Consider the following 72089-nt stretch of genomic DNA (forward strand, 5'->3'; position numbering starts at 1 on the left):
TTACAACCAAATGAGCCAACAGTAGCTGCAAGGAACTCACGCTGCCTGGCAGACATCTCTGCATGGATGAAAAAACATCACCTACTGCTCAACTTGACAAAGACTGAGCTTCTTGTCTTCCCTGCCACTTCCAACTCAACAGCATTATTTCTAGGCTTGACTACTGCAATGCTCTTCTGGCTGGACTTCCATAAAGCACAATCAAACCTCTACAAATGATTCAGAATGCAGCGGCATGACTAGTCTTCACCCAGCCTAAAAGTGCCCATGTTATTCTTCTCTTTATCTTTATCTTTATCTAAAAAAGATTTAGTCTTATTTGAACAATGCCTAAAACTTGGTATTACAAGCACTTCCTTTGTTTGTTTGCTTCTTTAAGAAGAATCACTTCATATATCCCCCAATTTTTAATTGTCTATAGCACTATTCGGACGGGACTAGTTTTCTAAACTACGTTTGAGTTTCGATTCTTACCACCTGACGTCTGTGATTTTCATGTACCAATTCGGACGGGACTAGTATCTCCGTGTTTATTACAGAGGTGGGAGGGTCTGATTTGTGCATCTGGGCGTCACAGAGATCACGCGCTCTGTATGCGTGCATTGCATTCATTCAGAATGATTGCCTTAGTATTATTACACAATAAATACTAAATGGCTAGTATAACAAAATCATGTTAATGTGTGGTTCCTTTAGTTTAACTTGTTTTCCTTTTTTTTATTAAATGTAATTAAAACATTATGTAACTGAGTACATAAATGAACGTGAGTAATCTTACCTGATGCTGATATTACAATAGCCGGTATTAACAGTTTACTCGATCTTGCTCTTGATTTTATTATTTGTATTATTTTTTTATTATTATTTATTTGCCGCTAAGCAAATATATCAAACATCCGCGCGATAAGAGCATCTACGGTAATTCACGTTGGCCAAAACACACAAGGAAACGCGTTGTGAAATAAAATATCACCGGCAATCACAGACATTTGCATTCGGATGGGATTAGTTTTCTCAGAGGATCACTGAGTTTGCTGAAAAACGGTAGGTAATTTGCTCTGGAATTATCACAGAGGTTGTGTGAGAAAAACACAGACGTGGCAGATTCGGACGGGATTAAAATCACCAAGTACGTCTGTGAAACACCGATTTCTCTAACGATCCCCTGTAAAATTAGTCCCGTCCGAATAGGGCTTATGACAATGACAATGTAAATGTGAAAAAGCATTAAAAAACTATGGTTAGTGTAGGGGGAGAAAAAATACAGTTTGTACAGTATAAAAGCCATTATACCCATAAATCACCATATACCAGTTTGTGTGTTTGTGTGCATTCTTCACCTTTTTGGCTTGCTTTTATGTAGTTCATAAAAGAATTGACTGATGAGGTAACACAGCATTAAATAGCCATTGTCCACCAGGTCGAAGAGCCTGTATTAAAAAAAAAAAAGAAGAAAAAAAAAAGGAATTTATAAGGTTCTGCCAATTTAAGATTTTATGTGGCTGGAATCCATGCAGATTAGAGGCAGATAAGGAAGAAAGCGAACCAAAAATTTATGTTTTTCACCATTATGTCACTTCAAACGCATTTGCAAGAGAAATTTTTATTCACCATTTACTTTCACTGTAAACTTTTTTTTGGGTTAAAACTGTCCCACATTAATTTACCAATGATGGAGATTTACAAATATATCCACAACTGTGAATTTACAAATAAAATAAATGTTTAGCATATCTGAAACTTCATAGTGAAACTCCAGACATTTAATATATTAGACTGGTGATAGACGGACAGATACCTCTTAACACACTTAACACATTTCTCTTCATCCATGTTGTCATCGGACTGACATTCTCCTCTTAAATGATGTATACAATTCTCTTCATCCATGTTGTTATCGGACTGACATTCTCCTCTTGAATGATGTATACAAGAGTGGACTGGGCTGAAATAATATGTTAAAAATTAAGTTAAAAAGTCATATAAAATAAACCTAATTGCAACTTTATTATTATTTGCCCTGACAATTTAACCACATTCTTATAATGATTCTAATCCAACTTTTTGCTACTCTTTTCTTGAATAATGGGTACAGCTTCCATTAAGCTGTAAACAATCAGTAAAGGCACTTTCTATGAAAGCAATAGTATGTTTAAAACACAAACAACTGGGTAGAATGAGGTGACATTATTCTACTGTCCCTTCAACCACTGGAGATTAAAATGTTCCTTAACATAAGAATTACGCTATATTTCAAAGTGCCTTATTTAGTCATTTTGATCGATAGAAATATATTATATTTTTACCTGCCTTAGAAACTGTAACATGGAGTCATGCGACATTTGGATTCATTTGCAGTGTTTATTAGAGAATGGTCAGACAGGCAGAAATCAGATAACAGCGTCAAGTATATAACAGGATATACAGAATCAGAAACGATACCAGGCAGAGGTCGGGGCAGGCCGCAAACCCTATTCCAGAGTGGAGTGCCCTCTACTGGAGTTCATGGGCACTTCAGCTGACGACCGTGACAGAAACATTCCAGTCGACACTGTTAATGGAGATAATTTTTTTTATAGAGATTAAACGGTTAAAAGGGGGAGAAAAACTAAAGATTCTTCATATATTCCTATGAATTTATGAGTGGGATATATTGTTATTAAATCTGGAGAGATCACAAATGTGCCCTATATGCTGTTTTTTTCTTTCATACTGTTACTGCAGAATACAAAGAAAAATAAAATCAGAATGAAAAGATTGCAGTGACAAAAAGAAGAAAGCAGCCACTGAAAATAGCCCTGGCCATAGATTAGCCTATGTGATGTCATGTCACATTAAAAATAACAAGCGTATTCTCATCACATCTGAAAATAAAACATTATGGTCAATTCAGTCAAATTCACAGGTAAGTATGCTTTAATTGTAGCATACAGTAAATGTAAGAAACATTGTTACAACACGCTGCACAAACAAACAAATGTCTATTAAGGATGATGCAATGGACAGCTCATTGTGTATGGTTCATTAAATAAAGATACAATGGTATAGTGCAGTTAGTTACAATTAAAAATATGATTTCATTAGATCAGATTTGTAACAGCACTTAATGCTGTGACATGAATGACTAAGTGCATTAAAATAGATATAATTGGCAAATAATTAGCTGGATTTAGCCTTGATCTTACCATAGTCTTTTATATCCTAGGAAATAACTGTTGTAATAATCCATGTAGAGCAAATATGAACAAGAGAACCTACATAGACCTATTCAAGTGTGATGTGATTCTTCACTGGCTTGTTATGAAAAACATACTGCCCAAGCTGGTTAGTCCTGTATGATCCAGTTAAACTGTATGAAAGGTAATGTTTCATTTTCAGCATTTCATTTAAAGGGGACATCAGATGCAAAATTTACTTTTACATGGTGTTTGAACTAAAATGCGTGTTGGCAGTGTGTATACAGAATTCCTCTACAATGATAAAAATCCACACAGTTTTTTAATCTCTACAAATCATAAGCACTTTCTTAGATCAAGACATTCACAGATTCTTGGCAACATCACTTTTTTTAATTCAATTTTTTACAAGGTGAACATTGGAAATTAAATTTGACATGCAAAATGTAATTGTATTATCAGGTAAATACCGTTTATTGTTTTATATATTAAACATTTGTAAATTAAAATAAAACATTAACATATTTAGGATTTAAGCATATGCACAATGTTAAAATTTATTAAAATGGTCATTGGCATAGAAAAGTGCTTAATGCCACATCAAGTTCTGAGCAGATATACGCATTTTTCTATGAAGCAGAAATTCGGTGTATTGCAGGTTTTTGGAAATGTAGGCTATTCTTGCTGTTAGCCATTCTCAAGTAAAAAAAAAATGCATCTGGAAAGACAACAGTATGGAAGACCACAGACTCATGATGTAGGTAGATAAGTATCAGATGTTTATTTGTGCCAGCCCCCTTTTGATACTAATGTTAGAAAAAAGACTAAGTCAAGTAATGTGTGCCAGTGAATCTCAACAGAAAACCGTTTTAGTCTAGGGATAGACAAGGAACGATGAACAACAAACATCTGGAGAGCCTTTTAAGGACCTAAAGCCCTAGTCACAAAACCAAATGCTGAGGTTTCATAGAAAATCAAAAACTCCTCTACATAAAGGGGAATTGTATTTGTGTAACTGTATTGTTGAATGTAGTCCCATATTTCCCGAGGGTGGAGGACATGTTTTCTGTTCCAGTTAATTCTCCTGTAGCTTTGTTTGGCTCAACAGCTAGTTTCACCTGCTGCTGAGACAATCAAATGTAGTTTTTGCAAAAGATCTAATCCCATTTCAGAAGGTGGCATACTGTTCCAGATCATTTAGCAAAAACTGATTGTCTCAACAGCAAGTGATAACTGGACGTGCATACGAAGGTGTAATGCATTTCCTGTTGAAAATATAAGTTTAGCCAAACAAAGCTACAGGAAAATTAACTGGCACAGAAAACATGTCCTCTATCCTCTGGAAACATGGGACCACAGTTATAGAGGTTATAAAAATGACGCCCAAAATAAGTAATTTGATGTTGAAAAGACATCTACAAAACATCCACATTTGGTCTATAAATAGCCCTTGCACAGAGGTCAACATTAGACGTGCAGAAAGCGTCGAAAAAAGATGTCGCCTGGTGTTACAAAACAACCCCTTCAATGGACCGAATTTGGACATCCGAAAAATACATACTCCGACGTCAATGCACAGTGGGTTAGGTCTCTGTAATGTGTTTCAGCAATAACATTTCTAACATTTATAATGTGTTTAGGAACAATTCTTTAAATTTTACACAAACTCTAATTTAGTTAATTCCTCTTCTGTTCTGAAAAATTGTTGGGCAGTTATTTTCTTTTCTTACATGGCTATCAAAACTGACACAGGGACACAGAGGCTTCATAAACTCTAATTCCAGCATAGAGGGGTTCAGTGAATGTGGTGTTGAATGTGTATAAGTGTGTTAGTGTGTGTGTGTCAGAGATGCTGTAGAAGGACAGGGTGCCGGCAGACCAGTCCAGATACACTCCTACTCTCTTAGAACTGCATGAAGGGAGAGGTATGTCTTTGTTTTTATTATTGTGCCAAGCACTGTATCTGTTGGCAATACAGAAAACACACCATGACATTTCATTATACCCAAATCTACTCTGATTTCTTCCTTCCCTGTTGATTCCTTTGTATGTCATTCCTATGTAACTCCAGCCAGTCCATTCAGCCTCCCAGTAACAGCGTCCAGAGAAACTTTCCTTAGACAGAACCTGCTCATAGTGTTTAAATCTCTCAGGATGCTCTGAATACTGCTGTGGCTGTTCCACATACGTCAACTTCCTGTTATTTTCAGACAGAAAGAGACGAATGTTTGCTGTGTTTGGATCCAGTGTGAGATTGCATGCATCTGAACACAAGAAGATTACAACAACATCAAATACACAGGGATGTTAAAAATGGTTTTAGATTGATTCTCTGGGAAACAAACTTCAATTACACACAAAATGCAATACAGAATCCTTTAAGTGATGAAAAGCATCGTGAGAACAGTCCATTTGCCATCAGTGATTAAACCTCAACATCATGAAGCGACAAGAGTACTTTTTGTACATGATGAAAACCAAAATAACAGTGTGTCTCTCCAAATCAGTGTAGCGCCATTTTAGCAAATCTGAGCTGTACATAAATTGGCGTACGCTCTTGTATCAGATTTGTTAAAATGGATCTCATTGAATGCCGTCGCGTTGTTTGGGCCAATTCAGCTTGTACTAACAGCATCGGGCCATCAGTTAAGGAGAGCTCTTATTGGCTGTTCAATTTAGTGAATGAGACGAAGTGCAAGAATAAAAGCAATAGGAGCAAAGCAATCAAGACGGCACAGCCAGCGTGCTGTTACAATTCTACATCATTGTACCTGAGTGTTTCTGGGTGAATATTTTAATATTAACATGAGTGAAGTGCATTAAAAATGGGGTAACACTTTGTTATTATCGTCATTTATGAATCATCAACAAACATATGATGCTTAACTGATTAATTGTTAATAAATATTCACATAGCTAGAAATATGAGAATGTTCTTGTTAATGTTTACTAATGAACTTAATAAACATTACTTAATGATTAACATTTGATTATTTAATGTAAATTGAAATGCTTACAAGTGTGACTAAACTTTCAGTTCATATTATCTTCATTTGTTGGACTTTGTTGTGCAGACCTCCATTTATACATCTTAACAAATAATCTATTAATTATTTGTTCATATTTTTGGCAGTACCCAACCTGCCAACGTGAAAACTGTTCATCATTTGCCAATGTTTATAAGTGTTTACTAATTATTAATACCTTTATGAGCAGTCATCTCAATGGCAAAAAGTGTCTAGAAAAAAACTAAATTTATCCCATTCACACATCTTTACTAATCATTTATTAATTATTTGTTAACGTTTTTGCAGTAGCCAACCTAAAGTTGAAACTATTTCTAATTTGAAAATGTTTATAAATGTTTACTAATCATTTAATATATTTATGGGCATTGGACTTATGTAATGTTTGTGTAAATGGTGGCTGGTTAAGTTAAGCTAAATGCTTGTTAAAGACATAATTAATTGTAATTTTGGTGCAAAAAAGTTTTTTAAAGCCTCAATACTAACATTAGTATACTACTGTTCAGTATGTCATTAAACATGATATTAAATAATTTTTTATACATTTATCATTTCAAATGCTTAGACTTAACCATATTCCCTTATAACAATCAAACTGACCACTGTTGACCCTCTAACCAACACTTAAACCTCCACACATCCAAACCTGTCCCTAACCTTACCCATATCACACCTCAATAGCAGTGTTGTACCTAAAGTGTTGTACATTTTACAAAAGCTTTTAACCATCTTGTAACATCTATTAAAATAATTTGAAGATTTTTGTAAGTGCTTGATCATATAGAAGTGAACATTTTATGACATTTGTATTTTAACTTAAAGAAATAATGATTTGTTTGAACATTAATGTTTAATAAGCTTATTAGTAAATATTAACAAGCATATTAACATGTTTCTAAATCTTTGAATATTTTAACTAATGATCCAATCTTAATTTAAAGTGTTACCCAAAATGGTAAGCATACACTGCTTTGCTTATGGTTTATGTATCTGCAGAATGCAGTGCTGATAACCCTTTCTGAATAACAAATATAGAAGAATATATATTAAAAAATATACAGCCACACAGGTGCAGAATGCTAGCTGAGAGTCGGCTGTAATCCATTCAGTGTAGTCACGACAACACGGTTTGCTTTCATCAACACTAGTTCTATGGCATCATTTTAGTGTGTCCCTACCCAAATACAAGAAAACGTATAAACGTTAAGATTGTAGTATATGCCTTTTATGGTCTCAAGCTCTCTTCACTGCTGAACCTATAGACATTGTTAAGAAATAGATGTATAAGGAAAAGAGTGAGGTACAGGACTTACATTTTTTTAATCCTTTTGTTATCCTAAATGCTTCTCCATGGTCCAAGCTATAGAGATACAAATGCACAAAGTAGATCATAAATATTTGTCGGACATTTTAATTGCTGGTGAATAGATACAAAAATATGGTGTAAATATGGGATAAAACAATCTACTCTGGGAACCTGACATGTTTGCAACTAATAACTTCAACACAGTTAACAATCTATTTACACAATAGATAAATTAGGCATCATAGCCTCACATACTTGAGTATCTGCAATGAGCAATTTGGATCCTCCAGTTTTTCAGATAGAAGCTTGACTCCTGTATCTCCCGGGTGATTATAGCTCAGATCCAGCTCTCTCAGGTGTGAGGGGTTTGATGTAAGAGCTGAAGATACATAACCACAGCCTTTCTCTGTCACCATACAACCTGACAACCTACAAAGGGACAAAATAAGAGATAAGGAAACACATATAACATTACACATTTGTAGAATTATATCAAAAAAGCTTTTACTCTTGAGGTTTTTGGCTTTTTTTCTAGTTAATTGGGAGAAAAGTGTATTTATGCCCCTGGGTGAAGGTCTAGATGCTCAGTTTTTGAGGTCATTACATTTTAGAATCACAAGGGCTCACTTTGCTTATTTAGGGCTAATTATTCCTAAAAATGTTAGTTTAAGTTTTCACAGAAGCCTTGAATTAATATAAAATATGTTTAGATAAACTGAGGGCTCTTCCATTATCTTAAATTGGTTGGATCAATGTAATCAAAAAGGTCTCTTTACCTCGCTTTGTCACGGTTCTTGAATTCGCTGGCTCATGCTGTCTGTGTTTGTTTGGTTGTGTTGGAGGCGTGGCCACTGATTACCACTCACCTGATCACCACCTACTGCTGCAGTCACTTTCACTGGCCTATATATGTGCTCATCAAACTTCCTATCTTTGTCAGATTTGTGATTCATCCTGTCCCTGACTGTCCTGTTCTCGCGTTATTGTTCTGGCTCCTGTGTTGTCTTCATGGTCGTTCCATTCCTCGTGTTCCAAGGAAGACTGGTTGCCCATTTGCATCCCTGTGATGCCAGGCGAGGACCATCGTGCACTTGTTCCCGTCTGACCTACTGCTACAACTGTTTTCTCAATAAAGTACTGAGATTTCAGTCGCTACTGAATCCTTCTTATTTATCCTGACAGAACGATCTGACCATCGATCGATTCAGCTAGCGCGGCAGAGTTGAGAGAGATCTTGGTCTACAACAAGGCTCGTATGGAACATCAAGGGGAGCAAATGGCAGCTACGGGTCACGCAGGTTTGCAGCACACCAATCACCTTCAACAGCTTTGTGTACCCAGTGCACAATCCACACTGCCTGTTCTTCCCACCCTTCAGAGAAGCGATCGCCAGCATGAGCCTTGTTTACTTGCTGCAGAAGTGTATACCAGTGAGCCAAACTTTTGTAGAGCGTTTTTGACTAAATGTGTGTTATTCTTCTCTCTTCAGCCACAGAGCAGTCTAAGATGGCCCTGGTTATAATGCTGCTTTCAGGATGTGCGGCTCTGTGGGAATTGGTGGTGTGGGATAATCAAGATCCCTGCTGTACCATTTACATTTACATTTATACATTTATTCATTTAGCTGACGCTTTTATCCAAAGCGACTTACAATTGCTATATATGTCAGAGGTCGCACACCTCTGGAGCAACTAGGGGTTAAGTGTCTTGCTCTGGGACACATTGGTGTCTCACAGTGGATTCAAACCTGGGTCTCTCACACCAAAGGCATGCATCTTATCCACTGCGCCAACACCACCCCTGTTCCTCGTTCAGATGGGTCTTCAACCGAGCGTTGACTGGGCGCAAGAGTTTTGTCAGGGGGGCAGACTCGTCTTGGACTATTTGATCCAGTTCTGCACCCTAGTGGCTGAGTGCAATTGGAACAAGGAGGCGCAGTGGGACATGTTCCTGCATGAGTTGGCCGACTGCATTTAGAAGGAGATTTTCACGCTGGAGCTTCCCACGGATCTTATCGGTCTCATCGATGTGGTGCTTCGGGTGGACGCACGGTTACAGCGAACTAAAGGGGCATACTCATCAGGTTTCCGAGTTCCTGGGGCATTACAGTACCAGCTTCAGTAATGCTGTCGGTCCTACGTTCGATCATGAACCCATGCAAGTCGATAGAGCTCTGCTTTCCTGAGAGGAGAGAGAGAGGGGGAGGATGAAGGGACGCTGCCTCTACTGTGGAGGATCTTTACACTTTTTAAGGGACTGCTCTGTAAAAGACCAAGCCCGGCATTAGGACTGAGGTTACTGTCAGGTGGACTGGCTTCAGCGAAACCCTCATCATCAACTCTCCTCCTGGTAAGACTGCAATGGGCAACCACGTTCTATCAGTGTCAAGCCTTATTGGACTCGGGAGCGGATATACTGTAGTAGTGGAATTATACAAGCCTGTCTAAATGATGAGGGAAAACACCAGTAAGGAGGGAAGTGTTAATGATGTGAGTGTAGGTACAACTGCAGGAGAAATGACTTGAAGGAGATTAGATATAATAGGATCAAGCGGACAAGTAGTAGGATGATTAGAAAGGATGAGTTTGGAGACTTCTGCTTCAGAGAGTGAAGAGAAGGATGTGAATGAGTGTGTTTTTGCTGTTGATATGTGCTTGACGGATTGTGGTGTGGAAAATTGTGCACGTGTTTAATTTTATTAATGAAAAATGTAGCGAAGTCGTCAGCTATTAGAGATGGAGCAGGAGGAGGAGGACAAAGAAGTGAGGAAAATGTTTTAAAAAGCATGCCAGAGTTAGTTGAATTATTAATTTTGTTATGGTAGTATTTACTTTTAACAGTGGAGACATTAGCAGAAAAGAAGAGAGGAGAAACTGATACACATTAAGGTCAGTAGTATTTTTGGACTTGCGCCACACCCTTTCAGAAGCTCTAAGCTTAGAACGGTGTTCGCGTAAAACATCAGATAACCAAGGGGCAGAAGGGGTGTTAGAGTGGAGCAGAAAGTATCAGTAGCACTGTTAGCGTCCAAAGATGCAAACAGTTTAGGGGAAGGAAGTGAAGATGAAACCATTGCAGATAGCTGGGAGGGTGAGAGTGAGCGTAAGTTACATCAAAAGCTGACATGTGGAGGGGTAAGTGATGTGTCAGGGACCATGCTGAGGCTAAGAGTGAGGAGGAAGTGATCCGACGTGTGCAGTACATGATCAGTGGAGCAGTGTCGTGTGTAAATAAGGTCCAGTTGGTTGCCTGATTTGTGAGTAGCAGTAGTTGACACTTGGTTAAAATCAAGAGAGGCAAGCAGATTGCGGAAGTCTGCAGATATTGTTATTCGTTACCTGTCCTTTATTTTGACAAATAACTTCTTGGGGATTATATATTTGTCTGTACACTGATTAAGAAATTTTTGCGTGTTTTATAAATACATTTCTTTATTTTAGCAAAATGTGAGGCACTGTATAATTTCGCTCCCATTGTTTAGGTCTAATTAAAACAAGAAGTGAATAAATGAAACCTGCACGATTTAGCTAAATCCTTGAAACTCTAAATTAATAAAATTTAGATTCTGATACAGCATGCTTTGTAAGTATACTGTTCGAACGTATGCCAAGGGAGAAGAACTCTCAGTGTAACACTTTCTGTTTGTTTTTAGCCATGCGCTAAGGACTGTACCGACTTTCTGAATGAGCATTATCTGCTCTGTGCTTCATCATAAGGCTTTATTCGCTGGGCCTCATCAGCTGCTGTTCTGTTTTGGGTTTGTTTTTGTTTAGTTTTTGGTGTGCTGTTCTGTCATGAGCGAGTCGCCTCGAGTGAACAGCTGATCGAATCGTCTTGGGTGAACCGTTCTAAGTGAGCTGTTCGAGTGAATCATTTCAAGTGAACTGTCCAGTGAGCGATAACTCTGTTTTCGTGATTTTGTTTGAGTTTTTGTTGTTTCCTTTTTCTAGTTTATTTCATTATTTTGTTTAGTATTTTCAAAGAGTATTTTTTGAATCTGTTCTTTTGAATTCAATTGTATTAGTAAATTTACATTTTTGTTTTGAATTATACTGATGCATTTATGACAATTTGTATTTTTTTTCCATAACACTGCATTAAATGTTGTTTTCTTTGTTTGTTGGCAGGGCCTGGGCACCCGGGGGCAGACGCGTGACCAATTAGGTGGCAGGGTCTTCACTGTAGTCGATGTCTTCTCTGACATGAGTCGTGGAATGTGTGCTGTGCTGGTGTGTGTGCACTGAATGGGGTGCTCTTCATAGAGGTGATATCTTGAGACTGCCCTTGGGTACACCCAGGGTCCTCTGCAGCCAACGTTAGAAATTAATAAATTGAAGAGTGATTGCTGGTCAACACCTTTTATACAACAGGACTCTCTTTTTAACAATTAATAAATTGTATGTTTTTTTTTTCAATCACCTATGTCTCTGACTCCAACTGTGGTTAGGATCTGTGTGTGCCTTATCTTAGGGGTTATATCAAATTCTTGGGGCGAAATCCCCCAAGTGGCGTAGTTGGAAATAATTAACTGAATTGAGCGTGGGTATAGATTGTTCCGCCCAATGTCATAAAATAGAACCGTCACTCCCGAGCGCTACGCTACATACAGAAAGCTTGAAATGTCTTTTAAATGAATCAATTAAAAATGGAAGTATTAGGCTATGCAATCTGTGAAGGTTTCATTTCTCTCTAAAGGTGCGTCCATGTGGAGAGAGTCAGCATTGTGAATGTCATCTTGCAGCCGACAAGATTTCTTTTTTTATTAATAAATTATTTAAATGTCTCCTTTTTCACAATTATTAGGCTACTTCTTCATGTGCTTCGTGGCAAACTTAATCCATGTGCATGAGCGCGGAATATATTAAGGCTGGATTATTCATGTAAATTTAATACAAAGCTGCTATTAGTTGAATAATGACAAATTAATGACTAGTAACTAAAAAATCTTACATGGGGCAGACCTATTAAATACCCTCTAGACATGTCTGTTAAAGTTTTTAAAGAATTTTATACACGTTTGCATAAATTCTACTTTCAGAGAGATGCCTTAACATTGAATTTTCCTCTGAAACACAGAAACCTAAATTTAAATAAAATTGATATTTTATGTCTTGAGAATGGCCAACTTTTCTCTGTGGATATTGTTGCTGCTGGTTTGTGCATTGCAAATACACACACACGCACACAAAAAAAAAAAAAATATATATATATATATATGTCTCAAAAACTCAAAAATGTCTCAAAAACTCGAATGCATGTCTATTCCCATATCTAAAATATGTTCATAGACGGATACTTTACTGATACCTGCACTCTGTCTGGGATTTAGAAAAACATACAGAGATGGTTCAATATATTGCTAATGAATAGTCTGTATTCTGTGAGAATTTAGATTTCACAGAATGTAGAAAATATTGCTTAGACAAAACAAAATTAAAGCAACAGTTTGCATATTAAAAAAAAAAATACATTTTTAGTTACAGGTACACTCCGACTTTTTAGGACTTTAGCTTATTCACAGTATCCCCAGAGTTAGATAAGTCCATACATACCTTTTTCATTTCTGTGCGTTCTGTAAGTGTTATTTGACGCACCCACCGCTAGCCTAGCTTAGCACAAAGACTGGATGTAAATGGATACTGTTAGCATAGTAATCCCAATAAGTGACAAAATAATGCAAACATTTTCCTATCTACATGTTGTGATCTGTATAGTCACAGCATGTACAAATATCAAGGCTATATAAGACAGAGACCATTTTTAATCTTATAAATACTGGGAACTATATTCTCACTAGGCGTAGGAGCACAGCTTACGTTACTTGGGCGGAGTGGCTACTTGGGCGGAGTGGCTACATGGGCGGAGTGATTAGCGCAGCACCCGAGACACGCCGTGGTGAGGAACAGAGAGTTCGCTCAGAGTTGGGCGGAGTAACTCTGGGGGATACTGTGAATAAGCTAAAGTCCCAAAAAGTCGGAGTGTTCCTTTATGGCAACTTCCTCTGAATTTAAATTATAATAACTAATAAACTATATTGTGCTAGTAGTCAACATTTGAAGTGGATCAAAACCTTTCTTCAACGTTATTATAAAACCAAACAATTTGTCCTAAAACCAAAATGACGAGTTATTTGTCCTATTGAAATATGCCTGCACTCACAGCAGCCCTTCTCTTTTTATTTATTATATTTATTTCTCAGCCCATATTATTAGTTTCACAAGACCCTAATAGTAAATTATCAATTGATAATTAATCATTATTTTTCTAAATCATTGTTATTTGTGAACGTAGGCATTTGAGGGAAGGCTTCAAGACCAAGCGGAATCCTCCGTCAGCTGCTCCCACTTCACAGCGAGCAGTTTCACTAAATGACCCAGCTTCACCATCCATGGTTTTATTTTACAAAATCAGTTTGAGGCAAATACAACTTATTGATCATGAACAAGGCAGGAAAACATTCAGTCTACCTCTATGAAGACATATTTCATTGAAACGGTAAAATGTCACAATGCATGTTATCGTCCACAGCTGTGCAATGTGGGAGGCAGGTTCTGCACTGGAGTGCGCAAAGTGAATGTGCATGCACAGAGTAACTTGCCACTGGATAAAAACATACAAGAAACTTGTAAATAGTTAACAATATAGCATAGATTAGGACATGACTCTGTTCCTAAGTATATATTGTAATTTATTTTTTAACCACGGTAACACATTTTAACCCTTTGAGGTCTAAGAGTATTTTTAGGGTCTAGAGAAGTTTTGTCATGCCCTTACATTTGTGTTTTTTTTCAGTTTCTTATAAATATCTAAATGGCTTAAGTCAAACCTTACTGTAATCAGCACAAACTGGGCTATAATAATAAAAATAATAATAATAATAATAATAATAATAATAATAATATGTAAGCTGCATGTATGTACATGATTACGTTTTTGAGGAAAAAAAATGTAATGTGTGGTTAGTAAAAAAAAAACAAAAAAATTAAGTAACTTGAATAAGGCAATAAGACATTCGTTGGTCCCTGTGACTTTTGACAAATGGAGCTTGTAGTCTAGAATTTTTATTTCTAAATTATGTGAAAATCATCTTGTTTACTCAGTCACAGAAAACAATATATTGATTTAAATTTTCATCAACTGTTGGCATCAACTATCATGAATATCATTGTGATTTACACCTGAGAAGACAAAGGCCTGCATAATGAGCTGCATAATGAGCCTCTCAGTCAGCTGTGTCACTGAAAAAGGGAAGAGTTACAATAAAGAATGTGAAAATAAAATAAATGTATATAATTTTGTGTTTGTAGTTTATTTAGAATATATTTAATTATCCCGCAACATAATTTAATATTCACTTGCGAGTGCAGTTTATTGGGAACAATCAAAGCTGACTTTCAAGCTAATTTTTTTGCGTCATTACTGCAGTAACACAATCCTTCAGAAATACTTTTAACAAATTGATATTCTAAAAAAAAAAAACATTTATTTTTATTATTATAATTATTAATGTTGATATGAAATATTTTTTTCAGTTTTTGGGGGGGGTGTGAATTGATATAACAGCATTGTTTGTTACTTTGTTGCAGTTACATTTATTTTTTTATATTTATATTATTTACATCAGGCTTTTGAATGGTATAGTAGTGTATATTGTTAAATTGATTAAACATTTAGTCAGGAATTATAGTTTGGTATAAGTCTAACTAGTAAAATGTTTACACATTATGTGAAAACTAGAACAAGTATATATATAGACTTACTAACATGAGACTTATTCATGTTTATGATCTCTGCTGAATAAAGTGCCTCATTCTTTTTTTTTGCCCCCAAGCTCAAAAAGATTTGTTTTTCTAAGATTGATGCTTCCAAAAAAAGTGTATTAAATATGGGGCCTTATCCTCAGGTATCTTTTTAAGAGTTGAAATTAGTTTTATTACTTGATATTTAAAGTTTTGTTTATGTTTGATTAAGTATGTCCTTAAGATGTTTTTTCTTTCATTTACTGTAAACACACAGATTAAATCACACAAATTTTACCTACCTCAATATCTCCAGCTGACAGTTTAAACTCTTCAGTCCATCAGAGAGCAGCTTCACTACAGAATCCTGCAGGTCATTGTTACTCAGGTCCAGCTCTCTTAGGACAGAGTTTGGGGACTGAAAAGCTGAAGATACAATTCCACATTGCTGAGCAGTGAGGTTACAGTCAGCAAACCTATAAAATAGTAAGCAATTTTCAGATAACAACATATCATAACCAGACTCTTCCATAGTATCAATTTTCTTACCTGGAAGACTAGTCAATGGACCTCGTTATTTCTTAGAAATAAAAAGCAAAATACTGACACTAGTTCAACCCCAAAAAACCTGCAAAAAATCTGTTTGAAGTTTATGAATGTTCCTACACTGGAGATAATATCAAAATATATATAGTATTATCTGATATCAGTATGTTCATACATGTCTGTATGATTAATATAATCCATGTCCTGTTAATTCATCTTTAAAGATGTACTTCTACACACAAGCATTACAGAAATCCGTACATACCAAGATTTAACCTCTTAGCCTGCACCCCGACGGCCTCATCCTGAAAGCTTCTCCACTCGCACGTGTCTGTGTTTATGAATATATTAAATGAAACGGGACAAATTTAATCTTGACAAACTATGTGTCATTATAAAGATCTAAGCCTCAAGCATCGATGACAGATCGCTGTTTTTGAATGGAAAGCTTATAAAGACTGTATTTGACTAGATTTGTGTAAGCAGTACACATAAAAAACATGAACACTAGAAACGGTAAGGGTCCACTGAACGTCATCTCATGAAGCACGTTTAGTCCAACGAAGCAATAACGTTGTAATATGGATCATAATTCCTTTGTTTACGTTTCAGTTCTTCAGTGACAGAGATGAAAGCTTTAGCCTAAGTTCTGCCAGGAAGACTCAATCACTTCGTCACTAATTACCTTCATCATTATCCAATCACATCTTTATACTCCTGTATAAAAGATTGTACTTACACATGTTTGAGTTTGCAGATGCCGACGCGACAACAACCGCAGATTCCGACGCGATTGTTCCTTGCTCAAGCTGTTGAGTTTATTTATTTACTTGCTATAGTTAAGTTCGTGTCCCGCAAGCTATCTAGAGTTTGACGTTCCTCTAAGATGCACACGGGATCGTTGGCTTAGCTCCTTGTCGCAGTGATTATCTGCAGTCGTTCGTGTTGGATGATATACAAGCTTTTCTCGGCAGAGGATGTGAAACATTGGCGGAGTTCCGTGTGCTTTCCAGGGTTGCCAGGTTTTCTCAAAACCGCCAGTTACTACTAAAAAATATCCCAATCGCGTTCAAAAAGGATTTATTGGTAGAATTCACATTCTAGGGCTATATATGACATTACTGGGGTCACCTCAAACCCTGGGCAGAAATAGCAACCCTCAAAATACGGTCTTGGCAACGCCGGTGCTTTCCGAGATGTCGCATCAGTGCTGCTTGGGTCTCAACACCTGAAAAGACTTTGGTCTCAATCAACAAATATTCATCTGTATGCTCACGTGAACCTGCACAAATGAAGTCTCTCAGGACCAGCAGACAGAATCAAGGCTGCCCGTCTCTTTCGGCATTTCGTCTCCATTTCTTCATCAGTCTACAGCATTATATCTGAAGGACATCACTGGACCCTTACTAGACCCCCTCCAGTTTGCTTACCGAGCAAACAGGTCCGTGGATGATGCAATCAACATGGGATTGCACTTCATCCTGAAACATCTGGAAAAAACAGGGACTTATGTGAGGATCCTATTTGTGGACTTTAGTTCGGCATTCAACACCATCATCCCAACAGCCCTTCAGAGTCAGTGGATCACCAGCTTTCTGACAGATAGGCAACAGTTAGTGAGACTGGGGAAATTCACATCAAACAGCTGCTCCACCAACACTGGCGCCCCTCAGGGATGTGTTCTCTCCCCTCTGCTCTTCTCCCTGTACACCAACGACTGCACTTCTAAAGACCCCTCTGTCAAGCTCCTGAAGTTTGCAGACGACACTACAGTCATCGGCCTCATCCAGGACGGTGATGAGTCTGCTAACAGACAAGAGGTTGAGCAGCTGGCTGTCTGGTGCAGTCTTAACAACCTGGAGGTGTACACACTCAAAACAGTGGAGATGATCGTGGACTTTAGGAGAGACCCACCTGCACTTTCCCCACTCACCATCATGAACAGCACTGTGACTGCAGTGGAGTCATTCAGATTCCTGGGAACCACCATCTCTCAGGACCTGAAGTGGGACAATCACATTGACTCCATTGTTAAAAAGGACCAGCAAAGGTTGTACTTCCTTCGCCAGCTGAGGAAGTTTAACCTGCCACAGGAGCTGCTGAAACAGTTCTACTCACCCATCATTGAGTCTGTACTGTGCACTTCAATAACTGTCTGGTTTGGTTCAGCAACAAAATCAGACATCAGAAGACTACAAAGAACTGTTCGGACTGCTGAGAGGATTATTGGTGCTCCCCTGCCCACCCTTCAAGAACTGTATACATCCAGAGTGAGGAAAAGGGCTCAGAAAATCACTCTGGATCCCTCACATCCAAGTCACCCCATCTTTGAACTTTTGCCATCTGGCCGGCGCCTCAGAGCCGCAAATACCAGAACAGCAAGGCACAAGAACAGTTTCTTCCCCCAGGCAATCTACCTCATGAACAGTTAAATGTTCCCTACTTATGCTTATAAACGTGCAGTATCCTTTATTTGTTAACCCTCCGTCCTAGAACATTCCTGCATCTCACTCAATCCTATTCCATTATCATTTATAGCACAATTGTTTATACACTTATTTATTTGTCAATTTGTAAATCTCTTTTTTTCTGTGTGTTGTTGTCTCTGTGTACTGGAAGCTTATGTCACTAAAACAAATTCCTTGTATGCGTAAGAATACTTGGCAATAAAGCTCTTTCTGATTCTGATTCTATAAGTATAATTTTGTTCTATGCACTTGTGGCACTGGGCATTAATTTATTTTCTGCAAGGATTTATACTCGCACGTTCAAATAAAGCACTGGGCGTGTCGTGCTTGTTTATCTAGCAGACTTGCACAGCATAATTAAGATGTTGATCATAGTGCATGCAATGTTCTGAATAACTCCTTCGCAATGAGGCACTTTAAGGCTCGTAATAAACACTACCATCTTTTATACTGATAAATATTGTTCGCATTTCTGTTAAAAATATGCTTTGTCTAGCACACTTAAGATTAGTTGTTTTAATCCTATGCTTTAATCTTTGTTTATTCAGTCATTGTTTCATTTGCATCTATTCCTGAAATGCTTCATACTTGAATGGGATTCTATGGTTGCAGATGCAGGGAACCGCTGCTCTCACCACCTCTTTACATGGCTTACTCTTGGACTAGCGCTATTATGAACACTGGATCTACCAAGCTGATGCGTATATGGACCCTTTCATTTGAGTCGTAGGTAAGATTCGGCTCAATGCTCAGCAGGCATCTTAAAGTCCACGTGACACAAAGTTGCTGCTGACCTTATTTCAGAGTAGTGACATATCCGGTTTAAACTGGATATTAATTAGCAGGCATGGTTTGTTTGCGCTCCTGGTCTCCATCTCACTCATAGCAAACTAACGGCTGGAGGGGTGTGTTAAGGAGGTTCTGCTCATGCTATCAAACTGACGTCATCAGAAAAATTATGCGTTACAAGGTGGAAATGTTCAGATTTCGATAAAGATTACAAAGACAAATAATGTTTAATTGTTTACATCAAGATTAACAATGTGTGCTAGTAAGCTTAAGTCAATTTGATTTATGCAGACTTTAAACCTTTGTAAATTTTGATACTTCAACTTAAAAAAAAAAAAAAAAAACACTTTTGCCAAAATCTGCTATTTTTCTTCGTTTAAAAGAGACCAACCTTTATTTATATTCCAAAGTGTTCATAAATTACAGCAATTTAGTTTGGATAGTGCACTTTAATGTCTTAATAATAATAATAATAATAATAATAAAAAAACAGGGTGACAGTTAAAGCTGCGGTAGGTAACTTTTGACGCTCTAGCGGTTAATAAACAGAACTGCTTGCGTCTTGCGGAAGAACATCGTAGCCGGAGCTACTTCTCTCTGTTTATGTCTATGAAGAATCACAAAGGTACTGGGTTACTCCGCCGCAGTACCCCCGAAGCAATCTAAAATAGTCCGAATATAAACACTTATTATAGGTGCACCCTAGTGATTCAGGACAAGCCAAAAACACGGTTTGGAAAATGGATTCATGGTGTACCCGCTTATTATATACATTTTGAACACAAATAAAGTTACGGACCGCAGCTCTGATTGGTTATTTTTTACCGGGAGCGGTCTGTAACTGCAAATGGCAATAGGACATTGGGAGGAGCCAGAGGAGCTTGATTTTTTTCACAGATTTTCTGTCTCATATTCTACTGTCAGGACATAATGACAGGTTTAACAAATATGTAAAAAATATATTTTTACAAAGGTAACCTACAGCACCTTTAAGGGGTTAAGCTACAATCAAGGCTTGTTTATTTCGCACATCTACTGGTGTTGGTTCATTCTGTCTCTTACTCGGCTGTTGCGCCTTCACTTTATACTTTAGACTTTCAGACAGCTGTGCCCCTCAGCCAACCTGGATTCTTCAATCTGCCCTCCGTTAGCAGACATAATACTAAACTAAACGACCTGCTTATGTCAGCTAGAAATCACATTTCTAAGGCGTTGCTCCCTATACAATCAAGCCTACACGTCTGCATGGTCTGATTTCTAATGTTTTTCCTTCCAAATTTCTGTTTCCTATTCTAATTCCGACCGTTTGCTCCTTTATCGTCTTAAAAAAAAAAAAAAAAAAATCGCAATCTTAAAATTTCTCTATTCGCAGAATCCTTGCCAGCATCTAATTCTACGCTAAATTTTATAATCCTAATTTTCAAAGCTTTCTGAATATTCAGTTCTATTACTACTTAAGGGGTTAGCTGAATCTTCCAACAAAATTAAAGACAAACGTCTGCCTATTACCCTGCCCATATTGGAAAAATGTATTACTTCCATCTGCTATGGCCTTCTTTCGAGTACCTCAATATTCTTCTCAAGGCAGTGTTTTATCTGCCTTCTACGGGTTTATGCGTCCAGGGGAATTCACTTCAAACTAATCAATATGATCCTGCTCGCGGCATTTCCTTCAGATCTATGATTTGGACCTAAATTCTTCACACTCTTCCTCAATCACTCAAAACCCATGTGCAAGGTTCTGGTGTCACCATAACAAATTCTAAAATCAATAATAATTCTGTCCCAAGGCCTGTTTTAGAACTCACTTAACCACTGTTCTCAAAAGCTGCAGTCTGTCCCCCTCTCTCTATACTGGCCATTCATTCAGAATTGGGGCAGCTACTTCAGCAGCTGAACGGGGGATCTCTACATCAGCTGTTAAGATCAAGGGCAGATGGTCTTCCTCAGCATTTGAATCATACGTCAGGCCTTTTGTGGCTATCTCTGTACGGCCTATTGTGGCTGTCTGCGTCTGGTCTATCGTGGTTATTTATATACGGTCTATTGAGGCCTGTCTGCGTCTGCCTATTGTGGCTATTTATGTATGGTCTATCAAGGCCTGTCTGTGTCTGGCTATCATGGCTATTTTTCTGTACGGTCAATTGAGGCTGTCTGTGTCTGCCTATCATGGCTATTTCTATATGGTCTATCGAGGCCTGTCTGCGTCTGCCCTATGGTGGCTATTTATGTAGGTCTATTGAAGTGAAGTGAAGTGACGTGACATTCAGCCAAGAATGGTGACCCATACTCAGAATTTGTGCTCTGCATTTAACCCATCCGAAATGCACACACACAGAGCAGTGAACACACACACACACACACTGTGAGCACACACCCAGAGCAGTGGGCAGCCATTTATGCTGCGGCGCCCGGGGAGCAGTTGGGGGTTCGATGCCTTGCTCAAGGGCACCTAAGTCGTGGTATTGAAGGTGGAGAGAGAGCTGTTCATGCACTATCCCCACCCACAATTCCGTCCGGCCCGAGACTAGAACCCACAACCCTTCGATTGGGAGTCCAACCCTCTAACCATTAGGCCACGACTTCCCCTAAATTCCCCTATTGAGGCCTGTCCGTGTCTGCCTATTGTGGCTGTCTGCGTCTGCCTATCGTGGCTATTTCTGCTGGTCTATCAAGGCCTGTCTGTGTCTGCCTATCGTTGCTGTCTGTGTCTGGCCTATTGCGGCTATTTCTGTAAAAACTTTATAAGAGGTTTAATCTAACGTCATCATACTGATCATGCTAACTCTCTTTTTATATATTCCAAGAACCTTAGGATTCACAACTTGTGGGTATACTTCATCTACTTTTTGGGGGGAAGGCTGGCCCCGTCTGGAGGTCTCATAATCCACCTAATTTTGGGGGTCGGCTGCGCCCCTGCCTTCGTCTTCAGGCAGGAAATGCAGATTCGCTACCTTCGGATTACGAACCATGGACGGGGCCTTCCGCCAAATAAATTTATAATTGTGCTTGCTGAGCTGTCAATAAATGTATGCTTCGTACATCATTTTATCTCCCGAGTCTTTCTGGTAGAACTGTTTGTGTCTGTTATGGAATAACATCTTGGCAGTAAAAAAAACAGCATGGTTTTGCTGCTTAAAGTGTCACAAACAGAAAGAGACGATCCACCGGAAAAAAGAATGAAGGAAAGATAGGCGAAAGATAGTTTATTTGAATTTGGTGCTCCCTTGTTACGCGCTCTGACGCACCTGTCAGCTGATGGAGGCGGAGCTTATAGCGATCACCTTTCTCTTTGTTTTATTTTTCAACAGTTTTTATATATGTGAGAGTGTGTTTTATGTTGAATGTGAATGTATCTGCATGATTACCATCTGTTTGAGTGCAAATCAGCCCAAATCAGCTCGCTATTACTGTATGCAGGGAACTACACTAACTTTTTCCACTGGTGGAACTTGCGCTACTAACTTTTTCAGTTACTGGCGCAAAACATGATTTGGTCACAGAAATTATTTATAGTGATAATAATGAACAATAATGAAACTGTATTGCATACAGATGTGCTTTTTATTTTACTTGCCATCCTTTAAACCACATGCCTTGTTCTATTTCTTACAATACACACAGTGCATTGCTCCGTCTTGTAGCTGGGGATAGAGGGGCCCCGGTGCAGGTTGTACAGTGGGTTTAAAATTGTTTAATTTGTACTGTATGTTCATTCTATTTATTTATTTGTGCTATTTACATAATTTTCCCATTTTTTTTTAGTTTGCTTTTGTTAATTTAAAGGAACACTCCACCGTTTTTTGAAATAGGGCTTATTCACATTATTTCCTACATTTAGATAGGTGGGCAAATGCATTTTTGTGTCAGTGCATGCATTGTTTTAGTTTGACTGGGTCGGCGTTAGCTTAGCTTAGCACAATGAATGGAATCCTTTGTTGCCAGCTAGCATGGCCGGAGTAAAAGTGATCAAAAAAATAAAAAAAAACCACCTAATTACTTCTTGTGGCCTGCGTATTCACAGCGAGTACAAATAGCGATCCAGATTAACACTAGGCGATTTCCTAGGCAGATATTGACTTGGGACTATATTATGGGGAAGCACAGGCGAAGCACTGCTGCTTAGGCGAAGCACTGCTACTTCGGCGCAGAGATATCACGCAACACATGAAATCCCACGACTTCCGTCAACATACTGGCCTGAATAGTAGCTGCCTGGCTATTTTCCTTACAATACACGAATGGCGATGAACATGGCTGATTTTGAGAGAGACGAAGAGGGTGACTTCTCAGACAGTCAAGAACCAGAACCATACCTATTTGAACCAGAGTTTACAGAAGACGAGCTGCGTGCTTTGGAAATGGAAATAGAACGACAGGAGGAGGAGGTTGAGATCGCTCAACAGCCTGAGGACGTGAGGATGAGAGCCAACATGAACTGGTGGTGTGAATGTGGGGGAATATGCCAATCTATGCCGACGGAAATAGAGTGTCTGTGCTGTAGAGAGTGGGACATGTTTTTGCCATTGATGACCAGGCTCAACACGTCAGATCAAGATGAGCGTGCCCGAAGTTGTGTCACATCTACAGAGGATTTCACGGCGCGGATCCATTCTGCAGTACTCGATTTTTTTTTCCGGTGTGACAAAGTGAACTGGAAAAAACGCCCCACGCCGAATGGACCAAATGGACAGCTGTCCACAGAGTAAGTGATTATTTTAATCATGACGCATGTATAGATCGACCCATATTATACCTGTATTCACATAGAGTTGATGTTTTCATGTGTTGCGTGATATCTCTGCGCCGAAGTAGCAGTGCTTCGCCTGTGCTTCCCCATAATATAGTCCCAAGTCAATATCTGCCTAGGAAATCGCCTAGTGTTAATCTGGATCGCTATTTGTACTCGTTGTGAATACGCAGGCCACAAGAAGTAATTAGGTGGGGTTTTTTTTATTTTTTGATCACTTTTACTCAGGCCATGCTAGCTGGCAACAAAGGATTCCATTCATTGTGCTAAGCTAAGCTAACGCCGACCCAGTCAAACTAAAACAATGCATGCACTGACACAAAAATGCATTTGCCCACCTATCTAAATGCAGGAAATAATGTGAATAAGCCCTATTTCAAAAAAACGGTGGAGTGTTCCTTTAAAATAGCACTGCAAAGTCTTCACTGTAAAATAAAATACACAATCAAACCAAAATGTATTCAGACACCTTCAACATTTCTCACAATATCACAGTTTATTTGCTGTAGTTCAGAAATTGGTAATAAAATATGACAATAACTCAGAACAAATTCATCTTGATAATTTCGGATAACTTTGATAAAAAGATATGTAATGGAATCAACCAAAACTTCAGACAGCTGTCAGTATGACAATATTTACATAACTATCAATACTTTGTTGAACAGTTACCAAGCAAGCAATGCTTAATTTGGTTCAGTCTGTGGTGTGAAAAGATTGCATTAGCAATTAAAGAAAGAAACATTAAGCAAAACATGGTCAGGTCTCTAATTAATTATTATTATTTTTTTTTATCAATTTCAGTAGGAAGAATATTTGGGTTTAATATTTCACAGATCACTGATCACTATTTTGTCATACTCACTTACATAAATGAACTAGTGTCCTGCACCCAGTAGTAAAACAATATAATCAATTCTATCTGATTTTTGGATTGACTGTGGATAAATTCTTGTTAAAACTTCAAAGTAATTCAATCAAGAGCAGTGAGTGATTTACTTTAAGAGACAAACGCATCCATTATAATGATACACATCCGATTTCTTTCTCAGCGTTTTACTTTCACTTAAGACATAACCACAGACTTTTTCGAACACAGTTTCCAAGACGGGTATTTCAACATATTTTGTTTGTATTTGTTGTCGGTACAAAAGCAAGAAGACTTTGAGACGCGTCTCTGTTTGCTCCCTGAACACCAGAACACCGCGCTGCTGAATTGAGCTCTTTCGCTTTTCGCTCTTTTATTTTCTGTTTATTTAAACTGCGATTTGTATTTGTTCGTTCAGGTGCAGGAGGAAGTGAATGTCCTGAAGGAGAGCTCGGTTCAGTGTTGCTGTCCACGAGACGCGGCTCTCTCTCAGAGCGCGCGAGTAATCAGCTGCTTAGTTCAGCTGTCCCGCATCGCGGGGCTGAAGCCAACTTGATGTGTTGAATGCTCGGAGCACATTATAAAACGCATTCTTAAAATACACATTTCTGTTTTAATAAATGCTCATATTAAATCATAGCATAACACAAGTAGATACAGCAATAATCAGTGATACATTTGCGACCCCATAAAAATTTGGGTCGCAATGGCATTTCAAAAGGTCACATATGCGACCATTTTGGTCGCAGTGTAGTTCCCTGGTATGATCACGGCTATCAAAGTGAACGCGTCTATATGAATAGAGAGAGTCGATTATTTACTTTATGGCGGATTTGTGTTATTACCATCTGTATAAGTGGCCATCAGCACATCAGCACTTATTTGCATTGTAATTCATTGTAAAAGATGCATTTCTAGCAATCTCAGGATTTTCTGTAATTGGCAAACAAAGTTAAAAAAAATTTTATTTATCTTATTATCTTATTTTTCTAACTCAAATTATTCTTATTGTATTTTTCTAGTGCTCAAATAAATCACTTATATGATGTAAAAGTTTCAGTCTAGTGTTTTATATTTGAACGAAACTATGCAGTGGTATGTTTACTGACTAAATAGTTTGTAGAAGCCTTCAATACTATTGGGAAATATTTTTTCTTATATTTGGGGGGTGGGGGGTGTAGACCTAGTCTCATAAAAATATGAGTCTCATTTTTCATGATATCTTATTCAGATTTGAAATAGAAACCCATGAGACATGTGGCTTTCAACCCATTACTTTTCTAGATTGCTCCAGGACTCATTTCATGTACTTTTATATCAAATAAAAAAATATTTAAGTGTGGTAAAAAAAAATTCAAGGCACTTCAGTGTCTATAACTTTTAATATTTTTGAGGATTATCAAATCTTTGATAAAAAGTAAAGCCCGAAGGGTCTTCTTTCCAAAGACACCAAAATTATGTTTGTAACACACTGAAGTAGGAAACTGTTACAATTATAAGTTAGGTAGAGCACTTTCAGCTGTGAGTCCCATAATGGGGGGTGCTGGATAACAGGTTTTAAGGTAAAACAAGATTTGGGTAATTTCTGACTTTGTAATACTGTGTACAACATATACAGCAGTATGAGTAGCTTAGAAAGATCATTTTAAAATTGTGTGCCCAATATTGAACATCACTCTGCAGAAACATATAAATACTTTTTATATTTATAATATTAATAACTTACAGAGCTTTTCTGCAGTTGATCACAGCTGGTATCAGTCTTCTTCTCCCCTCAGCTGATGTGTTGTATTTCTTGAGGTTCAGTTCATCCAGCACCTCCTCTGACATCTGAAGCATGTAGGCGATTGTTGAGCAGTGAGCAGCAGAGAGTTTCTTCTCTGAGTGTTTGTCTGATTTAACAAACTCCTGAATCTCTCTGAACAAAGTCTGATCTTTCACTTCCAGCAGACAGAGGAACAGATTGATGGATCTTTCAGTGGAGAGTCCATGTCCATCTTTGATCTTCTCTTTAATGTACTGTGTGGTTCTTTTGATGGTCTCTGAGCTGTTCTCTGTGTGTGTCAGTAGATCCTGTAAGAGTCTCTGATTGCACTCCAGTGAGACGCCCAGCAGGAACCTCAGAAACAGATCCAGCTGTCCATTCACACTCTCAAGGGCTTTATCTATTGCTTCTTTATGGAGACTATGAACAACATCCAAAAACTGTGGTGTGTCAACATTTTTCATTACATAAATGAAAAACAAATAGAAAGCAGCTAGAAACTCCTGAACGCTCAGATGAATGAAGCTGTAGACTTTCCTCTGATGAATCACAGATTCCTGCTTAAAGATCTCTGTGCAAATCCCAGAATACACTGAGGCGTCAGTGACGTCTATGCCGCTCTCAATCAGGTCCTCCTCATAGAACATCACATTGCCCTTCATCAGCTGTTTGAAAGCCACTTCAGCAAGTTTCACAATCACTTCTCTGTTGAACTTCAGGAGTTTCTCTGGATCTCTCTCTTCATACTTCTGCTTCTTCATGTTGATCTGAATCAGCAGGAAGTGGATGTACATTTCAGTCAGAGTTTGAGGGATTTCTACACTCAGATCTTCTTCCAGGAGCTTCTGAAGCACAGTGGATGAGATCCAGCAGAAGACGGGGATGTGGCACATGATGTGGAGGCTTCTTGCTCTTCTGATGTGTGAGATGATTCTGCTGACTTGATGCTCATCACTGATTCTCTTCCTGAAATATTCCTCCTTCTGAGGCTCATTGAATCCCTGTATTTCTGTCAGACGGTGGATGTATTCGGAGGGGATCTGATTGGCTGCTGCTGGTCTGGAGGTGATCCAGATGAAAGCAGAGGGAAGCAGCTCTCCCTTCATGAGGTTTGACATCAACACAGCCAATGATGAAGTCTCAGTCACATCACAAACTTTCTGAGCGTCTGAAAACATCAGTGTGATTCTGCTTTCATCCAGACCATCAAAGATGAACACAACTTTACACTCCTCATAAATCTGTGAGTCCAGATCTTGAAGTTCAGGATGAAAGTCCAGCAGAAGTCTATGAAGACTGTACTGCTGATCTCTGATCAAGTTCAGCTCTCGAAATGGAAGCACAAACATGAAATCTACATCCTGATTGGCTTTTCCCTCGGCCCAGTCCAGAATGAACTTCTGCACAGAGACGGTTTTTCCGATTCCAGCGATGCCTTTAGTTAGAACAGTCTTGATCTGCTCTTTCTCCTCTGATCCTGCTTCAGCGGAGGCTTTAAAGATGTCATTGCAGTAGATTGGAGTGTCTTGTGAGTGTTGTGTTCTGGCTGTTTTCTCCATCTGTAAAACCTCATGTTCTTCATTCACTCCTTCTCTCTCTCCCTCAATGATGTAGAGTTGTGTGTAGATCCTGTTCAGGTGGGTCTCATTCTCTTGGAGTTTGATTACTTCAAATAATCTCTCATACTTATTCTTCATGCTGGTTTTGTGCTGCTCTTTGACTCTCTGCATGTCTCTAGTGTCCAGTGTGTGTTTCTGAAAAACTGATTCAGTTTTGTTCTGCCTGATGCAAGTCTGATTTTGCAATGTAGAAGGTGGCACTGATCTGATCATCTCATGTGTCTTTCCCTGGCTGAAACTAAAAAGAAAGGGAAACCAAAACAAAAAGACAGTGTTTTTGGAAATCTTTACAAATTAATAGGTTTCCAGGTATGATATCCAAATGAACCCATGCAGTGCATGTTGCATATTTTGGAATATATTTAATGTTGTTTAATTTAATCTCAAGTTATTATTCATGTTAGATGCACTACTGTAAAAAAGGAAATAAATGTTTATACGAACAGAGAATCAGAGGTCACTGGTCCGTCACAAAGGATAGGAGGGTCCATCATGGATGTGTTACTCTTCAGAGACACACAGCTTGGTTCTGAAAACTCTGACCTCCATCTCTTCCTGCTAATACAAAATAAACAAACAAAGCATAATTTTAAAGCATTAACTATAACATAATACAGTGAGATATACACATATTTAAAGGATTAGTTTGCCCAAAAATGAAAATTATGTAATTAATAACTCACCCTTATGCTGTTCCAAACATGTAAGGCCTCCTTTTATCTTCAGAACACAGTTAAAGATATTTTAGATTTAGTCCGAGAGCTCTCAGTCCCTCCATTGAAGCTGTGTGTACGGTATACTGTCCATGTCCAGAAAGGTAAGAAAAACATCATCAAAGTAGTCCATGTGACATCAGAGGGTCCGTTGGAATTTTTTGAAGCATCGAAAATACATTTTGGTCCAAAAATAGCAAAAACGACGACTTTATTCAGCATTGTCTTCTCTTCTGTGTCTGTTGTGAGAGAGTTCAAATCAAAGCAGTCTGGATATCCGGTTCGCGAACGAATCATTCAGTTCACCAAATTGAACTGAATCGTTTTAAACGGTTCAGATCTCTAATACGCATTAATCCACAAATGACTTAAGCTGTTAACTTTTTTAATGTGGCTGACACTCCCTCTGAGTTCAAACAAACCAATATCCCGGAGTAACCCATTTACTCAAACAGTACCCTGACTGAACTGCTGTGAAGAGAGAACTGAAGGTGAACACCGAGCCGAGCCAGATAACAAACAATAGACTGACTCGTTCACGAGTGAAGAACCGTTTCTGTCAGACACGTCCGATTAGTGAACCGAGGAGCTGGTGATACTGCGCATGTGTGATTCAGCGTGAAGCAGAACGACACACGGAGCGCCTGAACCGAACTGATTCTTTTGGTGATTGATTCTGAACTGATTCTGTGCTAGTGTTATGAGTGCGGGTAAACCGAAGGCTTGAATCAAGGGCAATCATCGCCAATGACGCCATTACGTCGAGCGCAAAAGAACTGGTGAACCGTTTTCTTCAAACGGTTTATTGAATCGAACAGTCTGAAATAACTACTGGTGATCCGAACACCGATGCAACCGGTTCTTCACTCGTGAACGAGTCAGTCTATTGTTCGTTATCTGGCTCGGCTCGGTGTTCATCACAGCAGTTCAGTCAGTGTACTGTTTGAGTACATGAATTACTCCGGGATATTGGTTTGTTTGAACTCAGAGGAAGTGTCAGCCACATTAAAAAAGTTATCAGCTTAAGTCATTTGTGGATTAATGCGTATTAGAGATGCGAACCGTTTAAAACAATTCAGTTTGATTTGGTGAACTGAATGATTCGCTGCTTTGATTTGAACTCTCTCTCACACAGAGGCGGAAGATAAGACAATGCTGAATAAAGTCGTAGTTTTTGCTATTTTTGGACCAAAATGTATTTTTGATGCTTCAACTAATTCTAACAGACCCTCTGATGTCACATGGACTACTTTGATGATGTTTTTCTTACCTTTCTGGACATGGACAGTAGACCGTACACACAGCTTCAATGGAGGAACTTGAGCTCTCGGACTAAATCTAAAATATCTTAAACTGTGTTCTGAAGATAAAAGGAGGCCTTACATGTTTGGAACAGCATAAGGGTGAGTTATTAATGACATCATTTTCATTTTTGGGTGAACTAAACCTTTAACCACATTCCTGGAGGCTCCCAACACTGCACATCTCCATTTCTCTTTTGCTTGACACACCCATTTCAGGTCTTCGAATCTCTACTAATAATCAGATGACTTTAATCAGGTGAGTTTAATTAGAAAGAAATGCAAGTGTCATTCAAGCTGGTTGTTATTAATCTCTTATTAAGAAAACTAGTTACTAATGAGCTGGCAAATCACGGACCCCTTTCAAATAATCTGTTTATGTCTAAAAGTTTAGAAAAAGTTGTCTGGTCAATTGTGTTCCTTCTTGCAAAAAAATATCCCTATGAATATTTTCAGTCAGGTTTCAGGCCCCCAACATAGCATAGAAATTGCACTTGTTAAAATTACAAATGACTTGCTTCTTGCGTTCGACACTATAGATCATGACATACTCATAGATAGATTACAAAACTATACAGGTATTCAAGGGAAGGCTCTAAGATGGTTTAGATCCTACCTGTCCGCCACCACTTTTTTACTTAAACTGGGAGTCATCTCAGTTAACACCAGTAAATCTGTCCCAGGTTCTCTGCTATTTTCAATATACATGTTGCCCCTTGGTAATATTAATAGAAAATACGGAATTTGCTTCCACTGTTATGCTGATGATACTCAACTATATATCTCAACGAGACCAGATGAAACTTCTCAATTATCTAAGCTAACAGAGTGTGTTAAAATATATATATAAAAGATTGGATAACCAGTCATTTTCACTTATTGAATTCGGTAGAGATGCACTGAATGCAATTTTCTTCGACAGTTCCGATTTTTTGTTAGTGTGATCTGCTGATACCGATTTTTGCTAATTCCGATTTCTCTTGCTAAGAACTATAATTGACAGCATATACAAACAAAAATCTACTTTTCTTGTCAAATGTATATATATATTTTTAAATCAAATTTAATTCTGTAGTCTTCATTGTAAAAATTAAGTACAAATTAATGCTTACCATTAAAGTAATAAACCGTATGCAGTCAAGAGCAGAAAGTGATTTTCTTTGTCTTTTGTTCTTTGATTAACATGAGAGATTGGAGAACAGGAATATTGGACTGCGGTCCCTTTAAGAGTTTATCCACGGACCCAATACTATTATACTGTTACACAACATGTGTTCTCTTTCTCAATTATTTAATGTGTGTGGTGGAAAAATTCATTTAACATTGGTTCTGTATGCCCATATATGCATGTGTTTTATTTGAATTGCTGTGTGGTTCAGAAGGCTGACACCTGGGGGAGAAACATATGTCTGAGTATGACCTGAGAGGGTCATTGGGCCATATAGTGGGGGGGGGGCAATGCCTGAGGATGACCTGAGAGGGTCACCTAATGCCGCGTTTCCACCGAAATTACCCGGAACACTTGTACCAGGAACTTTTTTTCCCAGGAATTTTTCCCCCCCAGACCTGTTGCTTTCTGCGTTTCCACCACGGTGTAAAGTACCGGGAAGATTAGGCAAATAGACTGGTGACGTAGGTCTGCTCGTTTTTCAATATAAAGTACCGCTGATTTAAAAAAAAAATATATATATATATATATATAAGGTATGCTGATTTTGGACGTGCATCATCGGTAGTTAGTTCTGACTTCGTGCATTGGACTGGGGAGTGTGATGTCAGCGACGACGCGAATCCTGTAATTTTCCTCTCTGTATATTTACAATAAAACGAAATAGGATATAAAATACCACTGCCTCCTTTGGTTTTCATTTAAGCATAATAACAGCTGCAGAAATGTACTTAGTTCAGGGATATGTGTATATGCAGCCATTACAATGAAACGAAATATTATATTTATAATATTATATTATAATATTTTATTTTCATTTTAACATATAGATAAATTGAATACAGACCAAAGAAAACCTGTTAGATTTACCCCGCAGCTGAATTATGTTATGTTTAACCACTGAAGAGACATCAGAGCCAGCGGCACATATCAGAAGATCTATCCGAGATGAGGCTGCTCTCTGCGGATACATGAGGACTGAGCTCCCACTGATCGAGTGGAGCTCATCGTCTACGAGATCGGCGAAACACATTTTTAAATAGGCGCTGTCTTTATAAATAAACCACAGATTTGAGTTTTAAACAACTACATTCTCGCCTGAAATACTTTTAAAATTACATTTCATGACACAATAACAGTAATATTTTGAAAATGATCCAAATAAATGGTTTTTGAGCTCAACCAAAGCTGTGTGAACTCAGATCGCTTTGGCTACTGTTATTTTCCCCTCAGTATATATACAATAACACGAAATAGGATATAAAATACCACTGCCTCCTTTCGTTTTCATTTAAACATAATAACAGCTGCAGAAATGTACTTAGTTCAGGGATATGTGTAATGTTATATACAGCCATTGCAATGAAACGAAATATTATATAGACTTGCCTTTTTTATTTTAATTTTAACATATAGATAAATTGAATACAGACCAAAGAAAACCTGTTAGATTTACCCCGCAGCTGAATTATATTTTATGTTTAACCACTGAAGAGACATCAGAGCCAGCGGCACATATCAGAAGGTCTATCCCAGGAGAGACTGCTCTCTGCGGATACATGAGGACTGAGCTCCCGCTGATCAAGTGGAGCTTACCGTCTCTGAGATCGGCGAAACACATTTTTAAATAAGTGAAAGTGAAAGTGAAAGTGAAGTGACATTCAGCCAAGTATGGTGACCCATACTCAGAATTTTTGCTCTGCATTTAACCCATCCGAAATGCACACACACAGAGCAGTGAACACACACACACACTGTGAACACACACCCGGAGCAGTGGGCAGCCATTTATGCTGCGGCGCCCGGGGAGCAGTTGGGGGTTCAATGCCTTGCTCAAGGGCACCTAAGTCGTGGTATTGAAGGTGGAGAGAGAACTGTACATGCACTCCCCCCACCCCCGATTCCGTCCGGCCCGAGACTAGAACTCACAACCCTTCGATTGGGAGTCCGACTCTCTAACCATTAGGCCACGACTTCCCCAATAAAAGTGGAGTGCAGTGGAAACGCGGCTTAAGTCCTAAATATGTGAGAAACCGCCCATAGAGAGTGTTCCTTGTTATATGTGGAAAGTTACAGCTTCTAAGACGTTGTAACCTTGACGCAGCAAAGGGTTATAAAGACGCGTTTCCACCGCAGGAACTTTACCCAGGAACTAGGGACTTTGGCCTGGTACTTGGTGTGTTTCCACCGCAGGAACCAGGAACTAAATAAAAGTTCCGGGTAAAAAAATGCCCCCCAGAAAGTCCCTGCTGGCGAGGTGGTACTTTTTTAAAGTTCAGGAACTTTCGGGGGCGGGACTTTGGCGCTAAACATTCTGATTGGTTGAGTTCACGCAGCATTGGTTGAGTTTAACCACCATTTTTTCGGATCAACATTTTCAAAATATTACTGTTACTGTGTCATGAAATGTAATTTTAAAAGTATTTCAGGCGAGAATGTAGTTGTTTAAAACTCAAATCTAAGGTTTATTTATAAAGACAGCGCCTATTTAAAAATGTGTTTCGCCGATCTCGTAGAGGACGAGCTCCACTCGATCAGCGGGAGCTCAGTCCTCATGTATCCGCAGAGAGCAGCCTCTCCTGGGATAGACCTTCTGATATGTGCCGCTGGCTCTGATGTCTCTTTAGTGGTTAAACATAACATATAATTCAGCTGCGGGTAAATCTAACAGGTTTTCTTTGGTCTGTATTCAATTTATCTATATGTTAAAATGAAAATAAAAAAAGGCAAATTTATAAAATATTTCGTTTCATTGTAATGGCTGCATATACACATATATCCCTGAACTAAGTACATTTCTGCAGCTGTTATTATGTTTAAATGAAAACCAAAGTAGGCAGTGGTATTTGATATCCTATTTCGTTTTATTGTAAATATACAGTAAGGAAAATTGCAGTAGCCAAGACGAGCTGACTGATGTTATCAAGTACGCTGCTGTTTATAGATTTACCTAACTTACGTCGTCGCAGACATCACACTCCCGAGACGAATGCACAAAGTCTGAACTAACTACAGAGGAAGGGTGCACGTCCAAAATCAGTGTTCTTTTTTTTATCAGCAGTACTTTGTATTGAGAAACACGCGCAGACCTACGTCACCAGTCTATTTGCCTAATCTACCCGGTACTTTACACCGTGGTGGAAAAGCAGAAAGCAACAGGTCTGGGGGGAATAAAGTTCCTGGGAAAAAAAGTTCCTGGTAAAAATGTTCCGGGTAATTTCGGTGGAAACGTGGCATAAGGTGGAGGACTGCCCTCTTCCTGGAGTGATCAGATGCTCTCCTCCCATGTTTGTGTGAATACTAATTATTTAATTAGTGTTTGCCGCCCACAAATTTCCTTTTAGTCGGGGTGACGCGTCATTTCCAATTAGGCTATAAATAGCATATTTCCATTCCTGTCGAGACATACGTCACCTCCGATTGACTCGGGGGGGTTCCCATTTGCCTCCAACGTGCGGGTGATTTGACTGCGGCTGTATGCCAGCTTTTGCGTGCTCCTGAAATGATTTATCTCGGTAAGGTGTTATTGCAGTAATTTGTGGGAACCAACTGTTTGGTCGGGATTCTGACGAGTGGGTATGGGTTTTTAGTGTATTTCAGGAATATGTAAACAAACTTGTGCGACGCTGCAGGATCAAAATGAATCAACGAGCGATCTAGAGTGGTTTGCTTCAAGTGATTGACATGGTTCAATCGGCGGGCAAGTTTTCCTGATTGGGTCGAGAACATTGGGCATTCGGGCAGGCGTTTAACCATTGTGTTTCCCTTCTAAGGTGTCAGAGATCTCTTCCTCTCTGCCTTTTTGTCAGTAATTAATGCGAGGAATCGCCGTTGTCCTACAACCTACAGTTTTGTGGTTCTTGTCTGTTTTATTTAGTCTGATTTGTAAGTGTGGTTTGTTATGTGGGTTGAATGACGTTGCTAGTAATTTGCTTTGTTTCTTTGTTTTGAGATTGTGTTAGTGTGAATTATAGTTTCCAGTTAAGTGTGTTTTTGGTTTATTCTTATTGTTGTTATAATTACTAGTATTGTTAGTATTATTTTTGTTATTATTGTTTTTTTGCTGTTTATATTGACTTGATTCAGTTGTGATTCATTCTAATTGTGATCCTTTTCTTGATTTGTGTGTGTGTGTGTGTGTGTGAGCAACTGTAAACTCCTGCTAGATGCCAGGGGCTTCAGTCAGGAATCCTCCCTTGTTTCCTCAGCGTGCTGGTGGTGGTTTGAACACTGGGTGCTGTGTGCAGTGAGACGCACGGATTTTGTGCGTGAGTGATAAGAATTTACTCTACAGTGTTTGGTTGGGTTCCTTGTTCTTTAACCCTCAGCTGAAAAGCTTTTGAGTGTAAGGTTTTATTGTGTGTTCATTTTCCAGTGACTGACTTTTGAATGACTGTATTTCTCCTCTGCCTTTATAACATATATAGTGCAAAGAACTTGTGTGCCTTAAGATAAAGGGTATCATTCATTCTCTGTGATGTCAGAGTGGCGTAGTCGGTTTTCGTAAAGTTGCAGTTATTCTATTCTAAATAGCTAGGCCCTTGTGCCCCACAAATTACGGTCCCCTGATGCCACACCTGGGTCGGTTTCACTCTGCAGGAACTCAGTGTTGCTGTATGACTGTCTGACCTTCTTTGCAAAAAATAAGAGCTTTCTTTTTAATTATACCTGACAATGAGTCTGTCTCTTATGCTGATGAGAGTTGAATAGGTTAAATAACTGATGTTTGAATAGTACAGCATTTTCTTTACTCAAACACTATGTCTTTAAACACTAATGTTTTTGTGTGTTTGAAGAGTGGGGAAGAAGTAGGCTATTTGCCATCTAGTTGTAGACAATATAATTTTTTTTGTTTTACAACAAAGGAAAACTAAGCACCCAAATAGCAATAATAAAAAGTTGATGAACGCATATAATGCAATGCTTTTGCCTCAGATGTGGCCATTCTATTAACAAACAAAACACAGATCTCCATCATTCGCTGGTCAAAAACCTTGTTAACTCCACTTAAACTTGAATTTCATGTTATGTTTAAAATGTCTGAAACAATGATGCAGTGTTTAGCCTACTCACAGCCTTAAAGGAAAACACCAGTTTTTCCATATTTCACAATGTTCTTCCCTAAACTTAGACGAGAATTGATAAACACCTCTCCTGTCTCTGTAGCGTGCGGCATCACTATGTTAGTGTTTAGCTTAGCACCATTCATTCCTTAGGACCCAAACAGGGATGCATTTAGAAGCCACCAAACACTTCCATGTTTACCCTATTTAAAGACGATGTGAGAGACAAGGGGTCGTCTGAGAGAAGAAAGCGTGAATGCGTGGCTGACTTTATTGCCTGTGCCGCTGGTAACTAAACGTATCGGCTCAAAATCGAAATTGTCTGATTCCAATCCCTGGCCGATCGATCAATGCATCTCTAGAATTCGGATAAGCAGTAGGCTACACAGAATCTCTTGGATTACAATTTGCACCTAGACGGATACATCCTCAACAGTAAAAAATGTATGAGTTATATTAGACAGCATTTTGTCATTTCAAAGCTATGAAACATGTTATCTGTTTCTGATGCAGAAAAGCTAGTTCATGCATTCATGACCTCTAGACTGGACTATTGTAATGCACTGCATTATACAGTGGATTTCCTGTATTTTCAATAAACAAGTATAAACCAAATAGGAGTCCTCACCAGGTCAAAATAATATGATCACATTACCCCGATTTTACTGCTTTGCAATGATTTATATCATGAAAAGCACTATACAAATACACTTAGATTGAACTGTAGTGAATGTGCAGTGTCGGGGGCTCCAGAAATGTAGTTAAGAACCAGTCATATAACATGAATACACCATAGATTTATACTAATTGAGCAGATGTTTTTCATCTTAAGCCATTAAAAAAATAGAAAAACATTTATTTTAAATAAAAATACATTAAACAGAGACAGAAACTTAGTGATTTAACAGGATTTCAAATGCTCAAAGAATAGTTTTATACACTTCCAGAAAACTGCAATGGCTGTTTATGGAGGTGGAAACAATCATTCCACCAGAAAGCAACAATTGTAATAAAAGTCCAGAAAAGCATTTGTCTGTTTTCTTAGATGGAAACATCAGAAAAAACTTACATTTTCATTTACATTTATTCATTTAGCAGACGCTTCTATCCAAAGCAATATACAAATGAGGACAATAAAAGTAGTGAAAACTAACAAAAGAGCAACAAGATATGAATGCAATTTACAAGTCTTGGTTAGCCTAAAGCAGTACACGTAGCAATGTATATATATTATACACACACAAAGAAAAACAAGTAGGATTTGGAAATGCACTGTAAATCACTTTAGATAAAAGCTTTTGTCAATTGCAAAAAAAAAAAAAAAGGTGTCTTACCTGGAATCAGAGGTCACTGCTCCATCACTGCATTCAGAGGGTTGCTTGATCATGGACTGATCATTCTTTTTAGACACACAGTTTAATCCAGGAGATGGAGAACTAATTTCAGAGTCCTTATCTCCTCTCTCATCATGGACATTCATTTTAGTGTTCTCTTACTCTAATTTGACAAAAGAGTGATTTCAGACCTTTTCAGTGGAAACATAACATTACATTTTTACTGTATTTTATAATCAATTATGGTTCTACATAGGAATCATGGTTCTTTATGAAACATTATAAAAATGTTTTAATTAGAATTAAATTTATTTAATTAAAAGTGTGTTTGTGAATCAGAATAAATAATTACTGGTTAATTAATATGGTTTCAAATGTGATCATACACCTATACAGTAGGTAGACATCCAAAACGCCCCTTCTACCGCTGCGAGTACTGCTGTCGCGGCGTCTGTAAAGCGCATTTGCAGCCTTTGACCGCTGAGTGGCGCTTTAACCAGAAGTTATCAAACAAGCGCATCACAGCACATTTTCGCAAATAGACGTCAGTTTTGCCTCGCTGGTGTGTTACATTTGATGACTTCAGTCACGGAAAATGAAAGAAAAACACTATAGTCAAAATATTTAATATATTTAATATTCAGAGATGAAAGTTTGGTGCTTATAAAGTTATGTGTATTTCTTAGAATGAATTCAAGCAGGATAAATGTCAAGCCTGTGCCTGAACCTGTGATTATATTTTCTCTAAACTACATGGTATTAAACCATATTTTAGATTTGACACATTTAAAAGGAGTGCAGTATTATTTATATTATATGAATTATGTGTTATATTATTCAAAAGAAATTGTGGTTTACTTTGCATCGAAGCATTAAAAGTGGTAGCCTTTTTTAGGGGGGTTGGCTACATGGGTTAATATTCAAAATGTCAATATTTTCATGTGTTATGCCTATATTTTAATTTATATTTTAAAATTCCTTTAAGAAAACAACATGCATTTTTGTTATTCATTACCTGTCCTTTATTTTTACAGATAATTTCTTTGGGAAAATATATTTGTCTGTACACTGATTAAGAAATTGTTGCATTTTTAGTAAAACGTGAAGCACTGTATAATTTCGTTCCCATTATTTAGGCCTAATTAGCATAAAACAAGAAACGAATAAAATTAAACCTGCACGATTAAATCTTTGAAACTCTAAAGACTGGATGGCTTTCTTTACCTGCTTTTAGGGCTGGGCGATATATGGCCTTAAAAAAAAAAAAATCAGAAAAAAATCAGATTTATGATTAAATTAGATTTTAAATCAATAACAACAACAACAACAACAACAACCTTTATTTATAAAGCACATTTAACACAATAAAAATTGATCCAAAGTGCTGTACATAGCAGGACTACACTATAAAAAACAACAATTACAAATTTCCAAAAGCTAAAGAATAAAAATGTGTTTTCAGAGTAGATTTAAAAATGTCCAATGAAGGAGCAGACCTCACATGATAAGGAAGAGCATTCCAAAGCTTGGGCCCAGCCACAGAAAAGATCACCCTTTAATTTGTAACGATATTTTGTCAATATTCAAATGACATGAAGATATTAAAACTGGTAGCTCCGCAGTGAATCAGTGTCATGGACGGAGGACAGAGCAGGTGTAAATATATTTTCTGGTCTAGATTTCCATCTCGTTATGCCGCTGGTTTAGATTTTTTTTTCTTATATAACTTATTTGTAAATGGAGCAGTCAATGTCTGTGTCTACACCGGACGCCAGAGTTGTCATCCGTGCCCCACAGCGAAAAGTGTGTCTAAACTTGATGACATCACACTATAGTGTCAAATCATTTGAACGCAGTGTCAGAACATTTCATCATAAACAGAACGAGCATCATGCTTTAACCTGAAAATAAGTAAATAAGTAAGTAAAAGAAACAAACTCCTATAGCTTGTAACCCGCTCGACTATTGCAGTCATTATAACTTTCTGATCAAGCTATATAGCTAAATATGTTTAACATGAATTCTTGCTGAATATGCAGTTATATTTATGGGCTGTTGGCATGAATTGTACTCATGATGGTGCGCGCTTGGAGTGAGTGAAAACCACGACGCTCCAACTCTTAAAAACATCCTCTCCTCGCTCCAGTCAGAATCACTCTGCTCTGCTCATCCTCTGCCCGGCAGCATGTCTCTGTCAGACTCGTGGGGAGTGTTGAGCCCAATCTAAATTAGCCTGACTGGAGCGTCGGTGGATGTTAAAAAGAAAATCGATTTTCCTTCAAACAAACCGATGTAAATTACAAATTTGAGTTAATCAATAAAATTTATTTATCACCCAGCCCTACTTGCTTTCATATAATTTTTATAAAAAAATAAAATTAAAATAAAAATGCATCTGCATTTAAATACAGGTGTGTAAAATATGTGCAAGATTTGCACTGCGCATGTGATTGGTATAATGACAGGGAGGCGCTGTCTTATCACTTAAACTTTTTCCTGATAATGAATTTACTTAAAATTGTGGCGTCTCATCACATAGGCCTACATGAAAAATATATCTACAGAAAGCTTGAAATGTCTTTGAAACGAAAACAAGCATTGTGTAATCTGCGAATGTTGCATTTCTCTGTCGGAGAAAGTCAGACTGTGAATTTCATCTTGCAGCCTACAAAAGCATTAATTAATTAATTATTAAAATGTCAAATTTTTCACAAATAATTTGCATGTGCTTCTGGATGTGCTTTGTGGCAAACTTAATGCATGTGTTTGAGTCCAGAATATATTAAGACCTGATTATGTAATTTTAATATAAACCTCTGATTAGTTGAATATAACAAATGGACGACTAGAACTAGAAAAATCTTATGTGGGAGCAGACCATTTTTTTGTCTATAACAAACACAACGAGTCCTATATAAACCTGCTCAGCAACTTTGACACTTTCCATATGAAAGAGCAAGAGATTCACACCTTTATCTCGTCCCCCACAAGCCATACATAACTACCCCCAAAAACCCAACCCCCTCCAGCTGAACAGAATTCGGTCTGTGTTTTGGCTCTGAGGAACGGTGTGTTACTGGGCTGAAACATGCCTGCACTCAGCGGCCCTACTCTTTGTATTCATTATTTTCTTGCAGCCCATATTATTATTTTCACAAGACCATAATGATAATAACAAATTATCAATTAATAATTAATCATTATTTTATGAAAATCATTATTATTTGTGATTGTGGATGTTTGCGGAAGGCTTTAAGACCAAGCGGAGTCCTCTGTTCCTGCCTCACAGCGCGCGGGTCTCCGAGGCTTCACTGTCTGCGGTTTGACTTTACTGAATCAGATTGAGGCGAATACAACTTATTGATCATGAGACCAACATTTAGCAAGGCAGGAAAACATTACTTCTATCTGAAGGAAGATGTATTTCATTGAGCTAATGCTGTTAAATTGAGAGAGAGAGAGAGAGAGAGCCAGTCTAGGGCTATTCTTAAAGGGGGGTAAAATGCTATTTCATGCATACTGAGTTTTTTACATTTACATTTTACATTTATTCATTTAGCTGACGCTTTTATCCAAAGCGACTTACAATTGCTATATATATATGTCAGAGGTCGCACGCCTCTGGAGCAACTAGGGGTTAAGTGTCTTGCTCAGGGACACATTGGTGTCTAACAGTGGATTCGAACCCGAGTCTCCCACACCAAAGCCATGTGTCTTATCCACTGCGCCAACACCACCCACACTGTTTTTACACTGTTAAAGAGTTGGATTCCCATGCTAAACATGGACAAAGTTTCAAAAATTAAGTTGTACGTTTGAAGGAGTATTTCTGTTCCAATAATACTCCTTCCGGTTTGTCACAAGTTTCGGAAAGTTTTTTTCGAGTATGGTTAGATGGAGTGGAATTTCCTTATATGGGTCCTGAGGCACTTCTGCCGGAAGAGCGCGCTCCCGTATAGCAGAGCAGAGAGAGCACAACAGACTTCACTGATCAGAGCGAGAGCGTCGCGAAATGTCACAAAAGGAGTGTGGTTTTGGTTGCCAGGGAAAGACAACCCTGCACAGATTACCCAAAAAAACAGCATTAAGGGACCAGTGGATGGAGTTTATTTTTACAGAGCATCAACGGAGTTGTGCAAGTGTTTGTGTTTGTTCCCTGCATTTCGAAGATGCTTGTTTTACAAACAAGGCCCAGTTTGACGCCGCATTTGCGTATCGTTTATTTCTTAAGGATGATGCAATCCCAACGAAAAAGGGTCACGATCGTGTGTTGGAACCGCAGGCGGTGAGTAAAACTGCTTCAAATATCTCTGCCTCCTTGTTAGTGCGTCCGCCTCCCATGCCGGAGACCCGGGTTTGAGCCCCGCTCGGAGCGAGTCGTTGCTGCTGCTCTCGTTCAGTTTCAGCCTCGGGATCTGATTCTGGATCATAAATAAACGGCTGAATCTGACTGTTAGCCATGGTTTGTTTTGGATGTTTTTTTCTTCATGGTAATGTCACAGCTTCCAAACGCTCTCAACTCAAAAGCCTACTGGCGCTCGTGATTCTTTAGCTCCGCCCACACGTCACGCCTCTAGCGGCTCGTGTTTTTCCAGGAAAAATCGGTACAGACTATCTTTCTCTTAGGAATATAATCAAACTAAAGACTTTTTGGAGTTATGAAGGATGCAGTACTACTCTATAGCTACTCAAGATTAACAGGATATTGAGTGAAAACGAGTATTTCACCCCCCTTTAAACTTGGAGCTCATTATATTGAAGTACATATCCAAACACCAGAAACTTTATGCATTTTATAAATAATGAAATGTTATGAAAAGTATGCATTTTATTTATTCACATGCAGTATGGTTGAAATAATATTTTAGCTCACAACTTTAAGTTCTGTTGTTTAAAAAAATGCTTTATTGGCTAATGTTTCATAAACTTTCAGTCGTTATGCCATAATTTCTGTGAATGTTATATAATTTCACAGTATTTTCACCTCCTAAATCACTAACCTTTAAAGTCACAATTCTATAATGGTCAAATTTACTCAGGCAGTTGGTGTTTATGACATTATTTTACTATTTATTTTTAAATAATTGTAGCCTACATAAATAGGGGAAGAAAACAAATATTCGGATTGCCCCTTATTTTTTCCCTTATTTTCTTAAAGAATAAACACTTATTTTCGACAAGAATAAACATGATAACATATTATCAATTCATCGAATTAATTTAAGCAATTAAAACCTTTTTCTAAACTTTAATTGAAATACTATTTAACTGACTTTAAAATCTCAGTTAGAGTTTATAAGTTAAAAATGATAAAATGTCACAGGGTATGTTAAATAGTCTAAATAACTTGTGTTAACAATATAATTAGAAATAACAATATAATTAGATTTTTTTAAATGAACAATTCCTTTATAAAATGGGACAGCAACCTTTATATCAAACATTTTGAAATCGTCCCCTAGATTAGGCCCAGGCCCTGTTCTGATGTATATAATAATTATAATTACTGTTAACCCAGTGTAACTAATTTTAATTTGCTGCATGTTTTCTTTCTTTTTTTTTAAACACGCTAAAAAATAAATTAAGTTTGTGGGAGGAAACAATATATAAGTCCATGTAAAGGTTGCATTTTAACAATCGGTGTAATCACCTATTTTCTTTTTCTTTTTTCTTTTATATAATTAATGTATAATTTGCATTTTATTACATTCAGAAATAATAACGGCAGGCCTAATAATGTTATAATGTACCAACAGGATATTTTTTGTTCCCTTCACTTTACAACAAATCCTTGAAATTTAACAAATATATCAGAACAAAACAAGAGTTCAAAATATACAATTCAAACGGATAAATATAATTGCAGTATATAATAATATAGGCTTAGCTAAACAAACAAATTATAATAATAATTTAAAGCTAAGCATAAGGTAAAGTTGGGCTCTCTCATTCTCAAATCCAAACGTTTCCATATTCGTGATGTTGTCCATTTGAAGCTTAACTATTATTCATGAGGTAAATAGGCTGTGTAGTTCACGCCTGTTTCAGTATCGACGGGAAAAAATCATAATGAGCAATATGCCAAAGTGGGCCGCTGTTCGCGCAGAATGTCTGGTGAACGACTGCTGTTGCCGTGAATATGTGCACGAGACACCAGCGCGATCAAACAGCAGAAACAGATAATACTAAATTTTTGTCACACATAAGGCATAATTAAAAAATGCAAAGTGTTAATCAAGAATAAAAACATAGTTAAATGCTGGACCGTTCTCATTTCGCTCTGCATATGGAACCTGGAAGAATGAACCGAAATGAAAAATTAAATGAAAACCTTTAGCTTTTTATCCGTATATATATATATATATATATATATATATATATATATATATATACACACATACATACATACATAGGCTTTATATTTATTGTTTAATAACAATAGCATGCATATGATCCTTTGTGTAAAGGTCTATTTTACATTTTATGTGGTTTTATTAACAAAGTTCGGGAGAAGCACGATCAGATAATCATCCAATTTAGCACAGGTGCATCTCGTTTAGCTAATCATCTTAAATAGCACGCAAGCATATATATATATATCCAGTCTTCCTACCTCCTGTCCCACGACAGTTTTTTGGCAACCCTCCTCCACCCCAACTCCTCACCTCTAATCTATTTATCCCAAATTAGGGATAGGGGGAGTTATTTGGGTTCGGGCTATGCTCCGGGCCCGGACCCCTCCCCCAGGACAGCACGCCAAAATATGCCTACTATTTGCCTTCAGATTAGATGTAAGGGTGAACTCGTGAATGTTGAGTAGACTGTAGCCTAAGACTACCTTACGTTTTGAAATTAACTCACCGTAAAAAAAAAATGTTTTTTGAAAATGTTACAATGTTATATCATAATGTTATTGTTGTTTTGCCTCCTCCTTTTAGCTCATTTTACAATTACATTCATTTCGCAATCCGTCCCTTTGTGCCACCTGGCGGTAGTTTCGCGAATGATTTTAACACACGACTGAATTACAGTTAACGTCACGGCACCGCGATTATCCACGTACTTTATGTGTACAAAAATAATATCACTTTTAATGTAGAAATAATTGTACATAAACCACGTCTTTCAGATTATTTTTAATTATAGATTTTAACTAAAACAAATAGCAACATTTCAAAAGTAATTAATGTAAACATGTTGATCGTCAACCTTTTTGCTATTTTTTTTTGTCCGTTTTATTTGTGACCTCCTAACATGTGTAAGTTCTTTTCAATCGTCTTGAGTTACTTCTGGGTGTATTCCAGAAAGCAGGTTAGGTTACATACTCATAGCAGTGGGTGTTTACTTCCCAGTTGACATTCTGCCATGCCTATTCAAACAGAGCGTTCTAATGAGGGCGTCAAAACAGGTTTTATTATGGAAAAATCTTGATAACATTATACGGGGACCTCAGAGAACAGAAAACAATCATAAAAAAGGCAGAACATGACCCCTTTGAAATAAATTTAATAGTTAATAATATATATATATATATATATATATATATATATATATATATATATATATATATATATATATATATACACACACACACATACATACATACATATATATATATATATATATATATATGTATGTATGTATGTGTGTGTGTGTGTATATATATATATATATATATATATATATATATATATATATATATATATATAAATAAATCTAAATGAATGACAGTGAAGTGAAGTGTTTAACAAGTGTTTTATCTTTAATCTTTTAAATAGATACATCGTAATATTTGAAGGTTAGTTTAGTCATTTTTTTATTGTTTTTGTTTGTTTTGTTATGAACTTGAATGTCATCTTTTGTGACTGCACTTACAAAAGAGAAACTGGATGGCAGTTTATTTTAAGTTTTCAATTGACTAAAGATATAAGTTATTGTTACATTATGTTGTTAATAAAAGTTTTAAATTTGACAGTGTAATGTGGTACATTGCAAACAAAGGTCAGATATTATATTACATAAAAGTCTAGTTTGAAAAATGACAATCTGTGCTTTAAAGAGAATAAATGTAAAAATCGAGAATCGAATCGAACCGTGACCTTAGAATCGAAAATGCAATCGAATCGAGGATTTGGAGAATCGTGACACCCCTAATAAATAAATATATATATATATATATATATATATATATATATATATATATATATATATATATATATATATATATATTTATTAACACTAATAAGTATGAATCCCAATATTGTATAGTATACCTGCATCTAACATTCAAATATTTTTTCAAATAATCTATTAACCTGTATTTATATTTACATATGAAAACAAGGCACTGCATTCAAATGCTCAATTGGCTACACTACTGGAAAAAAACCCCATAAATATTCAGCACTGATTTTGTACTGTGCTAAATGTGTCACACCTGCATTACAGGTAAAAGCAGAAGTCAGTTGCGGGTCTCGTTTTCTTCTCTTGTTTGTGCAACGGAAACAAGTAGTTCATTGATATTGCATATAATTGTAGTAGTACCAATTACAAAAACACTTAACCACACATTAAAAACTGCCCTTGTGGAGAAATAGCTCTTTTTTTAATCAAGACTAAACACATATCAAAATATGGACCAATATTTTTTTAGTGTATGAATAAACATTAACATTCATGGAAACACTTTCATCAACTTAAGACGCTCCTCTATTTTGAGAAAAGCTAATGAGCCATTTCTGGTTTGGATTCACATGCAAACACTACAAAAAGCAGCAGCTCATTTTTATAATTGCATGGTTAAATTAAGATTAATTTCTTAGCTCACCATAAAATACGTCTAATTATCCACTCTTGACAGATTCAAAGCCTTGAAATGGATTCTCTCCTTTTACTTTCGTTTCTAGTGACCTGGTTAAGCTGAGTCTTGTTTTACTTGATACTCCACCCTTATCAAAACAGACATATCTTGTTATGTTTGCCTGTGGGTGATTTTGGGGTTTTAATCTAAAAAAAAAGAAAAGAAATTGTAGGGATATTGAAAAAAATCTTCAGAAATGAGCATTCATCTTTCAGCATAATCTTCTAAGCCATTACTTCTTACACTGACATGTTTCAAAATATAACATGGGAAGCATATTGCATCAAAGCAGAGAAAAACCTGTATTACCACAGTGGTAAAAATGATCAAAACATAGTATCTTTTCAGGTGGGAAATCAGAAAAGGAATGTAATAAATCAGAAAGACAGATTAAATGGAGGAGAGCAGACAGAGTGAGTGTGACATCTGCTTTCAAACACACTTAGGCTGTGTTTACACTGGCACAAAAAAAAAAAAAAAAACCCAGATTTTTTTTTTTGCTCACATCTGAAACAGATTGGAATTTAAAGCTTTTGTAAATACACAACACTTTTACTTCAACACTGCTACTGAGGTGTGATATGGGTTAGGTTAGTGCAGGTTTGGTGGTATGGGTAGTTTTAAGGGTTGTTTAAGGGGTCAAAAATGTACAGGGGACAAATTTATTATGAGATACAATCTGTTTGTATCAGTTGTTGCACTTTAATTTATAAATGTTATCTAACAAAGGTAAAGGGCAAATTTTGACCATTTATGCTGTTCACATTGCTTGTAACTGGGATGAAAAAAACATTTGTTGAGCATTTTAATATGTTATTTTTGATTTTGTTGAATTAAAAACCCCAAAACTGCAGCAGGTCCACCAGATCACTGGCTGAGTAACAAAAATATGAACACCACACAAGGGTTAAACGCTAACATAAACCAATCATTTTCCGTACAGATGATCGCTGAATAAATACATCCTTGTCATAATACTTAATATCGGTGTCATTTTAATTTCCCCCTTTTTCACCCACACTCAAGACTGAGACCCTCCCGCCATTTGTTTCAGTGAGATTTCAGTAATTATGCCAGGTGCTGTAATGACTGGTGAAAGTTGTGGCAGGAAGCAAGTGCGAGTAAATAGATATTTAATATAATGAAGGACACAGTACATGAAGACAGAAACACAGGTGATACTTGGACGGTGATGCACAGTCTGAGAAGATGCAGGTGAGTGGAGGATCCGAAGTGTCGTGAGTTGGCAGCAGGAGAGGGTGACACAGGAACTGTGGGGAAGCGAGCCGAGAGGTAAGTGATGAATCCAACGGTGAGATGTGATGAGTGGACGGGGTTCCGGGGAGACAAGAACATCCAGTGAAGAAACAACAAAGAGCAGACAGAACATGAGACCAATCGTGACAGGTGCGCCCACTGCGCTTGAAAAAAAGCAGTGAAAATGTGTATTTCGATTTAGTTATGCTTCTCACAGTATTACAGTCTTTATAAAATGAATATGTTGTCACAAATTGTTAAATAAATTACTTTCTGTTGAATAAATGCTTTGAAATGGGAATATTTAAAGAGTCAATATATAATCGAGAGAGTTTTCATGTCCATGAGATTTATCTCGCAAACATGCTTATTAAAATACAATTTTAAAAGTCTTCAGTGTTCTTCATGATCTTGTCTTTACAAATTCCATAGTTAATTACTATGGAAATAATCATTTATTTATAAAAATTTACTAGATATCCCTAAAATGTCAACTATATAACCGTCCGAAATGAATTACAACCACAATCTCATTACTTAAAAAAACATTTTAAAAACTTATTCAAAAACAGTTTTAATTATATTATTTACATTAAGTTGAGGTAATTGTGAACAATGTGTCTTTTTGGGCAATATGTCACATTTTCAATAGAAATTGGCTAATTGAATATGTGTCCGAGAAGTCGCTGTCGTCTAAGTTACCCATAGCAAATACACCCCTCAAGGAAGAGTGTGTTTTCCAAATCACATGATCTGCTCCACATGATGTCATTTCCTCATGAAGAGAAAACTAGCAAGACTAGTTAAGAAGGTATGTTCTCCCTCCACATTTTCTGTTATTTCACCTGAAGTAGTGCTTGGGGCAAATGTGTACTTATCATATGTCAACAATGTTACTACAATGAATTCATAAATAACTTTGAATTTCAATTTTACTCAGTTGTACATATAATATTTAGAAGAACCTCTCCCTAAAATGCCATGTGGTGTCTGGTGCTAGGCAACCATTTTGATTTTATCCCTAAAAACAGCAAAAATGTCAACTAGGTTACCAGTCACCTATGTTACTCTGCAACGGTAACTGAGTTGACTAAGAGTAACATAGTTGACATTCATTACATGTTCTTATAGTTTTCAGCAGTTCATTTAATATTCTAATTGTACAGTAACTATAAAATACTTTGCAATAAATATTATAAAATTATAAACTTGTTTTCAGGCAAATCCCTGTGTTCAACAAGGCAGATTCTGCAATGTCAGTGTTACCAAGCTCAGGCCTTCATCTTCAAAGTCAACTCTGCTGTTCCTGCATTGCACCAAGAACAACCAGACCTTGAAGTACAGTGGGATAGAGATGACATTGTTGGTCAGTGGTGTGTCATCAGATATGACGATGAGGTTAAGGACATGCGCGCGCACACACACACATGCTAACAAACACGTGGCACAAGCACACGGTCAAGCACACACACATATAGACACCAGGGCCCGTTCTTCGTACGTCGCTTATTACATCCGAGATCAAATGACACATCCAAGATGATATCATCGTGCTAATCATGATCCGGCTAATTGGGTTCTTCGAACACACCTGTTGTGTATGATTAGTATCGCTGGATTGAGTTATCTGACATAATTGCACGTTCATGTGTTGTCTTAAAAGGGGATATGTATCGATACTCGAAACCATGATCAGCAGTGCAGCGATTGGCTGGTGGCAAGACGGCAATGTAATGACGTCATATAATTTAAAACGACACCCGACGAAAAACTTGACAAATTTCTGGACTTTTATAAGGAAACAGCCAAGCAAACAAAACTACATAAATGTTATAATAGATACATGAAACAGATAATAGATGCATGTTTTTATTTTATTAGAATTTTTTAGAATTTAGATTCGCAATTTATAATAGTTGTGCAGTCTTTACATTTTCATTTCAATGTAGAAATTATCTATTCATTTCATTTTATATTTGGACAGATTTGTTACGTGACAGCATTAATGAAAGTTTCTTAAGGGTCAATATCATGTTATCTGCATCTCCTGCGCTCCATCAAGCCACTCTTATAATAGCAGTCATCACTCAAAATAATGCACGACTCTATTATCTGTATAGCATGTGTGTAAGACTCTTATACAATTATCAAGTAATAATTTTATGACAAATAAATATTTCAGTGAGTAAAACTGGCTGTCTATAGTAGGCTGTTATGGACTACACAGCATTTTTATATTATTTTTAAAATAATTTTTTTAATGATTATTATTTTAAATTATTGTCCCTGGATCAGTACGATACTCTTGTAATAAAGTAGCGGAGGTAGCAGACATATTTTGAGTATCAGTTCTGGTTGAAAATAAGCGATCTAATCCTGTTTACATGAAATAAGGTTTAAGCTAACGGACCTGTTGCTATGACAGCAGCTCCGGGATGAGCTTCGAAGAACCAAACGATCCAAGATCACGTCAAATCATCAACAATCAAATCCAGCTAACTGAGTTAGCCACGTACGAAGAATGGGCCCCAGACGTGTATAGTCCAGGTACCAGAAAGTAAAAATCCTGCCATGATTTTGGATCTGCCTCTACATCTAGAACAGGTGTTTTCACTAACGAGCTCATCTACCTGGTAGAGGAGCTGGTTTAGTGATGGTTGGAACAGCTGCTGGACAGGATTTCTACTTTCTGGCACCTGGACTATACACCTCTGATACACACACACACACACACACACACACAGACACACATGCACATGCATAATTGGCTATGTTCTTGGGTTAGAAAATGGGGAGTGTGTTCTGTCTCCGACGGTTTCTTGGGTGCCTGGAAGTTGGAGGGTATGCCAACGTTTTACTTGGGTTCTGACATATAAATGTTTTTGAGATACAACTGTTTGCACTATTAAAATTTTGATCCAATGCAGCACACTTATTCTGTTAACCAACAGAATAAAACACTATTTGGTTATTGTTACTTATTGCAGTGCACTGTTATTTTTTGTTCAATATAATACACTACTGTATTTCATTCCACAAACAAGATTTTCAAAATGTTTACATGGTTGAATTTTTGTGTAAGTGCTGTTTTTGATACTTTTGTTGTTGTTGTTTTCGAAGTTAGGATCTCTTGCTTATGATATATGTGCTTGTTAATAAAGTTGTGATTGATCCTTGTAAACTGATGTGCGTCTGTATTTCTCCTTTTATGTCATGGAATATTCAACAGGTCTTGATTAAATGCAATAAAAGATTAGCTAACATATAATAATTGATATAGTTTAAGATTGTTTTTTTTTAAATACATCATCCTTCTTTGTCATGTCAACTATGTTACTTTTGTCAACTATGATACTGAGCTGTCAATTAAGTTACCATTATATTTTTTTATATATATATATATATATATATATATATATATATATATATATATATATATATATATATATATATTTCAATGGTTCTCTAATCTCCAAGTAAACATTTAGAAACTGAGTAGCTGTCAAATATATACCTCAACATAATTTCATCAATAAAATTATCATGAATCAAGCACTTTGGAAACAAAATATACAGACCGTTTACTTCAGTACTTGAAATTTGGGGTTTCAATTGAACAAAATGTGTATTTTCTTAATTAATTGGGTATTTTAATTGAAAAGGTAGGTAAATAGACACATATTCTTCCAAGAGTAATGATTTTTTTAAATGTCTGCCATTTACTTAAAGTTAAAACTTATATGTTTTGTCCATAACATAGTTGACCAAATAATGAGTAAACTTCTTGTTTTTAAAACTAAATATCTGAAATCAATTATCCCTGAGCTTGGCAATTTTTTCCCAGAATTATTCAAACTCAAAATCTCCCACAATTATATATTGACCCTAAACATTAATTGTGGACTATGACCACTTGACTGAGACTGGCAGTAGATGCTGTTTGTTGATTAAAATGTATTTTGTTGACACTTCTATAAAGTGTTGTGACATTTGTATGATCGAATATCAAGATTTCATTCACATAAACATTTTGGAAATAGAACAAATCCACATAAAAGATGGGAGAAAAGCGGAAGATAGTTTATTTGAATTCTGGTGCTCTCTCACGATGGCTCGTGAAGCACACTGTGATAATTTACTTATATGATGTCTAAGTATCTGTCTAGTGTTTTTCAATTGAAAAAAATATGCAGTGGTATGATTAATGACTAAATAGTTTGTAGAAGCCTTCAATACAGTTGGTAAATATTTTTTTATATTTGGAGAGTATTCTTGCCCTTTGTACTTTAAATGATTGTTCTTTTAATTGACTTCAGGCTATGCTACCATTGGGACTTTCTTGCTTACTGTTCTGCCCTTCGCTTCCTATTTCTGTACTTTTCTTACAGTGCAATCGGTTCTGACATCACACAGTGCTCATTCAATAAAAGCACAGCTAAACAGATGAGTTTTGAGTCTAGATTTAAATGTGACAACTGTTTTAGCACATCTGATCTCTTCTGGAAGCTGATTCAAATTGCAGATGGTATAATAACTAAAAGCAGACCCCCTTGTTTTGTGTGAACCCTTGGTATTTCTAACTGACTCGATCCTAGTGATCTGAGTGCTCTGTTAGGTTTATATTGTCACGACCGGCTCAAAGCCGTGACAAATGGGAAGGAGGACATAGTCAGGTTGGTATGTTGCAACAAAGATATTTATTAATATAAATAAAGAACATAAAATAAGAAATCAACAAACCAAAACACGATTCCTTCAAACAAACGAATGCTCCAAGCATCCAACAGAACCGAGTTAAACTAATCATAACCTCAAAATAGCCAAAGCAAAACCAAACAACCAGGAGTTCACACTCCACACCAAACAGAGTTGAAACTATATAGGGAAGGAACAGGTGTACACAATTCTGTTGACGAGCCTTCCAACCACACCCACTGACCGGTCTAAGTGGAAGTAACGAGGGACTCGTCACAATATTCAGTGAAAATATCTGCTATGTATTTAGGTCCTATGCCACTGAGTGATCTATAAAGAAAAAATAAATCCTAATTTAAGCTGCAAGCAGCAATGAACGGGCCCTTGCATCAGGGCGAACGGTGAGAAATATGCATTTAAAGTCGTAAATATAAGTGGAATATGTCAGTGATTTATATGTGTCAATCTTCCTGTTGCCAGCAGGTGGTGCTATCATTATAATGGAATATTGGCCTTCAGATGTGTTCAGGCCAGGACTCTTATCAAACATGTGGAGTTTGGGGAAGATTGAACATTTTATGCTTGAGTTACAACAACTTCTCTTGCTGTGGCGAGACATCAAATTTTATCACGGCGCCATGGACACATCCTTTAACAAAAACTCAAGATCTCCATAATTTAACATTGCACAGGCCTTTAGATTAGACTGACCACAAAAAGTACATTATTGTCGCAGCGTAAAACATGTCACTTCCTGTTGCCAGCAGGTGGCGCTATGACTATAACTGAATATGGGCATGTAGATCTGTTAAGGGCAGAAATCGTATCTAACATGTGAAGTTTGGGGCAGATTGGACATTGTATGTCTGAGTTACAGCAACTTCCTTTTTCATGGCGAAACATCGAAATTTGTCAGGCCTCCACGGACACGCCCTTTAACGAAACCTAATTTTACATCGCAAAGGGCTTAAGATTACACTGACCAGGTTTGGTGTTGATCTGAAAATATCTCTAGGAGTAGTTTGTTAAAGTACAACCCCTGAAAATGGCATAAACAACACTAATTTTGCACAGAAAATTCAAAATAAGCGACTTCCTGTTGGGATTCGGATTTTGTACAAAGATACTTTTTTGTAGGTATTGGTGTGTTACATGTGTGTGCCGATTTTCGAAATGTAAAATAAAATGTAATTGATTTAATTAAATATAGATTAATTCTTGTTGGAGCAAAATAATAAATAAATAAAAAAACAGCCAAGACAAATGAGTTTCCTATTTTATATGTTTTATATTTTATATCCTCAGAATGACTTTTTCATCGGTATGAAAAATTTATTTGACGTCTTTGGAAGCTGCAATTAAAAAAAAACAATACAATTAATGATTCCCTTTTTACGGTCATTTAAAAAAATCACCACGGCAAAACCATTCAAGCTATCCAAAACCCATTCACAATTTAAGTTCCTCAATGTTTTTTCAACATGTAGACAAAGTTTGGTGTGTCAAGTGTACTTCTCATCTGACCACTATGCATTAATTCACAGAATTTTCCCAAAAATCCATATTCAAGTCAAAATAGCCAAGTTCCTGTTGATCGTAGCTGATGACTGTGAATTAGAAAGTTGTCCGTCTTGATAAGACCAACATATGTACTGAGTTTGGTGTCTGTAGCTAAAACTAACCCCCCCACTTTTGACAAAAAGTGGCGCTATAGAGTGCCTCTAGAGTGTCTAGCTATCATTAATACTGATATTTGTTCTGAATTTCGTGAAATTCTATGTTATATGCCTCAAAATCACCTGAGAAGTATTCCAGTTTGACATGTTGCCACGGCAACAATACTTTTAGATATTAATATCCCCCAGCAGATTTATATCGGCTGTGTTTTAACATTATTCTGATGAAGTTTGAAGCAAATCGAGTAATAATAAGATGCTGAATTCAAATCATTTTTAAAATGACACACTTCCTGCTGCCAGTTGGTGGCGCTATAACTTTGACTCCTAATAGTCACATATATGCGATCAACATCATACAACGAATAATCTGATGAAGTTTGATTAAAATCAGGAAATGTATGTGGATGGTATTAGACACTTCCTGTCTCTCATTTATCGCCATAATTTCAACACCTCGCCACGAGCAAACCGTTAGAGATATCAAAAAAACCCTGGCAATTTTTCATCCCCAATGTCTTGAGATCATATTGACCAAGTTTGAAGGCAATCAGGTAAAAAACCTATGACAAGTATATCAAATTCCAGAGCATGCGCTTTTTAAATAACTCTAAATAGCTGACTTCCTGTTGGGCGGAGCTTATGACATGCAATACGCAAGTTGTTCGGCACAATGAGATCTATATGTGTACTGAGTTTCATATTAATACGTGCAAGTATGTGTGAGCTATACATCAACATTTCTGACTGTGTTCCAGGGGGCGCCATAGAGCCCCTGTGCCACGCCCGGGTCCCAGCCTCTGCAGCCTCCTAAATGCCACAGATTCCAAGTGTGTGCAAATTTTCAAGAGTTTTTGAGCATGTTAAGCCCTAACCCTAACCCCAAAAGCCCCCAAAACTTTGACGACAAATATGAATACTAAACCCTAAATTGCCAACTTCCTGTTAGGCGGAGCCTGTGATATGCATGATAATACTTGACACAATTTTGAAATACATAGGCCTACACTTTATTGGCTGAATAACTGGCGTGAATAGAGTGACCACCATTTGTACTGTACAGCAATTTTACCCTTTGTCCCGCCACACGCAAACTGAGCATCTGTCCCGCTTTTTCTTTCAACCCTGCCTAATAAATACAAAAACACGTCCATAGGCGTACTGTTAACTTATGTCCGATAGTTCAGAGGAGAGCAATAAAAGCGTTCAAATGTGTAAGTACATTAGAGCAATACCCACCAATTGAATGATCTCCCTTCTTTCCTCAATTTATTGTCACTTTCTATTAAATTCTTCTACTTCACTAAAATAGTAATCAGAGAACAATCACTTTTGTGATAACAGAAATATTAGTAGCAAAATGGTGCACTAGGCATTGTGCAAAAATAATTCATATTGTACTCTGACCTGAAATGTTAATCTTGACCAGAAAGAAAGACCTGCTCAGCATCCTGCAAGGACAAATTCCGGAGGGCAGCCAGGGAATATATGAAAAACATTAATATAAATATAATGTTATAGCACTACTGAAGCACCAGTATGTAGTTTATACAGTAGCTTTTGTAAGTGCAGGAGCAGGACACAAACAAAGACATTACATGGACCGGCATACCTCCAGAAAAATAACATCACCGACGTACTGCACTTCATCTGTGAAGCTCAATTCTGTTGGTGTCCTATCCAGCACTCCTCTCAGATCAGAAAACAAGATGTCCTACTGTTCCTCACTGTCGGGGTAGACCGGCACCCGGGAAGAGGCTTTCCGTTGAGTACACCCTTATGGACAAACCATGGTAGAAAAACAGTTAAGAAATGTATACTTTTTAAGATAAAGATACAATAATTTGCAGCATACTTAAAAGATACAGCAGTACTACCAAATGCTCCTCAGATCCATGTAACTTTACTATAAAGTTGTTTGTGTGTGTTGCACTAACCAACAGGGACAGGTCACCCTGTCACAGTCCACCAGTCTCTTTTCTTCTGTTTAATATGAAAGATATTTTATACATAAATATGGTAAAACAACTACTATTAAGCCAGTATTCACACTAATTCATTAAGCTGTAGGTAAATCTTACAAATCTTACATCAACCATGCTCGTCATCTGATAAGTTTAATTAGACCCAGAGTGTCGTGATCTGACAAAAGACAGCAGAACCCAGTGATGGATACACTGGACACGATCCCCATCAGTGAACTGATGCTCGTTCTGTTTATGATGAAATGTTCTGACACTGCGTTCAGATGATTTGACACTATAGTGTGATGTCATCAAGTTTAGACAGACCTTTAGCGGAGCGAGGCACGGATGACAACTCTGGCGTCCGGTGTAGACACAGACAGTGACTGCTCTATTTACAAATAAGTTATATAAGAAAAAGACTAATATAAACTAAATCAGCGGCATAATGAGATGGAAATATAGACTATTTTAGACTATTTAGCTCTTAACACCGAGTGGATGGCTAGATGCATGATGGACTAGTATACTGTTTTTTTATCCCTAAAATCACTTAAGTTGTCAGTCAATGAACATCTTTTTTACATAGTGTGCATTTTGTTGATTTTCAAAGGTTTAGCTTAACCGTGCAGGTTTAATTTATTAGTTTCTTGTTTTAGCATAATTAGGCCTAAATAATGGGAATTAAATTATACAGTGCCTCACATTTTACTAAACATGTGTAACCCCTCTCACCCGGGTCCTCTCTGACGCTCCTCGCACTCGCTCCGAGCGGGGCTCGAACCCGGGTCTTCCGGCATGGGGGGGGACGCACTAACATGGAGGCTAAATGGCTACAGCCACTAGCGTCTGTCGCTAGTGCGTCTCTTGAGATCGGGGAATGAGGTTTACCTGCACAGCACTACTCGCTGGCCTCCGTTACACTCACCCCCCTAAACCTCACTCCCATCCGGGTCATGGCACCAATGTAACCCTTCTCTCCCGGGTCCTCTCTGACGCTCCTCGCACTCGCTCCGAGCGGGGCTCGAACCCGGGTCTTCCGGCATGGGAGGCGGACGCACTAACATGGAGGCTAAATGGCTACAGCCACTAACGTCTGTCGCTAGTGCGTCTCTTGAGATCGGGGAGTGAGGTTTACCTGCACAGCACTACTCGCTGGCCCCGTTACACTCACCCCCCTAAACCTCACTCCCATCCGGGTCACGGCACCAATGTAACCCCTCTCACCCGGGTCCTCTCTGACGCTCCTCACACTCGCTCCGAGCGGGGCTCGAACCCGGGTCAGACAAATGTCTTTTTCCCAATAAGTTATCTGTCAAAATAAAGAATAGGTAACGAATAACAAAAATAAATGTTTTATTAAGAGGTATTTTTTAAAATATAACTTATAGGCCTAATATATAATATATATATGAAAATATAATATTAAAATATAGGCCTAATATATGAAGATATTGACATTATGCATATTAATCCATGTAGCCTACCCCCCTAAAATACGCTACCACTAGTTTGGTAGCCTATTTTATAATTAATGATCCGATGCAAAGTAAACCACAATTTCTTTTGAATAATATAACACATAATTAATATAATATAAATAATACTGCACACCTTTTAAATGTATCATATCTAAAATATGGTTTAATACCATGTAGCTTACAGAAATTATAAGCACAGGTTCAGGCACAGGCTTGACATTTATCCTGCTTGAATTTGTTCTAAGAAATGCACATAACTTCATAAGTACCAAACTTTCATTTTCCGTGACTAAAGCCATCAAATGTAACAGAAACGAGGAAAACCTGACGTCTATTTGTGAAAATGTGCTTTGATGCGCTTGTTTGATAACTTGTGGTTAAAGTGCCACTCAGCAGTCAAAGGCTTTAAATGTACTTTACCGCCGCGGCGGCTGAACCGGCATTTTGGATGTCTACCTACTGTATGTAAAAAAAAAAAAAGTGAAAAGTGAAGTGACATTCAGCCAAGTATGGTGACCCATACTCAGAATTTGTGCTCTGCATTTAACCCATCCGAAATGCACACACACAGAGCAGTGAACACACACACTGTGAGCACACACCCGGAGCAGTGGGCAGCCATTTATGCTGCGGCGCCCGGGGAGCAGTTGGGGGTTCGATGCTTTGCTATTTGGTATTGTAGGTGTAGAGAGAGCTGTTCATGCACTACCCCCACCCACAATTCCGTCCGGCCCGAGACTAGAACTCACAACCCTTCGATTGGGAGTCCAACCCTCTAACCATTAGGCCACGACTTCCCAAAAAAAAATTGAAGGAGAGCAACACAGATTTACAGCATTCAGTGTTGTAACAAATGGAAATAACACTTACATTTCATTTAAGACTGGTGAGTAAAGCACAAACAACTTTGACCCACTGATTAAACAACTGTAAAATCAACAAACCAACAACAACAGCAAAAAAAATCAATCACGGAAAAACTCTAAAGAGTGAAGTTTGAGGGTCATAAAAAGCCATCTGTTTGGACACCCCCTCCCTGTACAGCCCAGTGTGACCTTACGTGTTTTTGGAATTTTGGTGGGAGGGAAAAAGTGTTTTTGTGATGTGCTTTTCAACTTTAAAATGTGAAAACATGAAAATAATATAAGGGACGTTTTTATTAAGGTTTTAAATTCAACGCATTTCAAGAAAAAGGTTATAAACATAAACGAAAGGGAAACAATGTAATTATCTTTTTTTTTTACTCTGAAAAGAGTAAAAAAGGTGTTAAAGTTGTTACAAATTAAATAAAAAGAAAACTAGGTTGCTGGTTATTTATCTAAAACAACTAAACAAGTCAAAACTATCAGATACGTTAATTAAGCAACACACGAGAGCTTGTAGCATTACAATTTAAAAAGGTGTTTTGTTTCTAGCTAGAAAAGAAAACTAGGTTACAGAGTTTATAGCATTTGTACCTTACCTCAAACTAAAAAAGAAGCGAACGTAAAGCAACTATACAAACCAGAAAAATTGGCGTTTGTCACGCCGGGTGAGAAGTTAAAGGAGCCGTATGTAGGATTGTGGCCTAAACTGGTACTGCAATCACTATAAAAATACTGCAGAGCGGTGTATCCCCTCCCCCTCCCCCCTGACTCGAGGTTGCCAGATAAGCTGCAGGATTCAGCAGAAACGTAGGCTGCTTCATTGAGCTTCCAATGGCAGGTGACGAACAGACATACACAGTAAGTTTTTCTGTTAATTATGTTTATGCTTCATGAGAGATATTTTGATAAGTAATTATGTATTTAAAAAATTAATTGTCATTAATTAAATATAATCATAAAGATTTATGCTTGTATGTGACAGTATAATCGTAAAGATTTATGCTCGTATGTGACAGTATAATCGTAAAGATGTATGCTCGTACATGACAGACAGAATCAGAATCTGAATCAGAATGAGCTTTATTGCCAGGTATGTACACATACGAGGAATTTGTTTTCGTGACAGAAGCTCCGCAGTACAACAGAATGACAGCGACAGAACATAAAACACATAATAAAAGAATAAAAAATACAAATAAGTAGATAGTGAATAACAATATACAAATGACAATTGTAGGCAGGTATATTACAAAATGAAGTTATGTATGTACATATATATTGTGTGCAAAATTTAAGTGTATACTAAGTATGTGTGTTAGATAAATAAAGTGTGTGTGTATATAAATATAAAGTGTAGTGTGTCCGCCGTTATTATAAGCTGTTCATAAGATGGATTGCCTGAGGGAAGAAACTGGTCCTGTGTCTGGTCGTTCTAGTGCTCAGTGCTCTGTAGCGTCGACCAGATGGCAACAGTTCAAAGAGGGAGTGTGCTGGATGTGAGGGGTCCAGAGTGATTTTGACAGCCCTTTTTCTCACTCTGGATAAGTACAGTTCTTGAATAGATGGGAGGGTTGAACCGATGATTCGCTCAGCAGTCCGGACTACTCTCTGTAGTCTTCTGAGGTCAGATTTAGAAGCTGAGCTGAACCAGACAGTTACTGAAGTGCAGAGGATGGATTCAATGATGGTGGAGTAGAACTGTTTCAGCAGCTCCTGTGGCAGGTTAAACTTCCTCAGCTGGCGGAGAAAGTACAACCTCTGCTGGGCCTTTTTCACAATGGAGTCAATGTGAATGTCCCACTTCAGGTCCTGAGAGATAGTGGTGCCCAGGAACCTGAATGACTCCACTGCAGTCACAGTGCTGTTCATGATGGTGAGTGGGGGGAGTGCAGGGGGGTTTCTCCTGAAGTCCACGATCATCTCCACTGTTTTGAGTGTGTTAAGCTCCAGGTTGTTGAGACTGCACCAGACAGCCAGCTCTTTTACCTCCTGTCTGTAAGCAGACTCGTCACCGTCCTGAATGAGGGCGATGAGTGTGGTGTCGTCTGCAAACTTCAGGAGCTTGACAGAGGGGTCCTTAGATGTGCAATCGTTGGTGTACAGGGAGAAGAGCAGTGGGGAGAGAACACAGCCCTGGGGAGCTCCGGTGCTGATTGTACGGGTGCTGGATGTGTATTTTCCCAGCCTCACTAGCTGCTGCCTGTCTGTCAGGAAGCTGTTGATCCACTGACAGATGGAGGTGGGCACGGAGAGCTGAGATAGTTTGGGCAGGAGGAGGTTTGGGATGATCGTGTTGAAGGCCGAGCTGAAGTCCACAAACAGGATCCTCACATAAGTCCCCGGTCTGTCTAGGTGTTGCAGAAAATAATGCAGTCCAATGTTTACTGCATCGTCCACAGACCTGTTTGCTCTGTAGGCAAACTGAAGAGGATCCAGCAAGGGTCCAGTGATGTCCTTCAGGTGGCCCAGCACCAGTTTTTCAAATGACTTCATGACTACAGACGTTAGAGCCACAGGCCTGTAGTCATTTAGTCCTGTAATTTTGGGTTTCTTAGGGATGGGGATGATGGTGGAACGTTTGAGGCATGAAGGGACTTCGCACAGCTCCAGCGATCGGTTGAAGATCTGTGTGAAGATGGGGGCCAGCTGGTCAGCACAGGATTTCAGACAGGCTGGTGTAACACAATCTGGGCCTGGTGCTTTTTTCCTTTTCTGCTTCCGGAAGACCTGGCGCACCGCATCCTCGCTGATCTGAATTGCAGGTGTGGGGGAGAGGGGGGATGCAGGAGGTGAGAATGGTGAGAGTGCTTGATTGGAGAGGTGTTCAGGATGGGTTGCAGGAGCTGTTAATGGTGTGAACGGTAGTTTGGAGAGGCATTCAGGGCTGGTTGCAGGAGTTGTGAAGGGTGTGAATGGTTGTGTGGGGAGGCGTTCAGGGCAGGTGATGGGTGTTCTTTCAAACCTGCAGTAAAACTCGTTCAGATCGTCTGCCAGTCGTTGATTCTCTACAGTGCTGGGGGGTGGTGTCTTGTAATTGGTGATCTTCTTTAGACTTTTCCATACTGATGCGGAGTCCTTATTTTTTCAGAATAATTCCTCTTTGCCACTTTGATCTCCTTTTCCAATGTGTATTTAGCCGGTACGGTAACTGTAACTGTTACAGTTAACTGTAACGGTAACTGTTAGTCTAACTTGTAATGTTATTTATCTGTCATTAATGTAAGTACAAGCACGAGCCTGTCACTGTTTAACCAATATCAAAGATACAGCTATTCATTTAGCTGATGCTATAAGTGAAAGTGGCCAGGTGTATTTTTTTAACTTACCCTGCAGCACACGTGCATAACGCTAAAATATGTGATGTGAAAGATTACATGACTTTCTATTATTTTTGGCTGTAGAACTTGCATGAAAAACAAGTAGGATACAAAACGTTCCAAATGGCCCAAATTTTTCACATCATAGGCTACACTGTGCTTTTCATTAGTGTTATGGACATTGGAAAAAGTAATTTTTCCTTGGAATTGTACCTACTGTGGTGCTTCCAAACCATCACTACCATAGTACATAGCCTAAAAGGTAGAGAATGTTTATTTTGAGTTAGCACTTGTACTGCTCTCACTTGTTGCAGCCTGATTTAGACCTCAGTTATGAGGAGCCCGCTGTCCTAATTGAGGCTGATGAGAGCTGGGAAGGTGAGAGGAGGCGCAGACAATGGAAAAGAAGAGCAAAAGGGAGAGGGACAAGAGTAGAGCGTGCAGTCTTGGTCCAGGAGACACAGAGCAGAGAGAAGGAGAGAATTTAGAGGGAGGAGATGGACCAGGTGGAAGAGGCCAGAGAGCTGGAAGAAGAGAGTGCAGATGTTTCAGGTGGAAAAGGAGAGAGTGTGGGCCCTGCACCAGGTGACAGAGGCCAGAGAGGTGGAAGAGGCCAGATGGGTGGAAGAGGCCAGAGAGGTGGAAGAGGTCAGAGCGGTGGAAGAGGCCAGAGAGGTGGAAGAGGCCAGAGAGGTGGAAGAGGCCAGAGAGGTGGAAGAGGTCAGAGCGGTGGAAGAGGCCAGAGAGGTGGAAGAGAGAGAATGCAGATGTTTCAGGTGGAAAACGAGAGAGTGTGGGCCCTGCACCAGGTGACAGAGGCCAGAGAGGTGGAAGAGGCCAGAGGGGTGGAAGAGGCCAGAGAGGTGGAAGAGGTCAGAGCGGTGGAAGAGGTCAGAGCGGTGGAAGAGGCCAGAGAGGTGGAAGAGGTCAGAGCGGTGGAAGAGGCCAGAGAGGTGGAAGAGAGAGAGTGCAGATGTTTCAGGTGGAAAAGGAGAGAGTGTGGGCCCTGCACCAGGTGACAGAGGCCAGAGAGGTGGAAGAGGCCAGAGAGGTGGAAGAGAGAGAGTGCAGATGTTTCAGGTGGAAAAGGAGAGAGTGTGGGCCCTGCACCAGGTGACAGAGGCCAGAGAGGTGGAAGAGGCCAGAGGGGTGGAAGAGGCCAGAGAGGTGGAAGAGGTCAGAGCGGTGGAAGAGGCCAGAGAGGTGGAAGAGGTCAGAGCGGTGGAAGAGGCCAGAGAGGTGGAAGAGAGAGAGTGCAGATGTTTCAGGTGGAAAAGGAGAGAGTGTGGGCCCTGCACCAGGTGACAGAGGCCAGAGAGGTGGAAGAGGCCAGAGGGGTGGAAGAGGCCAGAGAGGTGGAAGAGGTCAGAGCGGTGGAAGAGGCCAGAGAGGTGACAGAGGCCAGAGAGGTGGAAGAGGCCAGAGAGGTGGAAGAGAGAGAGTGCAGATGTTTCAGGTGGAAAAGGAGAGAGTGTGGGCCCTGCACCAGGTGACAGAGGCCAGAGAGGTGGAAGAGGCCAGAGGGGTGGAAGAGGCCAGAGAGGTGGAAGAGGTCAGAGCGGTGGAAGAGGCCAGAGAGGTGGAAGAGGTCAGAGCGGTGGAAGAGGCCAGAGAGGTGGAAGAGAGAGAGTGCAGATGTTTCAGGTGGAAAAGGAGAGAGTGTGGGCCCTGCACCAGGTGACAGAGGCCAGAGAGGTGGAAGAGGCCAGAGGGGTGGAAGAGGCCAGAGAGGTGGAAGAGGTCAGAGCGGTGGAAGAGGCCAGAGAGGTGGAAGAGGTCAGAGCGGTGGAAGAGGCCAGAGAGGTGGAAGAGAGAGAGTGCAGATGTTTCAGGTGGAAAAGGAGAGAGTGTGGGCCCTGCACCAGGTGACAGAGGCCAGAGAGGTGGAAGAGGCCAGAGGGGTGGAAGAGGCCAGAGAGGTGGAAGAGGTCAGAGAGGTGGAAGAGGAGATAATGCAGGTCCAAGTACTGGAGTTGGCAGCAGAGGAAGGAGAGGGAAAGGAGGCAGAGATGCAGAGGAAGAGAACAGAGTTCAGATGATCCAAATTGACCGAAGGGTCCGGACAGAGGTTTGTTTCCAGAATATGCTACACAATTGATAGACTCTAGTAAAATTATGGCTTGTGATAAGTAGTCACCATTTGAATCAATGTTAGCATCTTTGTTATTTTTAATCAAATGTAAATAACACATTTTCTATTATGGTTTGTTTACTTAGGCACTCATTCAGGGCATGAGTGAAGTGAGGCTACGAGCACTAGCAACCCAGGTCTTCACCCGGAATCCTGGATTAGTTTTTGATGCACTTTCTCCATTGGACAGCACAACCCCATCTAACGCTGCTCTTCCATGGTGCACCTGTGGGAACTGCAGGGAAATGGCCACAGACGCTGAAAGGAAATGCTGTGGCCAGGGGCCTGACTACTGCATCAGCAAATTGGCACATTTTGATCTGTATTGTCTGGAAGATGGTTATTTGCGTATTCACAGAGATTACAGAAATGATATGTTGGTGGTAGCTGAAGTTATAGAGCCAGGAGATGATAACAGACAATTTAGGTATGCTGCTTATCGTCAATACATCTTTTGGCAGCATGGGTCACTGGGTCTGGGTAACCGTCGTGTTATTCCCAGCTGCTGTATATGGAAAATAAGGGACAAATACTCTGACCCCCAAGGCCAGTACACTGGCTTTGTATCCACCATTTGATACCATTCTAACGTGAACAGTTAAATTCAAGTTATTTATTGTTGTATATATGGTTTTACAAATTGTTTTTTGATTTGTTCTGTTTTTTGGTTTGTTTGTTTGTAAAGAGCCTTCCTCATTTTTTCAATAAAAAAAGTTTATTTAGAATAACAATACTATGCTTTTTACAATGTAGAGAAACAGTATATAAAATATTATGATGATAAATGGTACAGTATAAATAGAAAACTAGACTCAGCTGCTCTGTACTGTTGAAACTTTTAGTCTGAAATTGTTGATAAGCAGCTTGTGACACAAAAGTTTACATGGCCATGAACATGGTCAGGGTTGTGAGGCTCTGGAAACTGGGCTTCACAGGTCTTTAGTCTAGAATGTTGACACTGAGGAGAGCAAAATAAAACCTGAAGTTAGTTTATTTCAAACTTGGAAGTGTTATGCATGACATCTGAATTGGTGTGTGGCATGTAGCCCAAGGTGCAATATAAATAAATTGGCATTCAACCTACCAAGGCCTCTCCTGACTTGGGTGTGCAGGAGTTCCTCAATGGTTGGTGCCGGCACAGGGGGAAGTGGGCCGTACCTTCTGGGGTCATAGAATTTCGCCCAGTCTCCCTTTTGTCCACAGTGATGACAGAGATGATTTCCCTGGATTCGTTCTCCATGGCAGTGTATACAGTACTGGGCGCAATGTCCAGGACTGTCCATTCTTCCATCCGCTATTCAATTTGTAAACAAGAATCAATGATTTACACAGAACATAAAATTTACATATTAACATACTGTAACATAAATGAATAAAAAAATGTTTACCTACTATTACCACATCTCTGTCTTTTAGGCGATTTATTGCCTCAGCCCTCCTCTCCTCCCAAAACTCCTTCACAGTGTCTACACCGTATGCGTCCTGAATTGTGAAAAATTAAGTACGGTCCACCATCCCCATGTTCATAAACTGGAACAGAAGCGAGACTTTGGTGTAGTTGCTTCCGGAGAGTAGTATGTTGCTTGCCAACATAAAGTCCCCTGCTAGCATCCCGTACCTCAAAGTGGGCTGTGAGCTCCATCTCCATACAGTGTGGCCAACAAGGCAGGTCTGACAATAAATGGGACACAACTTAGGCTATTTAGCATTATCAAATACAAACATAGAATTGCTTCCACTAAGTGGAACTACAACTCAGGAAGCTTGATTGAGTTTCACAAAACCACTGTCAACGTATTGACATTGCCTCCAACACCAATCTACACTTATTTGCAATGTAGTATGATTACAACACATACCCATTCCATGACGCTTGCAGTACCCCTGCGTGTAATGGAAAGTTCAAATGGAGGGCGACACTGACACTCCATTTTACTGACGTCACATGTGTATGGGCACTTTTGGACTGGAAGCACAAGTAATGTTGCAAGCTGCCTCAAACAGTCCTCATAAGTGATGGAGGCCCGTTTCCCGATTAGTTCATCTTCAGTCATGACCTCCAGTGTGAGATACTACAGGGACCAGAAAATATCAAAAAATCTTACATCTTTTATTTTTATGTTTACATATTTCATTATGTGAAATATGTAAACATGAAATATGTTCATTACATATTCATCATTTTATGTTTACATATTTCAATACATGTAATGTATTGTGAATAATCTTAGAGGATCCATGTACTTTTTTTTTAAAGTACATTTTCTATAACATTTCTTATCATTTGGCATATTAGGAAGCCTGAGAGGCTTTATCTACCTTTCCTCCAGAACCTCAGAGGCATCCATGGTGCGCTCATCATCTTCCAGTCTTTCCTCAATAGGCGACAGGTCCTCTCTGTAAATGGTGTAGCTGTTTAAGACCCAAATTGTTTCAAAATATGCAATGAAAATAAAAAAAATATATAAAAGTGGTACTGACTACTGACCGATTTGAAAGTGTTTCAGATGATGCACATACAATACTAGAAAGTGATGGTGCAGTCAGGTGGTGCTTCTTCAAGTTTCTCTTACTGGGTGTTGAGGTGCTGGGGCCATAATAGCTGAAGAGATAAGCGTTCTGAGAAAATCTGAGAAAAAAAAAGATAATAGTACAACAAAACAAAAAACATATAAACAACAAAATAAAAATTCCTTATTTTTCAATACGAAAAAAAAAATCGATTTACAAGTACTAAAGTAGGCTAACAAATAACCAAAACATTTTCCACAGCAATTGCGGGATAAATTCAATATCACCAATGGCTATCACAGGGATGTTTTCAGTTCCATCAGAAAATATTGTTAGAGTAACTAAATTACATTAGCAATGGTCATACAGGTCAACTTGCAGCAGTTGTCATTTAGTCCACGATATACGTGAAGAACAAATGACGAATCATTTTTACTGAGGTAACATTAGGCTACTGTCTCGATTATGTTTCAAATTGCCATAATGGGCGTGCTAATGTTGTTTCTTCTCCGTTTTCAGCCGTCTCCATCGTTCAAAAGCATCTCCAATACAAATTCTGGTTTTATTTCGGACTTTGTCACGACGAATTTCGGAATTATAACGAGGTCTTATTGATTTAGTAACATTAGACATTTTTATCCGACTGGAGTTAGAGTAAGTTACAGCAAAGCTGGCAAAAAGCCAGGTAGGTTGAATGCCAATTTATTTATGTTTTATTAACCCCTAGATCTTTCAAGCATCAATGCAAACATGCCATTCAAACACACGTGCCTTGATTTTTCAAGCCTCAATACAAACACACACACACACACACACACAAATATACAAAGATATATATATATAAACAAAGATGTAGTGGTGCGAGCATATCAGTTAGACATCAAGCGATTGTAAAACATCTAATAGTTTTGAAGGCTTGCAACTTGATTGTGAAACTAACTAATTTCAAGGGACCTGTCTAATTTAACCGCCAAAAAACCCATCCAAAGACCCAATGTTCGTTTTAACAAGACAGAGTGTGGTATATAGGATATTTTTAGTTTTATTTCAATTACATTTATTATTTTTATTCACAAGGTGATTTTTCAAGCATCAATGCAAACACACACACACACACACACACACTTATGATATATACCTAATACAAAGAAATAAATTAAGATCTTTCCAATGTAAGACGGAATAAATTTTAAACGCAAACGATTCACAATACTTCGGGGGAGAAACACTAAACAGATATCATCGCAAAGGCCAGACGGTCTCTGGCTTAGATCATGACGGTAACAGAAACCCTCAGTCAAGCTGTAAAAAAACATACACATAATCGAAAGGTTGTGAGTTCGAGTCTCGGGCCGGCAGGAATTGTAGGTGGGGGGAGTGCATGTACAGTGCTCTCTCCACCCTCAATACCACGACTTAGGTGCCCTTGAGCAAGGCATCAAACCCCCAACTGCTCCCCGGGCGCCGCAGCATAAATGGCTGCCCACTGCTCCGGGTGTGTATTCACAGTGTGTGTGTGTGTGTGTGTTCACTGCTCTGTGTGTGTGCACTTCGGATGGGTTAAATGCAGAGCACAAATTCTGAGTATGGGTCACCATACTTGGCTGAATGTCACGCCACGTCACTTTTTAAATTTTTTTTATTAAAGATTTATGTTATTAGGGCCCCCTCTACTGAAGTTTATCAGATTTTAGAGGTGTTCTCAAGAGAACTAAAACCTTTAAATACTAAAAGTTTTGTCATGCTCACTACCTGCAAATTATCTTCAAGAAATGCTACATTACATTACTTTTTCTCAATAAGTTAAAAGTGACAGGTTCACATGAAATGATGACCAGATAAATAATATGATTAATAATGTTTTTTGTTTTTTTTTGACAGATGAGCATGCTGTTTCTGACAGTCAAGCGGTGATAATGCCCGAAGTGATTTGATGGTAAACACATGGGATCAAGCATTCTTCAGCGGTTCGGAAAGCGAGGTGGAGACGAGGAGTTACCTCACGAAAATCCTCAGGAAATGTTCTGTGAATTTGACTTAAATAGAAGACTTGATTATGATATGCTTCGCCGTGTTAATCGGCAGTTTGATATACTTGTCGATTTGAGCGGTCAAACGTTGTCCTAACGGGGTGCAGAAGAGATCGTTGCTAGCACAACAATGTGATGTGGTGTCGATTTTGAGGAACATTATAGCGTGTCAGCAACAGTGCAACGAATCCTTACGTCACACGGCTCAATTTTGGAGAAGTTGCCACGAACAGCTATATGTTGAATTTCGGCAGTTTCAACAGCACATGAGTAGGGTTCCGGCAGAAATCCACCAGGTACAAATCGAACAAAATGTATCTGTTAATGCCCTTACACTGATCACAGAACGTTTAAATCTTATACAAAGAATGTTAACAGATTTGTACGATTGTGTGATGAGAGGTCGACCTTGATATGTACTGAATTGTTGCTTTTTTTTTTTTTCTTTTTTTTTTTACACCGATTCGTTATTACCACCAGATATTTTTTACATTAATTATTGTTTGTTATTGACAACGAGTCATTATTTCTTACATTTATTATTGTTTTGTTCTTGGCAGTGAATTATCATTATCATTACCCACTGAGCAAAAGTACGTCTAAACTACGTCTTTTCGACGTCTTTGTCGGATGTTGAAATTACGTCCCCTGAAGAGCCAGAAGGAAAGTTTTTATGACGTCTTTTTTCAACGTCTTTTCGACGTCCAATATCGACGTACACAGGACGTCTCTAGGAGGTTAAAACTGAGTTCAGATTTCTGGACAAAATAAACACTCTTAGGCTGCATTCAATTAAATCTCATTTTTTTTCCCATGCAATTTATCTTTCTACTTGTAAAAACTTAAAGAAACAATAACATAAAAATAAAATACATTTCACTCATTATACAGTGGATAACAATTAACAACAAACAATTTAGTTTAGTTGGGTCCACACATTATGTTCACCTGTTGGAGCTTCACTTTTTAAGCTTTTTCATTTTTATTAAAACTGCAATTAGCATAAAATTCTTAAATATGGTATTCTTTATTCATGCAATAGTCAAGTGTTTGTGTGCCAAAATATTATCTGCATGCACTATAATAATATTAATAATAATAATAATAATAAAAACACAATATACTACAATGCAAGAGTTTTTGATCTGGGGTTCAGGACCAAAGCAAATGGGTCCACAAAATATTTTATACCATATCTTCCAGACTCCAAGTCATATTTTTGAATCTTCTGAGATGTGCTGAATTATTCCAAAGTAACTTATATAATGCATGTAATGTCAAAAAGCCTAAGCACAACGTAAACATAAAAGTGGGCACTTAAAAGTTTCTATAAATATAGTTCTCACTCTCTCAATTCTGTCTGTACACAGTAGCATTGTCTGTACCTCTGTGTTTTCTACATTTCAGGATGAGGTTCACAGAAACTGAGATAGCAAGTGTTTTTTTTTTTTTTTGGTTTCTTTATTTAACAAAAGATATACTGCTTGTAACTAATGGCACTAGAATTAGTTTATTTTATACATAGGCCTAAATATTTTTATTTTTGTTCTGTTTTGAATAGATGATTTGAAATTGAGGGAAAATAAAATATTTACAGTGTTTATAGTTTTTAAGTTTCTTTACATTTGTTTTATTTATCAGTATTTAAATTATTTCGGAAATTAATAGTAAAATGTTTCTTATACACCGACAACTTATGTGTTTTTTCCTGACCTGGTGCAACTTAGCCCTATATTGTGTTGTATTAAACAAATGTATTATTTAAAAATTGGGGATATTTAAATGAATAAATAAAACAATCATATTATGTTCATTATACTCCAACCCACAATAATTTTAAACTTTAAAATCTTGTAATTCTGAGGGTGTCCTTGAAAAATCTTATCTGCAAGGGGTCCCTGGCTCCAAAATGTTGTAAATGTCCTGTGCTAGTGGACAGGCATCCATATACAGCAGAGACTAGTGAGGAGGAACTGTCCTATCGTCACAACAGATCTCTGTCTTCACCAACTGCCCTGAAACATGAAATATAATATAAATTATTATCATAAATATAAACATAGCTTCACAATTCTCATTTTTACCTCTGTGGTGAAGATATGATCAGAAAATTCTGCCAGACTGATTTTTTGTCTTTAGTAAATCATTTCAAAACGTGATTTTAAAAAATTATTTTAACATTTAAATTGCCTAATTTCACAGGATCGCGTGAGCATCCAGGATACACCACAAAGGCCGTTTTAATACAAGAACGAACCCTTCACACAAGACAAAGTTTTGAAAATCTTACATTATTGTTAATGTAGTGACAGAATGTATTTGTATTTGCCAGTAACGTTCCTAAAACAAACTCAGTAGTGTTAACGTTACCAGTAGAGTGTGTAGATTATGAATCAGAAGTTAAACTTTTTTTGTTGCTGTTCCCGTCCTGAAAAGTAGAAAAAATATAAACAAAATAACAAAACCGTTGCTTTTATTTGATCAAGTAAAATTACGGTCACCTGTTTTAGTGACCAATTTTAATAATCAAGTTAAAAAGAATCATCATAATTTTAACTCAGACTGTAAATTGAACCACCTAAAATAAACCAACAGGGATATGTACAATTACAAACAGAATTTGAAAATATATAATCTTTCTAATCCAAATAAATAATTTTAAATATTAATCTGAAGTGAAATTTAACATTAGATTGATAAAATGACGAATAAAAGCACATTTATGCTTACCTTTGGCTCAACACCAGTAGTCAGATGTTACTGTTTGAATTTCAAAGTAACGTTAACGTTAATTAGCTTCGTCCCATTGTGAAGGTCCTTCATTAGTCAGGTATCTCTGTAGGTTTATAAAGTGTCCTCATCGTAGAAATAAATAAATTAAAGGATGGCGGTAGTTATATCCTCAGTCTTTCGTAATAAATTGATGTTTTTTGTTTTTTTTCACTCTTCAGAAGATGATCAGAGGTCATTAAGACCCAGATATGATTTTCAAAACAATACACAACAGTTATGTGAAATTATTAACAATCATTTACAGATGTTACCGTCTGTTACCAACACGAATGGTTGGGTGCAGCTATAAACAGCGATGATCAGGTCGAAGAAGGCCTATCTAATAACGACCGCTCAGCTCCAGATATCGGTCTCAGTCAGACTTACATAGACAGACTAGTGAGAGAAGGAGGTAGTGTGGGTGATTTTACGATTGTCCCAAGACCTCGATTTAATGGTTTAGAGATTTGCAGAACTTTACATTTTCGTGAAATAGCAACAGATGATTTTGCAGCTTATAATATATTTTTTGCACGATATTTTGAATTAGATTGTATAGTTTTCCAGATTATTAGCTGATGAGTTTTTTTTTTCTTCCACATATCTCTGCAAGGTGCAAGTCTCCCCACTGATATTAATGCAGTTCTAACGCCTGATAACAATCACAACGTTAATGTATTTGTAGGCCAAATCGAACAAGCCATTCAAAGCAATACGGATGTGGGTTTTGATACCGCTTTAGAGTTATTTATCTCTGTAGCGCGAAACAAACAAGGTGGTGGTCGTAGGAAGTTGGCAGACCTGGCTCATAATCAGGTCATACAGAAAAATAGAATGCATTTGTTCACCTCCAAAAATTTTTGCAGACAATGTGTTTTAGCATGTGCATAGCTCAATT

General features: G+C 38.0%; 3 protein-coding genes across 4 annotated transcripts; 2 read left to right on the plus strand and 1 right to left on the minus strand.

Moving 5' to 3' along the window:
• Positions 1-3690: 3690 nt before the first annotated feature.
• LOC113073158 (NACHT, LRR and PYD domains-containing protein 12-like) lies at positions 3691-28591 on the minus strand. Its single transcript, XM_026246027.1, has 6 exons — positions 28497-28591; positions 26395-28290; positions 15550-15723; positions 7764-7937; positions 7516-7562; positions 3691-5440 (listed from the first exon to the last, which is right to left on the minus strand). Exons 1-6 carry the CDS (start codon positions 28544-28546, stop codon positions 4914-4916), a joined length of 2868 nt encoding a protein of 955 aa, XP_026101812.1. The 5' UTR covers positions 28547-28591; the 3' UTR covers positions 3691-4913.
• A 33495-nt stretch (positions 28592-62086) lies between these two features.
• Positions 62087-63111, plus strand: LOC113073159 (paraneoplastic antigen Ma6E-like). 2 transcript variants are annotated; one of them, XM_026246029.1, is made up of 2 exons: positions 62087-62798; positions 62915-63111. In XM_026246029.1, exon 1 carries the CDS (start codon positions 62245-62247, stop codon positions 62764-62766), a length of 522 nt encoding a protein of 173 aa, XP_026101814.1. In that variant the 5' UTR covers positions 62087-62244; the 3' UTR covers positions 62767-62798; positions 62915-63111. The 2 variants fall into 2 exon arrangements, with proteins under 2 accessions (XP_026101814.1, XP_026101813.1); XM_026246028.1 differs by having other exon boundaries at positions 62087-62789; positions 62888-63111.
• LOC113073157 (translation initiation factor IF-2-like) lies at positions 62819-64456 on the plus strand. Its single transcript, XM_026246025.1, has 5 exons — positions 62819-62959; positions 63049-63174; positions 63237-63362; positions 63432-63815; positions 63965-64456. The coding sequence occupies exons 1-5, from the start codon at positions 62819-62821 to the stop codon at positions 64454-64456; spliced, it is 1269 nt and encodes a 422-aa protein (XP_026101810.1).
• The last annotated feature ends 7633 nt before the right edge of the window (positions 64457-72089 follow it).

This window comes from Carassius auratus, unplaced genomic scaffold (assembly GCF_003368295.1).
Source record: "Carassius auratus strain Wakin unplaced genomic scaffold, ASM336829v1 scaf_tig00011483, whole genome shotgun sequence".
NCBI lineage: Eukaryota > Metazoa > Chordata > Actinopteri > Cypriniformes > Cyprinidae > Carassius > Carassius auratus.

Excerpts from the sequence above, each read along its gene's own strand:
- LOC113073157 (XM_026246025.1), top strand. The coding sequence starts at position 62,819 with ATGTTTCAGGTGGAAAAGGAGAGAGTGTGGGCCCTGCACCAGGTGACA. Across the intron at positions 62,960-63,048 it reads AGGCCAGAGAGGTGGAAGAG|GTGACAGAGGCCAGAGAGGT; the intron begins GTCAGAGCGGTG and ends GCCCTGCACCAG. Across the intron at positions 63,363-63,431 it reads CGGTGGAAGAGGCCAGAGAG|AGGCCAGAGAGGTGGAAGAG; the intron begins GTGGAAGAGAGA and ends ACCAGGTGACAG.
- LOC113073159 (XM_026246029.1), top strand. The coding sequence starts at position 62,245 with ATGGACCAGGTGGAAGAGGCCAGAGAGCTGGAAGAAGAGAGTGCAGAT.
- LOC113073158 (XM_026246027.1), bottom strand. The coding sequence starts at position 28,546 with ATGATGGACCCTCCTATCCTTTGTGACGGACCAGTGACCTCTGATTCT. Across the intron at positions 28,291-28,496 it reads CCAGTGACCTCTGATTCTCT|TTTCAGCCAGGGAAAGACAC; the intron begins GTTCGTATAAAC and ends CTTTCTTTTTAG. Across the intron at positions 7,938-15,549 it reads TGTCAGCTGGAGATATTGAG|GTTGTCAGGTTGTATGGTGA; the intron begins GTAGGTAAAATT and ends GTCCCTTTGTAG.